This window comes from Nicotiana tabacum, chromosome 6 (assembly GCF_000715075.1).
Source record: "Nicotiana tabacum cultivar K326 chromosome 6, ASM71507v2, whole genome shotgun sequence".
In the NCBI taxonomy this organism is placed as follows: Eukaryota; Viridiplantae; Streptophyta; class Magnoliopsida; order Solanales; family Solanaceae; genus Nicotiana; species Nicotiana tabacum.
Genome location: NC_134085.1, coordinates 13,927,825 through 13,999,913, shown reverse-complemented (window position 1 = coordinate 13,999,913; position 72,089 = coordinate 13,927,825). Strand labels below are relative to the sequence as shown.

Here is a 72,089-nt window from a genome sequence, read left to right as displayed (position 1 = left end):
GATTTCCGTATTTTATCTATACTTTCCGCTATTGGATATTATTAAACCATGTTTATACTATAATTGTGTTAATTAATTGTCTTAAAAGGATGAATTGGGTTGAATGGCTGGCCTTGTCTTCATGAGAAGCGCCATCACGACCAGGTTCGGGAATTGGGTCGTGACAAGTTTATATGTATTTGTGTTTTTATATGCATTTTCAAAGCTACAAGTTAATTATTTTTTAACTAATAATGTAGGTACAATATTGCCTTTGGCATATGCTGTGGTTGATTCAGAAAATGACGCATCGTGGAAGTGGTTTTTGAGCAATTCAAGCAAGCATATGGTGAAAGAACTTCAATGTGTGTTGTTTCAGATAGGAATGAGAGTATCCTGAAGGCAACATCAATTGTCTATCCGGGCGTGCCACACTACTCTTGCATGTGGCATATTTGGACAAATATAAGGGCAAAGTTCAAGAAGGGTCATCTACAATTAAATGAATTGTACTTTGCTACAGCACGATCATATACTCTGGATGAGTTTAATGAAAGGATGTCGAAGATTGAAGAGATAGACCCGCGTGTTAAATCATATCATAGATGGTCAAGAGTACATGCAACGGTGAATAGAACTTGGACTATGACATCAAACATTGCAGAGTCGTTGAATGCTGTAACAAAAGATGCAAGAGAGCTGCCAATATTTGACCTATTAGAGTATATGAGGACACTTCTTGAACGTTGGACGAACGAGAAGTTATTGAAGGCAAAGGGTACTTTCACATTCCTTGGGTCCGAATTCAACAAAGAATTGGAGAACAACAGAATATTATCTAAGAAACTTAATCTGTTTATTTGGTGCAGAAAAATAATATTTTAATATACAATATTTCCATATTGTATATAAATTGTATACAAATTGTAGTTAATTTGTAGATTGTAGATAAATTGTAGATAAGTTGTTCATAAATTGTAAATAATCTATTTTTATGATTGTAAATATTTTTCTTTCTGTTTGTTATATAATTGTAGGTGAGTGCTTTGACAGATCATATCCATATTGTGATAGATTGTGTGAAGCGGTACATTGTGTGTTTTGAAAGCAAGAAATGTAGTTGTGGCCAGTTCCAACTTGATGAACTTCCATGTGTGCATGCTTTGGCAGCTTTAAGGCATAGGAATGAAACTTATGAAAACTATTGCTCTCCGTATTACACAAAGGAGAGTCTGTTGCGTACATATGAAATACCAGTAAATTCCCTTCCTGATGAAAGCAAGTGAAATGTGTCACAACATATATTTGATGAAGTAGTAAATCCACCTACGGGAGAGAAAAGGCAGCCAGGAAGACCTCAAAAGAAAAGATACAAAATATATGATAAACTAAAGTCAAAGAAGTACAAGGTGTTATGTGGCAACTGTGGAGGTGAAGGGCATAACAAAAGATCTTGCAAGAATGCGCCCAAAAAGAAATAAATATCATGTAGTTACAATAGTATTTCAAAATAATTGTTAGTGTGTTCAAGTTAACAGAATTTTGAGTGTAATCGTTTAAGTTATTAAAGATCATAATGTAGTTAATTTCAATTTGTTTCTGTGTTTTTTAACATATTTTTTTGTATTGTGTCAAACATCTACCTCCATTTTTGACATTCTGTTCATAACAGTTAATATTTATTATCTACAATATAACTACAAGTTAAAAAATAATAATTTAACTTGAACTGACAGTTATATACAGAAATTAAATACAACTGGAGGTATTCCCTACAAATTATATACATATTCAACTATAAAATTATATACAATCTCAACATTCAATGTTTCCAGATTGTAGATAATTTGAAGTTTTTTTGTTGATAAATTGTATTCTAATAACATAATAACTACGTTTAAGATAATGAAGAACAAGTGTTGTAAATATTAAACAACTAGATATAAAAACACCAAGTTATTTTCAAGTGAACTATTACACTAGATAGAAATTAACAAAACAAAAGGTCTGCTACAATAAAAACACAAATGAATTGTTCAGAAAGTTGTGTACTATACTTCTCCTACAAACTACCATCAACTAAATTACATATACATGACACTACTTCTTCTTTCTGTGGACTCTTGTTTTCTCATTCAATGCAGGTGCACCCTTCCTCCTTGCTAGTATGCGTGTAACCTCACTTTCACTGATTGACCCATCTTCCTGCTTCTTTGTAGCATAGTCCCATAGGAGCGCTCCATAGCGTCTACGATGTTGGTCAATATCAGAAAGGTCTTCTGCGGGAATTGACAAATCTCCAAGGCTAACATACTCCGCAAAGGCAGCAACAAATACACCACAATCGCTGCAAAACACAATTTTTTTTAAATATTTACCAAATGATTAGAAATAAAAAAAGAATTAAATGCATAGAAAGAGAGAATATATTTTTTACAGTGACCCTTCTTTTTGTTGTGGAATCTCTCCAACGATCCACTGAATGTTAAGAGGGTCGGTAACAGGTTTCTCGATATATGCCTTTGTATTCTTGAAGTTAATGTCTTTACGCTTCCCATAAAAATCAGTGCATGACAAATTCAAAGGGATAATAACAGAGAACTTTTTGACACAGGATTCAACAACTTGATGGTTGCATGAAGAGACCATGGCATAAAGTTGCCTGTCTGCAATGTCGAAAACGACCAACACCCAATGGAATATTTCTACAAAATTGACGGGCATGATGACATAGTCAATTTCATCCCATGAAATATTGGCAAGTAGTCTATACCCCAAAATATATTCTGCAACAACATCTTGGGGTTTAACAGCCGAATACTTCTTTTGTGGAGGTGAATTTATGAACTTTTCATAAATTTGTTATATCCTAGTCTTGAACAAACAATTCATTGTGGTAAACCCGGTCTTGTTATTGGTGCCATACTTGCCTCTTTTCCTCAAGTAATACATTAAAACGTCAATGTGCTGCAACCAAAAATAGTTGGCATATAAACAGCAAGTCAACTTCAAATAATCTACATAAAACTACAATTTACTATAAAACAGAAACAAAAAATCTACAATGATGTCTAAAAACAGCTCTACAATTTAAACTACAAAGTCAACTTCAGATTAACTTCAATTTATCTATAGTTACTGGGCAAACATGTAACACAACATCTACAATCATGTCTACATTATATCTACATTTTATACTACAATTAATCTTGTAATGTTCTACATAAACTACGAAATAACTACAATTACATTACAAACATGAAATACAACAACAAACTATTCTGTCCACAAAATAAATATAGAATTTATACTATAAATAATCTTCAAATATGATACATAATTTGAAACCTAAATACAATTACACTAGATACAAGAAAGACAATATTTACAATCATATCTACAATTTATACTACAAGTCATCTTCATATATTATAAATATTTATAACATAACTACAATTAAACTACAAAACAGAAGACAAAATATCTACAAATCATATCTTGGGAATAGACTCATTGATACTTACCGAGTCATTGAGGACTTGTCCAGGGTGAGCCAGGGAAAAGAACCATTCCTTCTTATCAACTTTTTTCACTCCAAGGTCTAACAAAGGCTTAATTTGGTTATCCTTTGTGGAAAACAGAGTCTTCCTCACGTAACAACAAATAAATGTCAAAAAAAATTGTAGATTGAATTAAATATGTAAAAGATAAATGCTGAAATGCAAGTGTCAAATTATGCATTTATACCTCTTTGAACCTTTGTCGCTACAGTGGTATAACCACTTGTTGAAGTTATCTAAAACCTCCGAATCTACATCTTCACCAATAACAGTAGTAAAAGGGTGCTTGAGGTAGAAAATTTTAGGTCCAACCGAGCTGCTGCCCCCAGAACTGTATAGAGGGATAAATGGTGATCGGGCATGCTTTCCCGGATGCCTTGTTCTCCCCGGATGCATAGGTGTTACATCATCTTGTATGGGCTCGCCAAACTTAACCAACTGGGATAAGTTGTCAGACAACTCAAAATCATCTAGTGTGACCCCCTTCTTCTCAACTCCTGATCCTTCTGAATCACCTAGATCCACATACTGTGCATCTGCACCTTCATTGTCATGTTCCTCAATGACCTCTTCTGTCTGAGCTGCTACTGTCACTCCATGAATTGGGGACTGCGCATTGATATCTTCCATCACTGTAACACAATTCTTATCTTACTTAACATGAATGTTAAAATTTATAAACAACAAGAAAATATCTCTGAATGAAAGTATGATACCTGTTTTGTCTTTATGAGCTGCAACTTGAAAATGTGTATATAAATCACCATGTGCTGGAAGATTTTCTTGACCAACTGCACCTTCAACATGCTCTGTTTTATAATTAAAAATGGTAAATAATACTGGATAATGATGGCTTGAAAGTTGTAGCATATGTGTATCAAAATTGTAGATAATTTGTGGATAAATGTAGATATGTTGTATATACACTGACACAAATTGTAGATACTTTGTAGGTATTTTGTAGATACCTATTTTGCTAGTGCTGACCTGCACTTGTTCCCCAATATTGAACTGAAAATGCTGATTTTTCAAGTCTTTTTGTTGGTCATTGTTTTTTGTTGAACTACCAACAAACTGAATGTTTTATGTTAGTTTGTATATATTTTTTCATATGTCTAAATTGTTTTGCTATAAAAATAAAAGTCAGATCTTACCTTTGCATCATCTTGCACATTTCTACTGTTTATCATTTGCAAAACAATCTGCACAAACTCATTTATAAACCCTCGAAGGCTATCGAGTTCTACAAAGACAGCTTTCCTAAAATCTTCAAGTTTTCCATCAACCTACAAGTTACAATATAGTAAGTTGTTAACTTCATAATATGTCCTAACATACATTCAAAAACATATGCATATATATATCAGAATTTACAAATTTGTAAATATTTTGTAGACAGTTTATGAAATGTAGATATGTTGTAAATATATTGTAGTTTATATGTATTACCTGCTCAATTCCTTTTTCTAATTTTATGATCTTTTTAGCAATGGACTCCTTGTCCTCTTCTCTATCTATTTGTTTGGGTTCCAATGTAGGAGGATCAACATTGAGAACCTCAGATGTTTGTTCACCTTCTTGAACTTTGTACTCAATTTTGTCGGACAAATTCAGTACTGCAATCTCTTCTCCAGATTCACCTATGTTGGTAAACTGAATGAGGAAAAATAAATTAGTTTGATCAAGACAGAAAATGTAGAATAATTGTAGATATTTTGAAGGTAAGTGTATAATCATAAAAAAAAACTCTACCTTTATCCACTCAGGCTTTATCATCTTCTCTTCAAAGGTAGCTAACCAAATCTGCCCTTATTAGCTGACCATCTTAGTATGCGAGGTATTGAGTTAGAACACCTCGTAGCTAGATCAGTGCTGACAATAGAGCAACACTCATAAAGCCATACTTGCAATGCTAGTGAGCATCCCCGTATGAGATAAGAATGTACATACGGATTTAGTCTGTGCCTAACAGATTCCATCATCTGGGTGAAAGATTTAATACCCCATGGATATGACTCATACTGCCCAGATTCTACCAAATAGAACCTAAAGTGATCTACAAAAGAAATATGATCTTTGTCTGAAGGACAAATGAAAAATTCTAAAAGATAAAGGATGCACAACTTTACCGCATCCTCATCGTTTACCGAGGATCCAGTGGTTACTATCTGTTTCAAATAAGACTTCTCCACTTTTAATTTGTTAGGAAAATAACTGCTCATTATTTTGCTAACATAAGTGGGAGTATAACCAAAATCAGTAACCTGGGTAACACATCTTAGACCAGTAATTAATGCAAACTCACTCAATCCAAAATTAATGTTTTACCCTTAATTGTATAGAAAAATATGATGCATTGGATTTGGTCAATTCATACTTCATCAGAAGATGAATGGCTTGGTTTTGCATGCATATGGTGGGAAGGGACAGTAAGTATCCAAAACACGTCTTTTTGAAAAGCTTCAACCCATTTGAGGAAAGAAACTCTTTAATCTGACTAGGAATGCTAAGCACCCCATAATCAATATTATGTGGGGCAAAAAAGTGTCCATTCCGCATAAATAATAAATTATTTCACATTAATAAAATGCATAAAAAGGATACATTCATCTAAATTTTATCTACAACATAACTACAAATGATTACATAAGATCTACAATTTAAAGTATTTTCTACAAAAAGGCAGCAACAAAAGATAACTACAATTCTGCTTCAAATAGTACAAGTTACCTAACAATATAACTACAAAAAAACTACAAAATATCTACAACTATAAAGGCAGAACATCACAACTACAAATAATCTTCAAAATTAAGACAATTACTCTACACTTGTCTAAAACACGTATAACATAGATTTTACCATCATAAACCAAACTAAAAAATTAGAAACGAAACTAATAAATGTTTACCTTCACCAATGATTGGTTGCAAACAATTTTAGGGTGTTTTTTTAATGTTTCTTTATTTTTGGATTTTTTGAACCACGAGACACCTTTCCTTTCTTTCCTGTTCGAAGATTAGGGACCTCTTCTACAAAGTCGTCATCTACCAAAAGCTCTTTTCCTTTTCGTTTGACTTGTTTGCCTGGTGTAGAAGTTTCTCCAGCATCTACATCATGTTTTTGTTTGGTTCTCATCTCAGCTCTGATTTGTCGGGGAGAGGAACTATGAGTAGTCTCTGCAATTGCATGTGGAGATTTGTTTTGCTTTTTGGGTGATTTTGGTGATAAAACACCCAAATCAAATGAGGGTATATCAGCTACTGCTGATTTTTTAGGACTTTGTTTCGAAGCTTTGTTACTTCTTCGTTGATGAACTTCAACTGGAGTAAAATGGGGAACCAATTTTGTTGAAGGGTTTCTTCAATTTTCTGTGAATTTAGAGGGAGAATTTGGTTTCAGAAGATGGAAATGGTAAAAAGAACGTGGGTATGGGTAAAATGTGGGTGGGGTTGAGAGGTTAGGAGAGAGAATCTCATATAAACAAAGAAGAATTTTCAGATTCCTTTAATTAAGGAGTAAAAAACGTACAATTAATTATACCCTTAATTAATTATGGTATAGAATTGGTAATTTGGTATACTAAGTGTAATTAAGTCAAACCTTAAACATTGAGGGTAATAAGGTTTCCTATGTGGCATAGGAATGTAAAAATTCCTTATTTAATTTACTAATATTAATGGCTAAGCACTAAATTCGAACTTGATTGAGTCCATTGTTGTGCTGACCCATGTATTTCATGAATGTAATAATTTTATGAGATATTTTCAGAAACCACTATGTTTTAGTGATTATTAGCTTGTTATAGCTACCATTTACTAAATTACTTCATATAGCTATATTTTCAGTTATTATAGACTGTATTCGATGTACTTTTGCTACTGTATTCATGAATACAGTAGCAACACTCGGAGAAAAAATAGGGGAGTCCAGCTAACCAGAGAATGTAATCGATTGTATTCGCGAGCTATATTCGTGAATACAATAACAAAATTTGCGAAAAAAGGTTTTCAGTTGTTTAAAAACGGTAAGTGAATCAATTAATGCGATAGACTCCTAATATAACTCAACAAACTTAATTATAACACACAAAATTTATATTTCCAATTATAGAAAAGATTCTCAACCGAAAAATACCCCAAAAAATAGAGCAATCTTCAGAGATTCTGTCACGACCCAAACCGATGGGTCGCGACGGGTGCATGAGTCCTACCTGTCAAACACCCCTAAGCATGTGTTTAAGATATGAACTTGTATAACATCTGTTGAACTACGAATATAACATATATGAAGGAAACTTGCCAACAAGGCATATGTTCGTATACATACACAATACAGTGGGCGAGCCGGCAAGGCTGCTATAGAAAACTACATATCCAATAACTGAAAGCCGACAAGGCCACATACAACCCAACTAGATATACTGTCTACAGACCTCTAATGGGAATATAACTGTACAGAGATGGGAATGAGCCACGTCATACCCATATATATATATATATATATATATATATATATATATATATATATATATATATATATATATATACACACACACACACACACCGTACCAAACTCAAAAGCAGCTCCGGATCAAGTGGAGCACGCCAACTCTCACTGATCAGGGATCCTAAGAAGGGGGACCGTCAGCTTCCCTACCTGCACCTGCGGGCATGGAACGCAGGCCCTGTGAAATAGGGCGTCAGTACAAAAAATATACTGAGTATGTAAGGCATGAAAATTAGTACGTAAGAAACATAAATGAAACATGGAATAAGGAAACATATCTTTAAATCTGAATAACTTTATAAAGTCTGAAACGTTAATAATGTCATGCACATGCGTATAAATGTCTTGCCATGCATAGGTAAGGGTGTACATAATATCATCAAGCCACTGAGGGCATCCCATCATATCGTCTCGGCCACTGTGGGCAACATCATCAACATATACCAGCTGATCAGGTGGTGGTGCGTATATAACGCCGTAACCTTTTCCCATATCCCATATACATATATTTACATATATATGCGTATATAACGTTATCTGATCGTGGGTCAATGCACATGTATAAATGAGTGAAATGCATGAAAAATACATAATAATCTCCATATTCCTTCCGGATAAACTTTTTCAACTGTGTATTATTCTGAGACGCATGAACAGAAGATAATAATATTTTTCATGGGGAATCAAGGATATAGACACCCCTACTATTTCTATGAATAGAGTAATTTATGGAAATTGTGCGTTTGCTCATTTTTCAGTATAACTTGGACCATGCCAAAAGAAAGAATAGAGGGCCTTAACATACCTGTTCCTGGAATTATTTGAACGAATCTGCTTCTGCGAAATTTACACCGAATTTCTTTGAAATCTTAGACGAATTTGTTATGTTTCTAAAGTTTTTGAACTAAAGAATGGACTTAACCTAAAACTTGTTCCAACATTTTTAGATTTGAAATCTTAAGAGGAAAATGTTTGTGATTCTTGAAGTTTTGGAAAGAAACTTTTTGAATTTCTTTTGGTTCAAATTGGATATGTGCAGACAACTTAGATTAGTCATCATTCCTTATTTATGCCTAGGTGGCAATAAGTGACTACTTAGTCACTCTTTATCTTGGTGACTTCTTGCCACGTTGCTTGGGAGATAATTGTTATATTTTTATCCGCTTATTAGTTAATCAGGTAAGTCTCGTTACCCGGTAATTAACCAATTACTCGCATAATTTAAAAATTATCACAAATTACTTAAAATTCTATTTATTTTTAAAATACTTTATATATTATACTACCATCGTCATATGATACCTTGCATGGTACTAGTTCATAATTATCGGGTATTATCGCTCGACCCGTATTTTACTCCAAATTAGCCACTTTCAACAAAACTCATTTTCTTTAATATGTGTACCCCATTTATCCTTCATAACACTTATTTATCGCCTGTTATAAATAGTATAAGTACGTTAACGTCAAGATGATCTCATCCCCGAGTCTGCGTCGGTTAACTAAAAACGAAATTTTAACGTACGGAAATCGCGAAATGTAACATCCTTCCCCCTAGAAACATTCGTCCTCGAATGTTCAATTCCCCGTGATCCATATAACTTTGGCAGGGTCGCCTTTGTAATAACACTACTACCAACTCTCCCCGTAGAAACTTAATAACCCAACGCCACACATGACCACAATTATCAATAATGACAATGACCTCACATGACCAACGCCAATAACCAATAAAAGAATTTGTACACATACCTTATGGTTATGATGTCTCAATCGGACCCTTCTTTGGAGGAGAAGATAGGTAGGGATATCTAGACTTTATGTTTTCCTCGGCCTCCTAAGTCATTTCTTCCACATTGTTGTTTATCCAAAGTACTTTCACGGAGGCTACCTCCTTATTCCGTAGCTTGCGGATTTGTCGGTCTAGGATGGCAACCAGAACTTCCTCGTATGATAAGTCTTCTATAATCTATACATCATTCGTGGGCACCACTCGGGTAGGATCGCCAATGCATTTTCGTAACATAGATACGTGAAAAATTGGATGGACAGATTCTAATTCCGAGGGCAATTCTAACTCATAAGCTACTTGGCTCACTCTCCGAATGATCCTATAAGGCCCAGTATACCATGGGCTAAGTTTGTCTTTCTTGCCAAACCTCATCACACCCTTCATAAGTGATACCTTTAAGAATACCTAGTCATCAACCCCAAACTCTAAATCTTGTCGCCGCACGTGAGAATATGACTTCTGACGACTCTGAGCTATCAATAGTTGATCCCGGATAAGATTTACTTTTTCTATGGCTTGCTGAACCAGGTCTGGCCTGTGTAATCCTGATTCTCCAACATCAAACCACCCTATAGGCGACCTACACTTCCGTCCATAAAGAGCTCCGTATGGAGCCATCTGAATACTAGAATGATAACTATTATTATATGCGAACTCAATAAGCGGCAGATGATCATCCCAACTACCTTTGAAGTCTATTACACAAGCTCGTAACATATCCTCCAGTGTTTGAATAGTATGCTCAGCCTGTTCGTCTGTCTGGGGATGAAATGTTGTACTAAGTTACTCGAGTCCCCAATCCTTTTTAGAAGGACCTCCAAAATCTAGCTATAAACTGAGCTCTTCTATCTAAGATAATAGATACAGGGACACCATGCAGTCGTACTATCTCCTTAATATAAAGCCTTGCATAATCCTCTAAGGAATATGTAGTTCTAACGGGTAGAAAATGGGCTAACTTTGTAAGCCTATCAACAATCACCAATATCGAATCGAACTTACATTGGGTACGAGGTAAGCCTACGATGAAATCCACATTGATTACTTCCCATTTCCAAGTCGGAATCTCCATAGCCTACAATAATCCACCGGGTTTTTGATGCTCAATATTAACTTGCTGACAGTTAGGACACTAGGCAACAAGTTCTGCTATATCCTTTTTTATTCTGTCCCACCAGTACACTTCCGTAATATCATGATACATCTTTATTGCTCCTGGATGGATAGAATAATGAGAATATTGAGTTTCTCCCATAACCTGCCGACGTATCCCTACAACATTAGGCACACATAATCGTCATCGATATTTGAGGACCCCATCTTCTGTAATTTCAAACGACATCTTCTCCTTCTGAAGGGGGTATCCCTATAATGAACTAACATATGATCCTCATACTGGCGTTCCTTTACTTCAGTTACTAAAGAGGATGTTGCCATATCCTGAAGATTAATTCCAACGTCACCTGAGTCCACTAACCGAACTCCAAGACTAGCTAGCTGATGAACCTCATGGGTTATCCCCCTCTTTTCTGGCCGTAAATACGATAGGCTACCCATAGATCTACTGCCAAGGACATCGGCTACTACGTTCACCTTTCCCGGATGGTATAAAATGTCGACATCACAGTCTTTAAGTATCTCCATCCATCTCCTTTGACAAAGATTCAATTCCCTTTGCTTGAAGATGTACTGGAGACTCCTATGATCCGTATAGATATCAACATAAATGCCATACAAGTAGTGCCTCCACACCTTTAGTGCATGAATCACCGTAGCTAACTCTAAATTGTGGGTCGGGTAGTTCTCGTGCTTTCTTAACTGTCTAGAAGCATAAGCAACAACCTTACCATGTTGCATCAGCACACAACCCAACCTAACGCCTGAATCGTCACAATAGATAACGTAACCATCGGTCCCTTCTGGAAGCGTTAGAACTGGTGCTGAAGTTAACCTGTCCTTTAATGCCTGGAAACTCCGTTTGCAAGCATCAGTCCATTGAAACTTTGCTCCCTTCTGAGTCAACTTTGTTAAAGGTGCTGAAAGGGAAGAAAATCTTTCCACAAATCTCCTGTAATAACCTGCCAAACCGAGAAAGCTATGGACCTCCGTCGGTGTTGTGGGCCTAGGCCAAGTCTTTACTGCCTCAATCTTTTGTGTATCCACCCGGATGCCTTCACCTGAAATGATATGCCCAAGGAAAGTTACAGAGTTCCGCCAGAATTCAAATTTAGAAAATTTTGCATACAACTTCCCTTATTGTAGAACTCTTAGCACAGTACGCAGATGATCTGCATGCTTATCCTCTGAACGAGAATACACCAATATGTCATCAATAAATACAATTACGAACAGATCTAAGAAAGGCCTGAACACATAGTTCATCAAATCCATGAATACTGCTTGGGCATTGGTCAGACCGAACGACATAACCCGAAACTCAAAGTGCCCATATCTAGTCCTGATGCTGTCTTCGGAATATCTTCATCCTTAACCCTTACCTGATGGTACCTGGACCTTAAGTCTATCTTTGAAAAACACTTGGCACCTTGCAACTGATCGAATAAATCATCATTTCTCCGGAGCGGGTACTTATTCTTGATCGTCACCTTATTTAGTTGCCTATAATCAATATACATTCGTAAGGAAGCATCTTTCTTTCTCACAAACAAAACAGGTGCTCCCTACGGTGACGTACTAGGTTCGATAAAGCCTTTTTCAAGTAAGTCTTTTAATTATTCTTTAAATTCTTTCAGCTCTGCGGGGGTCATTCTATAAGGAGGAATAGATATTGGGTGAATATCTGGTAGTAGGTCAATAGAAAACTCAATTTCTCGTTCTGGCGGGAGACCCGTAAGCTCATCGGGGAACTCATTCACCACAGGGATGGACTGAATGGTTGGTGACTCCACTTCCATATCCTGAACCCGAACTAAGTGATAAATACAACCCTTTCTGATCATCTTCCTTACCTTGAGATAGGAAATGAATCTTCCTCTCGGCGATGCCGTATTAACTTTCCACTCCAAAACAAGCTCCCCTGGAAAATGAAATCGGACTATCTTCGATCTACAATCAACGTTGGCATAACAAGAAGCCAACCAATCCATACCCATTATAACATCAAATTCTACCATATCTAACTCGATTAAGTCTGCTACGGTAGGTTGACCGTGAACTACTATTATACAACCCTTATATACTTGCTTAGCTATCACCGAGTCCCCCAACAGGTGTAGACACATCAAAAGGTTTAACCAATTCAAGTTTTATTTCAAACTTACTAGCAACCAACAGAGTAACGTATGATAAGGTGGAACCTGGGTCAATCAGTGCATATACATCATAGGAGGAGACTGGTAATATACCAGTAACAACATCAGGCAATGACTCTTGGTCCTGTCGTCCCGCAAACGCATGAATGCGATTCTAAGGGTTGCTCAAGCTAGATGCTCCACCTCTGCCTCTACCACGACTCATTGGTGCCTGGGGAACTTGCCTAGGGGGGCATACTGATGATGACGAACCAGCTACAAATCCCGCTGGCTGAGCTATGCTTGTATTACCTCTCACCGGACAATCCCTCATAACGTGGCCCGAATAACCACAAGTATAACAAACACCTAATCCCATACAACATGTCCGGTATGCTGCTTACCATATTGAGTACATCTTGGCAAGGGTGGCCTCATTTGATTTGACTCGCCCCTATACTGAGAACCTGAGGCCCTGAAATTCTAGCTAGACCCTGAATATGTAGAATAATTAAATCTCTTACCGCCAAACTGAGGGGGCACGCTAACCGAGGTATGGGATGGATACATCAAGTACTACTGCCTCTAAGCACCTCAAAACTCACCAGAAGGACCCGAAGACCTCGCTCTCTTATTTTGGGGCCTATCATGCTCACGATCAGCCTTCTGTTTCTGTTTACGCTCCTTTACACCCTGAGCATATGCCTGAATATGAGAAATATCCATGTCTGGCTGAAGTGAGACCGACATACAATCGTTAAGCAAGTAAGGCTCTAATCCCATCACGAACCGGTGAACCCGATCCTCCATCTTAGATATAACAGTGGGAGCGTACCTAGCTAACGAATCAAACTGAAGACTGTACTCCCGAACACTCATGTTACCCTGCCAAAGGGTCCAAAACCTATCAACTCTGGCCCGTCTAAGCTCTGGTGGCAGATAATGACGAAGAAAAGCTTCGGTAAACTCCTACCATACTGCTGGAGGGGCATCCTCACATTTGGACAATTCCCAATACTCATACCAATTAACTGCAACATCTCGGAGCCTATAAGAATCTAGCTCAACTGACTCGGTCGCAGTGGCCTTCATTACCCATAACGTCCTCGACATTCTATCAATAAATACCCAAGGGTCCTCGTTTGGATATGCTCTAGTGAATACCGGAGGGTCTAAATTAATAAAGTCACACCCTCGCCTCACATACCTATTTGCATGACCAATACCTACTTCCTAACGCCGAGGCTGTGCGGCTACTAATCGGGTCAATAACTGAATAGCATCTCTCATCTCCTGACCCGACGCATCCGGTTGAGGTGCTGAATGGATAGGGGTGGGTGTTAGAGCTGGTGCCCCTCAGAGCTCTTCTAGAAAAGGCATGGTATGTGAAGTCTGAGATGGAACCTCATCATGAGACTCTCCCTGAGCCCTGGTAACTCGTGGCGCTCGACTAGTAGTCTCACCAGCCACGGATTTTCCCTTCTGGGTGGTCGTACTCTTTGGAGGCACTGCTGGAAATATGTAACATATCGTTAGGAACATGAATTCTTATATCGCATGATCTAAGATAAAAAAGAGAGGATAACATCCTATATGTCCTGTAGCCTCATATTTATAAGTGTGGTGCATGACATACCCGTAAACAAGACTCTACTAGACACGGTCTGTAGACAACCCTAAAATAGAACTGCTCTAATACCACTTTTGTCACGATCCAAACCGATGGGCCGCGGCGGGTGCCTGAGTCCTACCTGTCAAACACCCCTAAACATGTGTTTAAGATATGAACCTGTATAACATTTGATGAACTGCGAATATAACATATATGAAGGAAACCTGCCAACAAGGCATATGTTCGTATACATACACAATACAGTGGGCGAGCCGACAAGGCTGCTATAGAAAACTACATATCCAATAACTGAAAGCCGACAAGGCCACATACAACCCAACTAGATATACTGTCTACAGACCTCTAATGGGAATATAACTGTACAGAGATGGGAATGAGCCACGTCATACCCATATATATATATATATATATATATATATATATATATATATATATATATATATACATATACATACATACATATCGTACCAAACTCAAAAGCAGCTCCGGATCAAGTGGAGCACTCCAACTCTCGCTGATCAGGGATCCTAAGAAGGGGGACCGTCAGCTTCCCTACCTGCACCTGCGGGCATGGAACGCAGGCCCCGTGAAATAGGGCGTCAGTACAAAAAATGTACTGAGTATGTAAGGCATGAAAATTAGTACGTAAGAGACATAGATGAAACATGGAATAAGACAACATATCTTTAAATTTGAATAACTTTATAAATTCTGAAATGTTAATAATGTCATGCACGTGCGTATAAATGTCTTGCCATGCATAGGTACGAGTGTACATAATATCATCAAGCTACTGAGGCTGGGCAACATCATCAACATATACCAGCTGATCAGGTGGTGGTGTGTATATAACGCCGTAACCTTTTTCCTTATCCCATATACATATATTTACATATATATGCGTATATAACGCCATCTGGTCATGGGTCAATGCACATGTATAAATGAGTGAAATGCATGAAAAATACGTATTAATCTCCATATTCATTCCAAATAAACTTTTTTCAACTATGTATTATTCTGAGACCCATGAACAGAAGATAATAATATTTTTCATGGGGAATTAAGAATATAGACACCACTACTATTTTTATGAATAAAGTAATTTATGGAAACTGTGCGTTTGCTCGTTTATTCAGTATAACTTGGACCATGCCAAAAGAAAGAAGGGAGAGCCTTAACATACCCGTTCCTAGAATTATTTGAACGAATCTACTTCTGCGAAATTTACACCGGATTTCCTTGAAATCTTGGACGAATTTGTTCTGTTTCTGACGTTTTTGAACTAAAGAATGGACTTAAACTAAAACTTGTTCCAGCGTTTTTTGGTTTGAAATCTTAAGAGAAAAATGTTTGTGATTCTTGAATTTTTGGAAAGAAACCTTTTTGAATTCCTTTTGGTTCAAATTGGATATGTGCAAACAACTTAGATTAGTCATCATTCCTTATTTATGCCTAGGTGGCAATAAGTGACTACTTAGTCACTCTTTATCTTGGTGGCTTCTTGCCACATTACTTGGGGGATAATTATTATATTTTATCCGCTTATTAGTTAATCGGATAATGTCCCGTTACTCGGTAATTAACTAATTATCCGTATTATTTAAAAATTATCACAAATTACTTAAAATTCTATTTATTTTTAAAATACTTCATATATACTTTATATATTATACTATCGTGGTCATATGGTACCTTGCATGGTACTAGTTCATAATTATCGGGTATTATCGCTCGACCCATATTTTACTCCAAATTGGCCACTTTCAACGAAACTCATTCTCTTTAATCCGTGTGCCCCTTTATCCTTCATAACACTTATTTATCGCTTGCTATAAATAGCGTAAGTACGTCAACGTCAAGATGATCTCATCCCCGAGTCTACGTCGGTTAACTGAAAAATTTTAACGTACAAAAATCGCGAGATGTAACAGATTCAATCCTATCCTTTTTAGTGGTATCTTTACTAAAATATTTTTTAGTGGTATCTTTACAAATAGATTTGTATATTGCAATTATATAATTACATTGAATATAGTTAAATACATAAAAATATATTGAATACATGAAGTGTAGCAGGTCATCTATAATGCAAAAACATAAGAATACATACTGCAGATACATTTGACTACATATATATATATCTGAATGCATAAATTATATAAATTAAAAAAATATATGAATACATTCATGGAATACAGTGAGATAGTGAATACAATAAAATACATGGAATATAGCGAGATATATTGAAAACAGACAGTGAATACAATGAAATACATGGAATACAACGAGATACATTGAAGTACAACGAAAAAAAGTAACAGACTCTTCAAGTTCCTCAACCCCAAACTCCGTCCCCAATCCACTGATATCTAGGTAGCCGCCGGTAAAATGAAGACAATTGTTGAAGAAGCACCAATTTAAAGGATCAAACGGAAACTAGAGACAGAACCTCTTCAGATTTCACAAGGCAAACATGAACAATCAATGCAAAATCTAAGAAAAATTTAGAATGTGTAACACAAATGTGTGAAAGAAATCGTCGGCCGGAGGAGGGGGTTAGGGGTGACACAACAAAATCAAAGGGAGGAGGTAGCCGAGTGACAACACTTCTTCATCTTGTACATGAGGGGTGAAAGACCTAAAAAGGTAAAAATGGTGCGGGTTGGCTATTTATCAATCATGTAATTGAAAAATAATTAATATTTATAAAATCGTTGTAAATAGTCATCTTTAATGCGAACATAAATTTTTTTAGATAAAAATACCCTTAGTTAAAATAAAAAAAATTCCAGCATAATATACTGGAATTCAAAACTTTTACAAGTGAAACTCCAACATAATATGTTAGTATTAAAATTGGGTGAACTTCCCCCTCAACTTTGAACAATAGTAATTCTCCCTCCTTTATCCTACACAATACCTTTTTCTGCCCTTGCATTTTTAATTTCCGCCTCTATTTAATATTTTTTTTATCATACGATTTTTGTAATGGTTTTAGCTCTAATTTAAATTATGTAATACCTATTATAAATTATAATGTATGTTCATTAAAATTATAAGTAGAATAATCCTTTTATAAATATTATAAATTCACCGTCATCTTTATGAGTTGCTATTTTAATGTAATGCATATTAACTATATATTTAAGTTATCTTTTTTTAATGGCCGAGTCAGAAATCCATATAAGAGGATTGAAAACACCCCCAAAAAAATTTATTTAGGATTTGAAGTTGTGAGCTAAGATAACTTTTGAATCTCTATACCACTTTAATAACATATTCTTATGTCAAAGGGATTCAAAAATTTATATATAACTAAAAAGTTTGTTTTTGTCCTATTTGTGCTGTCTAATTTTCTGGCGAGGGGATTCAATTGAATTCTCTTACCTCCTTTGCCCGTTAACTTTCTCTCTTATTCTCTATTGTTGATATAGATTTTAAGATTTTGATTACCATTAATGAACTAATTTTTAAATTTATATTATAAAATTCATTTATAATAAGGTATAACATAATTTAAATTAAAGATAAAACCATAAAAATCTCATAGAATAAAAAAGTATAATATATAGAGGAGGGAATTAAAAATTCAAGGGCAAAAAACGCATTGTGCAGGATATAGGAGGGTAAAATGACTATTGTTCAAATCACCCTTACCCCTTACTACTCTCAATCCAATCTTAAAATAAATCTCCGTTTTTGCACTTCCACTACACTCTTAGAGGTCGTTTGGTAGAGTGTGTTAGAGAAAATAATGCATGCATTAGCTTTGTGTATTAGTAATGCTTTGTTTGGTGCACTTTTTCAACTTATGTATAATTAATACAAGTATTAGTTATACACTCTATTTGGTATTATCCTATGTATAGCTAATGCATAGAAAACCATGACATTAGCTATACAAAGGCTATTAATGCATGCATTAGCATGGTTAAAGACAAAATTATCCTTAAAGTCCCTTAAGTTAAAGAATATGGAGGGCATTTTTGTAAACAATTAAATTTCTTAAAAATTATGCAATGCATTTTAATTTTTAATACACCACACCAAACAATGCATAAGAAATAATCTTTGTATAACTAATGCTTGCATTACTAACCCATGCATTACTAATGCACCTTATTTAGCATTATTCTTATACGCCCTATCAAACGACCCCTAAAAGTGCAGCATTAAAATTTAGAACTTTACAAGTGAATGTTCCAGTGTATTGTATTGGAGTTGTAAAAAATCTTAAAATGAAATGTAGCCTTTCGTTGATAATAATCCTTAGTTTTATATCTGAAAGCAATTTCAGCATTTTAAAAATGATCGAACGTAAAGGAATTCGAACACATGAATTTTTAACTAGATAAATGTGATATTGTAGGGATTTACACTATTTTGAACTCTAGCTTAAACCATCTGCATTATTGTTTACTTTTAGGCATTCTATTTATAAAAACTTTCATCACATCTAAATATTACTGTCGGATTTTATTATTTCCTTGATTAGCACAACTTTTTTTTTAAAGATATGTAACATGCATAATCCTAGGATTTCAAATTCACGAATTTTCAATTGACAATTCATGTTCCATTGGATTTTAATTACAAAATTAGAATATGTTCTTTTGTATTAGACAAAGGTTTTGATCTATTTTAAGACAAACTTATAGATTCGTGGCTTCTGATCTACCCAAAATATTTTAAAAAATACCGCGATAAACTCACACACCTTCATTAGTCCCTCCTCATTCTTTGTTCCACTATAGGGCATTGTCACAGAGCTTTTAAGTACAGTCAAACCTCTCTATAACAGGCATTTGTTCCAGATATTTTTGATTGTTATAACGAAGTGCTATTACAGAAAACATATATTATAGCATAACATGAAAGTTGGTTCTGAAAAATCTTGACTTTTATATCGAAGTGTTGTTATATAGAGGTTTGATTGTAGTAAATAAAAGTTAAACTCCATGATAATATTTTAGAGTTTTCACTTGTATTTTTTTTTGTCTTTGAGACAGTACCCCGGAGTTTCAACTTGATAATATATGAAGTTCAAAAGAAAAAGATGAAAAAGTGGATTTACGACGCTTGAGGTTATTTTTGTTCAAAGTTTATGTTTGCATTAAGTGGTCGTTTGGACATAAGACTTGTAAAATTTCAAAAAAGATAAATCTTTTTTTTCAAGTGAAAATGATATTTGAAAATTAGAGTTGCGTTTGTATATGAATAAAATTTTGGATCGTTTTTGAAATTTTGTGAGTGATTTGAGTGAAAATTTTAAAAAATAGCTTTTTGGAGTTTTTCAAATTTCCGAAAAATTCCAAAATGCTTCTTCAAGTGAAAACTGAAAATTTTATGAACGATTTCGGAAAAAAAGGGAAAAATTCTTATGTCCAAACGGGCTCGTACTTAAAAATGACTATTTTTTAAATTACATTTTCAACTATGGATCGGAATTTTCTTCCCTAAAAAAGAGAACAAATAAAGAAATAGGTTGTCAGTGGGAAAAAACTTGTGAAAATCTCTCCACCAATAGGAGTGCTAGTGTGCTACTGCAACTGTGGCATAGTACGGCTGCTACTGCTATTATGCCACGGCGCTTTACCATGGAAAAAAACAAATATTTTGGTATTCCTACCCACCCATTTACTTGCATACAGTACTCATCATTATTCCTCTCTTTACATACAGTACTCATCAAAACCACATTGCAGAATCTGCTCTGCTCTCTTTCTCAAAAACCCAATTATGACAAGTTCACAAACGGTAAAGTTTGCTGCATTTCAATTGAAAAAAATGTAAATTTTCGTTCTGGGTTTTGTTTTGTTTAGCTGTTAAGATAAACCTGATTTAGCTAGCCATACTGCATTGTAGTTCTGATGTTCGAATTTTGATCAAAGCCACCACCTTTATCGATTTTCCTTTGATGGGTGCCTAAATAATTTCATATCTGCATTTTTTGTTTATTTTCTGATGATATCTTAGCATAGTTCTTGCCTAATTTATCGGAAACAAACTCTCTGCCCTCCTAAGATAGGGGAACTGGCTTGGTTTTTTGTTGTTGTATAGTTCTTGACTAAATTTCTTCTCTTTTTTCATGACGATGGTGCTCGGACCAGCTTGCGCGCACCTCGACTATTCTACGTAGCTGCTAACTCCCACCAGCGCAAGTACTTGGTAGCATTTTTTCTATATAGAGTAACATTTCATTTACTGCATTGTGATTGTGATTATCCCTGTTAATCATCAGTGTCAAGTTTCTTCTCTTTTTTTTTTTGTTCTGTATATTGTTCTGCATGTAATATTGCTAATTCTCTTGCAATAGAGAAAATAAGATCTCCATATCTGCATTCTGGTTTCTTAATTCTATGAGCTAAAGTAGTTTTTGGAACAGTGATGACGAAGAGGAAGAAAAATAAGAGCTTGAGGAAGGAAGAAATAGCAGAAGACTGGTGTTTTGTTTGCAAAGATGGTGGCCAACTGCTAATTTGTGATTATGGGTAAGTTTTTTCTTCCAACAATCTTGTAATTTATCGTTAGTTATTTAATGTACTGTGAATATAATTGTGTCTCATTATTTAATATTGTTGGTGAATCTTGTACTGACTCTTTTAAAAGGAAGAAGGATTTATACTCTGTTTGTGTTCACTTAACGGAGGTCTGAATTTGAATGGTTTGACCTTAGACCATTAAGTACATTTGTTTTTTCATTTAACCATTTAATGAGTCTAGGCTTTTTAAGCGAAGCAGCTTTTGCTATCTTCTAATTTCTAAATTTTATCACATAAGATGTTACAATAATTTTTCATGTAAAAAATTGTCACAATCTAAGCTATGGACCATAGCAGACACCGAGTGTGCTTGCCCACTTAGTGAACCAATTATTAACAACAATCTCATCATTCATCAACGAAAATAAATACTCAAAGTTGCTTAATCAATATCAAATGATGTATTCATCACAAATAGAGCTTAACAAATTCACAACCTTAACTCCACGTTGTCCATAACCAACCTAAATAGATAACTTTGACAGGAGAGAGTTCATGTAGTGTGTGTAGATTCATAACAAACACGACCTACTAAACAAGTAAAAGAAAGAACAAAGCCAACAAGTTCCCATGGGAAGGCAAGTGGGGCTAAACAAGAATGCTAGCTTGACTGCAATACAAAGGTGCAACCACAAATATGTTTTTTGGATATATATATATATATTGTTAGTTTGGTTGTTAAATAGTTACATGTAAATAACCCTAATCCTATATGTAGTAGGAGTGGAACATGTATTAGAGTTTTTGGCGACAATCATCCCTTAACTATAGCTCAAACCTAAGGTACATCCTTGGGTTATCTCAGTAAACAAAAAACATCCTTATATTATTTAAAATGTGGTAAGAATCATCCTTCTGTTAACTTTTGTAAAAAAAAAAATAACAGCGTCAACAAAAAAACATGTCAAGCACGTGCCTTTCCCCCTAAATTTTCCCATTTTGTCCCTTCCGGATTGTCTTCCACCTTCAGCAGAAGAGCTCTAGTTTTTGGTGAAATTTGTATTCCTATACTGTAATAGTACCTCACCAGGGAAAAAGACTAAAAGTCCATAATGTTATATATAGAATAATATATATATATATGTACTATTTACTAATAAACTACTGAGAAGGGCAGCGACAATGAAGTGCCGAAAGGGACGACTGATGTGGTGGTTATAGACAGTGCTACGGATGAGGAGAACATCGGAGATTTGGTCAGTGAGCCATCTCTTCCGGAAGGCGGTGAATCGTGTGTGGATGTGTTGCAGGGCTCGGAGATTGAAGGCAAAGCCTAAAAGAAAAAGGAATTGAAAGAGAAGGAGGAAGAAGAAGGAAGTGATAATCCGACATCGGAGATTTGGTCGGTGAGCCATCTCTTCCGGAAGGCGGTGAATCGTGTGTGGATGTGTTGCAGGGCTCGGAGATTGAAGGCAAAGCCGGAAAGAAAAAGGAAGTGAAAGAGAAGGAGGAAGAATAAGGAAGTGATAATCCTACTGAATAATTTAGTACAAGTAGCACTAGATATGTAAAAGATTGTGTATGTGAAGCTTAAAATTATTGGATTTTAAATTTAAAAAATGACTGCTATGATTAGAAAGGCTTTTGCACTGATCTTATAAAACCATAGTCTGGTAAAGGCTTTTGCTTTAGAAATAGTTAAAGGAATTGGAAATACAATTTGTTTATTATTTTTAATCATATCAGCCATTTATGAAGAAGCTTTTGAAGCTTGTTTTTCGTGTATGGGTAATGGGTATAGTTATCGGTATGGTTTTTTTTAATTAATTAGGAGATATTTAAAATTGGCCAACAGGACAATAACTACATTAAGTAAATATAAAATAAATAATTGGGTTCACAAAAAAAATATGGATATTGAGTGACTTTTTTAACACATATACAGAGTAGTGCAAAAGCTACTGGGTTCACGGAAACCCACGCGTAATAGGATGGATCCGCCTTGTGTACAAGTCGTATCTTCAATTTTGTCTTAAATTTGTTGTGTGTATTTTACAAGTTCAACAAAACTTTTAGTTTATGAAGCCTTAGTTTGGTGAAGGTGGAAGACATTGGGCGGTAGGGACAAGACAGGGAAAATTTAGGGGGAAAAGCATGTCCTTGACATGTTTTTTGCTAATGCCATTAGTCTTTTTGACAAAAGTTAACGGAAGGATGATTTTTGCTGCCTTTTAGATAATATAGGGATGTTTTTTGTTTACAGAGGTAACTCAAGGATGCACCGTAGGTTTGAGCTTCTTAAGGAATTATTCATCAGATCTCTTGTTCTTATATCCCTTAGCAAAATGGGGGTGCAGAGAGAAAGAATAGACATATCATTGAGACTGCTCGCACACTTCTCATTGAATCTCATGTTCCGTTGCGTTTTTGGGGCGATGCAGTTCTCACAACTTGTTATTTGGTTAATCGGATGCCTTCATCTCCCATCTAGAATCAGATTCCGTATTTAGTATTGTTTCCCCAGTCACCTTTATACTTTCTTCCCCCTCGTATTTTTGTGAGTACTTGTTTCGTTCATAACTTAGCCCCTGGGAAAGATAAGTTAGCTCCTCGTGCTCTCAAGTGTGTCTTCCTTGGTTATTCTCGTATTCATAAGGGATATCGTTGTTACTCACCTGATCTTCGTAGGTACCTTGTGTCAGCTGTCGTCACATTTTTTGAGTCTAAACCTTTCTTTACCTCTTCTGACCACCTTAATATATCTGAGGTCTTACCTATACCGACCTTTGAGGAGTTTACTATAGCTCTTCCTTCACCTTCTGCCACAGAAATCTTACCCATTCCAACAGTTAAGGAGTCTAGTATGGCTCCTCCTAGATCCCCAGACACAGGAACACCACTCTTGACTTATCATCGTTGTTTGCGCCCAGTATCAGGCCTAGCTGATTCACGTCCTGCACCTGACCCTGCTCCTACTACGGACTTGTCTCTTCCTAGTACATTGATTGCACTTCGGAAAGGTATATGGACCACGCTTAATCCTAATCCCCATTATGTCGGTTTAAGTTATCATCGTCTTTCATCACCCCATTATGCTTTTATATCTTCTTTGTCCTCTGTTTCCATCCCAAGTCTACAGGTGAAGCATTGTCTCATCTAGGATGGCGACATGCTATGATTGACGAGATATCTACTTTACATACGAGTAGTACTTGGAAGCTCGTTCCTCTTCCTTCAGGTAAATCTAATGTTGGTTGTCGTTGGGTGTATGCACTCAAGGTTGGTCCGGATGGCAAGGTTGGTCGACTTTAGGCCCGTCTTATTGCCAAAGGATATACTCAGATATTTGGGCTCGATTACAGTATACCTTCTCTCCCGTGGCTAAGATAGCATCAGTCCGCCTTTTTCTATACATGGCTGCTGTTCGCCATTGGCCTCTCTATCAACTGGACATTAAAAATGCTTTTCTATACGGTGACTTTGAGGATGGAATTTATATAGAGCAACCACCTGGGTTTGTTGCTCAATGGTAGTCTCGTGGCCTTGTATGTCGCTTGCGCCGGTCACTTTATGGTCTAAAGCAGTCTGCTCGAGCCTGTTTGGTAAGTTCAGCACAGTTATCCAGGAGTTTGGCATGACTCGTAGTGAAGCTGATCACTCTGTGTTTTATCGGCATTCTGCTTCAAGTCTCTGTATTTATCTGGTGGTCTATGGTGACGATATTGTTATTACTGGCAATGATCGGGATGATATTACTAAATTGAAGCAACATCTCTTTCAACACTTTCAGACTAAGATCTGGGCAGACTAAAGTATTTTCTGGGTACTGAGGTCGCTCAGTCTAGCTCAGGTATTGTGATATCACAGCGGAAGTATGCCTTAGACATTCTTGAGGAGACAGGAACGACAGGTTGTAGACCGATTGACACTCTAATGGATCCGAATTCTAAACTTCTGCCAGGACAGAGGGAGCCGCTTAGCGATCCTGCAAGATATAGGCTGCTGGTAGGTAAATTAAATTATCTCATAGTGACTAGACTTGATATTTCCTTTCCCGTGAGCGTTATAAGTCAGTTTATGGATTCTCCCTGTGATAGTCATTGGGATGAAGTTGTCCACATTTTTCGGTATATAAAATCGACTCCAGACAAAGGGTTATTGTTTGAGGATCGATGCCATGAGTAGATCGTTGGATACTCAGATGCTGATTGGGCAGGATCACCTTCTGATTGCCGTTCTACGTCTGGATATTGTGTTTTAGTAGGAGGCAATTTGGTGTCTTGGAAGAGCAAGAAACAGAATGTAGTTGCTCGGTCTAGTGCAGAAGCAGAATATCGAGCAATGGCTATGGCAACATGTGAGCTAATTTGGATCAAACAATTGCTCAAGGAGTTGAAATTTGGTGAAATCAGCCAGAGAGAACTTGGTATTGCATCAAATCCGGTGTTCCATGAGAGGACTAAACACATTGAAATTGATTGTCACTTCGTCAGAGAGAAGATACTCTCACGAGATATTGCTACAAAATTTGTGAATTCGAATGATCAACTTGCTGATATTTTCACCAAGTCTCTCACTGGTCCTCGTATTAGTTATATATGTAACAAGCTCGGTACATATGATTTATATGCACCGGCTTAAGGGGGAGTGTTAGTTTGGTAGTTAAATAGTTACATGTAAATCACCCTAATCCCATATGTAGTAGGAGTAAAACATGTATTATATATATAAGACTCATTGTACAATGTCAATACGTGTGAATAAGATTTTTCTCCCGTGCATTCTCACATACATGTATAGGAGTTACTGCATCATATTACAACTAGGGACTTTTCTAGTGAAATAGTCCCTTTTAAATCTGAATCAAAATTTTCTATTACTGAATGGGAGGGGTGTCAAAAAAGGGAAAGAAACTTCTTTTCCATTCTGCTTGAACCTTGTTTTAGAAAGGCTATACGCTGCCTGGCTTCCCTCCCTATATATATGCTTGGTTCACCAAGTCTAGTCATGAGGAACCTACAATCAGTTAAGATATGTTAGTATTTAGCAGTCAATCTTAAGCATACTTGCAACCTCTTTTGAATCTAAATTAATCTCCAAAGTAGTGAAGTTGAATTGAAGAGCCATTTTTAGTCCTCATAGTAGAGCCAGGATATCAGCTCCTGTGAGATTTGTTTTCCTTGTTTTCGTAAGGAAGCCTTTCATCCATAATCCTTTATGATTTTGTATAATCCCACCAAGTCCTCCAGTTTCAGCATTAGGTTGCACCGCCCCGTCCGTGTTAAGCATAAAGAATTTTCTTTTGGAGGGTTCCACTTAATATTCATTGAAATGGATAATTTTTAAAGTTGAACACCTTTCTGCAAGGGTATGGAACTCAAAGCTTCGGTAAGAATTTGTTTGAAGTTAATGTTATCCTTATTATTGTCAAATACATTGTTGTTCCATTAAGCCAATTATGCCATAAGCAAAAAGGTGCTAAGGAGTACAATGGAAGGATAGAATTAAACATGTTAGTTTTATTAGTACACATACCTTTGATCCCGCTCATAATTTCAACGTGAGAAATGGGTTTATTAATGGTACTATTGATAAGGCGCTCATCCCAGAATTTAGGAAGCTCGAATTGTTGTTTGCTTTCTCCTGCCTTGGGTTAGGTTGATGAGGTTCTTGTCCGCTTATTTGTTGATATGATCGTGGTTGTTGCCGGCTGGGACCTGCTCGACTGTTTTGAGGAGCTGCGGCATTTGGTTACTGCAAAGATAAATTGACCTGAGTGGTTTGGATTGGCATTGCAAAGTTGTTCATGTTGTTCTGTTGCACGTTGGTTTCCATTTGGTTCTGGAGTGTTGTTTCTGTTCATACAAAAGAATGCCCAGAAGTGAATCCTCTGCTACAGTTTGGGTAGTGGAGCCAGACTCCAGAGGTGGAAGTTGTTCAAGAGCAGAGAGATCTTGGGAAGGTGTTGGTGTTGGGAATGTCATGAAGAGGGGGTTCGACCAAGCAGCTTGGTCCAAGTTGTTCAGGTTCAGGTTGGCTATACCATTCAATAGGCCTTCTGTTAAGATCTCAGGGTACCAGGGGTCTTGGATTTGAATCTGGATTGAGGGATTGCCTCTCACTCCTAGCTCCAACAGGGATTTTTTTATTTGATAACCGTAGTGTCCGAACCAGTTTGCGCGCACCTCGACTAATTCTATGGGATACCTGCCTCCTCCTACCAGCAATAGGTACCAGGTAACTCTATCCACTAAAACTTGGATAGATAGGAAGAAATCACCTAGTATTTTTGTCTCCGCTGGGATTTGAACCTGAGACCTCCATGGTTCTCACCCACTTCATTGACCACTAGGCCATACCCTTGGGTGCTACATATAAACTTAAAATTATTGGGTTGGGGTGGTGTATAGATATTGGGGTTGGAGGCTAGCCCGAGGGAGTTTGTCGAGTTGCTCTTTTGTTTTGGGTTGAGTTGCTCTTATTTTTGGTAGTTGTTTCGATGAAGGTAGTTGTTGCTGGGACTTCTTCCTCTCCATTCCTTTCGTGACTGTTGCCTCAGGTTGTATGGAGTTCTTTTCAGACTCGGTGGGTTTCAAAGTTTCTGTGTTCTTGACTAGTAGGTTTATGGTGTACTGTGTTATTAGTTCCCGTTACTTCATTAGGGTAAAAGTAGTCAGATTTGGATTTATTTTCTTTGCTTTTCGAACTAACGCTAGAGTTACCCTTTGTAGTATGGTTTACTTTATTGTTTTTGCTTAAAGAAGTTGAAGCACAATCTGATTGTGGTTCTTCATTGTTGGACAGTATCAGATTTAGTGCCAAGTTTGGATTAGTGTCTGGATTTGGAGGCATTTTGCTTGTTTCTTGGACATATGGACAATTTAGAGTTCTATGACAGTGACTTAGCCTATTACATTTAAGAAAAATGTTGTTGAAGCCCTTATAAGAGATCTTTTGTTTATGACGGACAATAAAAACTTCAGTTGGTAGAAGATTTTCTAATGGAACCTAGATGCATATTCAAGCATATTTTCCTAGACGTGTAGACTTTATGCAGTAATTGATCCTGAGTAACTATCCAATCATATATCCTATTTTAGAAAGGACTTCTAAGTCATAAAATTCTGTGGGAGGTCCCATCAGTCTTGCCCAGATGGCTATATATGATATAAAGTGTTGATCTGAGGCGACAAATGTTGGTTCCCATTTTTGTACTATCAGGAAACTGTTATCTATGAAGTATGAACCATGGCACATGCAAGGCTTTGGTATAAATTTCAGACTTGCTAAATTTAATCTGATAGAAATCATAATTCCAAGATCGATTAATTTTTTTTTTTGGTTTCCAGATTGAATTAATTTTTTATTTATGGAAAAGGGCCAAAACTGCCCTTAACCTATTCGCTTAGGTTTTAAAATACCCTTCGTCCACCTATTTTGCAAAAATTGCCCATCTGACACATTGATGCCCTTATTTCTGACGGGCCTTTGCTGAACTAAAAAGTATTTTATTATATATGACGTGGCAATGGCTTATTGGTCAAAATTAAAAATTCCACTCTAACCCAGACCTGGTCCGTAAATAACTCACTCACGATCCATCTTAGTCGTTCCAACCCGTTAAACCCTTTTAGCCCTTCAAACACCCGATTCCATACCCGACTCATGATCCAATCATTATTTAGGTTTCATTTGTCAAAATTTTATATTTTTCTTTTTATTAATTTATTATTTGGTACCCTATCCTTTTCCCTATCCATCTTCCCCAACTTAATCACCGCCGACAGTTTCCCAACCAAATCACCGCTGGCGAACTGTGAAGCTAATATGCTCTCATGATTTCAATTAACTCCAAAAAACTACATGGTGGCACAACAAATATAACTTTGGCCGAAAGATAACTTATTAAACCATAAAATCTTAAAATAAACCATTAATTTAATTCCAAAGAATACTAGATTTCACTCAGAAAATTTATATAATAAAAAGATGTTAAATTAAAATTAAATTAAGGCCGAAAAATCTGAGTAAGAGAGGGAGATCCGTGAGTGTTGAAGGGTGAAAATCTGAAAGTTGAAGCCGATGGTGGTCCTCTATCGGCAATGGTGAGTTATTGTACTTTGGCCATGGAGGAGAATGGTCAGAGAAAATATGGAGTGGGAGGGCAGGGACGGAAGAGGAGAAGTAAGGGCATTTTAAAAAGCGGGTCATGGGTCGGGTATGGATATTTTGGGTCATGAAGTGGGTTAATAAGTGGATGTGGGGTGAGGTTTTAATTTAATCCAATAAGAAACTGACACATAATAAGTAATAAAAAATTTTCTTAATCAAAATAGAACTGTTAGTTTTTCAGGGTGTGTGGGCCAGAAAGTTGACGTTAGGGGCAATCTTTAAGGGTATTTTTATACCTCAGCGAATAGGTTAGAGGCAGTTTTGGCCCGTTTTCGTTTTATTTAAGGTAGTTATACCGCAATTATCTTCGCAGGACCCTTACGATTTGAGCATTTTTCGGGTTTCTGTATAATCTAATTTTATCTTCAGAAGTTAAAGGAGTAAAATTGGTCAGACAATTTTTGTTTGTCATTTCATCTTCTAGGCTTATAGAGTTGAAATCTTTTCCTAGTATTTAAGTTGTCTTGAATGGTGGTATTTGTTTTAAGGAGTGACCTGATAGAACAACCTTTATAGTTGTATTTTCAACTTGCTTAGGATTATCAAAGGCTTGGTTTCATTGCAGTAGGTTGAGGGTTTACGGGGTTTATAGAGTTAGTAATAAGAAGAGTTTCCAAGTTTCTTGGAGGAAGGGGCTTATTTATTTCTCTGGGGTTTAACCTTGATGGTTTGAAAAGGGGGTTATTTATTAGGAGAGGAAATTTATCACGACTCAAGCCTATGGCACGTATGATCCGCTTTGGCCCTAGGCCTGCACGGATTTGTCCCTTGGGCTATACCATCATCGAGCCTTCACTTTTCTCTCCCATTTCGATGTGAGATTCGCCTAATGTGATATGTACACCCCTTCTTTAGAAGCTTGCCAACCTAGAAGCCTGCCAGTCCTGCTTGACCCACCCTCATCAGACCCCCCTCCATCATGGGAATCACATTCACCTCCTTTTGGGACTTAGCGTCCTCGCTGAGGTTTGTCCCACCATCGTACTGAGGGAGATTCGGCTCTGATGCCGTATTTGTCAAGGGTTGAAAAGGGGGTTATTTATTAGGAGAGGAAAGTGTATGTCTAGATTCATCAGTGATTTGTGTTCCATCTGGCGGTTTCGCTAATCAATTGTAGTTAAGGTTTGAGTTATTTGTTATGCTTTGTGCTTAATACTTACAATTCCATACTGAGAAGGTCCAAACTTTTGGAGAGATTTAATGTGGGAATCTATTGTAGTAGACAATAGGGAGCACTATCTAAAATATAAGAGTAGTGGGGAATGGTAGAAGTAGAAGATATATGTTCCTCTTCTTACCTCTGCTGAAGTTTCTCTAACAGAGGAAAGTGTTTGGAACAAATTACTATAATTCGTCCCCGCCTACGGATTAGTCGACATTTTTCACAAATTTTACGAACGGAAGCTCTTATTTTCATATTTCTCATTCCTTACCTTAATTCTGAATCTATTTCTTGGAAGAAATAAGTTTGTTGAAATTTTTCATCTCAAATTGTATTCCCACGAAAGGAATGGTGAGATTTTCCTAGGAAAATCTCTAGGGATGAAAGTAGAGAAAAATTGGACCTTCTCTCTCTAACCCACTGTAAAGTCCCTGAAAGTTTCATAAGGTTTTAAGACTTTAAAGTGCGGCGATGATGATTAGAAGTAATGTATTACATGGTAAAAGAGCCTATAGACTAGCACTATATCACATGTACATGGCAATAAGTGTAGAAGGTGTATCGGAAGTGATTTAGGGACTAAGGAGAGTCCTAGAACCAAGCCAAGTTGGAAACTACGCAACATACTAAAATTTCAAATGAGTTTGCTCAATGTTGGGTGGAGTCGTCTTGAACTCCTAAGGTGCTGTTTGCACAAGGCTCTTTTTTGTTACTCCTTTTTTTTTTTCCATCTTTTCTTGAGCCGAGGGTCTATTGAAAACAAACTCTCTACCTTCTCAGGTAGGGGTAAGGCTGCGTATACACTACCTTCCCCAGACCCCACTTGTGGGATTACACTGTGTTTGTTGTTGTTGATGTTTTTTTTTTAAATTTAAAAAAAGCTAATTTATATTTTAACAGATGTTAGACCATTTGATACGACTTTTTAGCGGGATCGTCATGTTCAGGTTCTTAGAAATAATTTGGATTTTATTTGGTTTTACCAATCAAAATTTTTTGGAATTTCTTTGGTTCAAGAATGACCCTACGGAAAAATTGGGGGAGGAACTCCACCCTCCCTGTCTTGTTGATCAATGAAAGCATCAATTCTCGAGGAATCAAAAGAGGATCTTGATCTGATTGGTCATATAGATTGTCTACACAAGCAATCCATTCATCTTTTCAGTCAGTACCCCTTTACAGTCTCCTATTTGACGTTTAAACAAAGAAATTGTAGAAGCAATGGATTAGCCTAAAATTTGATAGTTAATTTACAGCGCCAATAATAAGCGATGTTGTTCGTGTTCTTCTTGCTACTCAAATAAATACCAAATTTAAAATGTTAAACAAGTTGAACGTATTCTAGGTTCCTTTGTATGTGATCTTTTTTTTCAACTCATTTTTTCCATGTCTAATTGACATGTATGAATCCAAACACTCCATACACCTCTCTCTTTCTGTCTGTCTCTCCCTCCCCCAAAGAACAACTGTAACCATGTTGAGGATTGTGAACCACAAAGCAGAGACAAAATAACTTGTATGCATTAAAGATTATGACACCTTTTTTACTTCGAAAGTATTGATAGAGTTTAATTGGTAATAACTAAGCTCGTAATCTAACTTGATAAATGTGTAAAAAGGTTTTCTACCAACAGTCCATATGAAAAGCGGCATTCAGCTAATTTAATCGTTCTCACTCTTTCCGTTAGGGACTATATTTCCCTTTTAAAGAAGTTTGCATGCATTTTAATTAATTTACCTTTTTGCCCCTGCAGTTTACTACACAACTTGGTTCATGACCAATTTTCTCTCTTTAGTGTTTAATAAACATATTGATGGTTTTGCAGGCGATGCCTGAAAGCTTATCACCCTCGATGTGTGGGGAAAGATGACTCATTTTTGACAAGTGATGGACGCTGGACATGCAGTAAGCTCTTGTTCTATTTTCTTCAAGCAAATCTGATACTGCAATATTCTCTTTTTGTTATGTGTCTGGAGATTCTTCTTTTGCTAAGTTATTCGTTTCAAATAGTAAAGTGAAAAATGAAAAAGAATAGTACTTTTTAGGCAATGAGCTATTCATTTTCTAGCCATTAACCATGTATTCATTAAAATAAAGAGCAATATGGACTGATCTCCTACTCCAATGACTTGGCCCGCATTATAGTAGGTATTGCTTACTTTATTGTATATGCTTGGATGAAGTCGCTGAGACGAATGAACATCTCAAGAGAGAACAAGAAGCTATGAGTAAACAAAGTTCATGTATTCTTTAGCATTATAACTTCTCGGTATATGGGTAGATACATTGAATTATGTTTTGATTACAACATAAAAGGCACAAAGTGGAAAAACATTTTAGAGTGATTCTTCATAAAATAATCCAAGTTTTGAGAAATATAGACCTATGAGTTTATACTGGGTTTGTTGTTGTTGTTGTGAGACATATAGAACATGAGAGAGAAAAATATATGGGAATGCGTGGTATTTACACCTTACCCTTCTATCTATTTATACATATGTTTTGAGAGTTAGTAATTTACACTTGTCCAATGTGGGCCCACTAACCCTATGTACATACTAAATACTCTCCTTTAAGTTGGTGCATACATGTCATATATGCCGAGCTTCTTACGTGTATAACTAACTCGAGAACCTAGGAGAGATTGATAAATAAGTTAGCAAGCTAATCATTGGATTTCATAAATCTTGTGACAAAAGTATCGTCTCTCGCAAATTGAACCAATCTCTATGTGCTTGATCCTCTCATGGAATATTGGGTTTGAAAAATGTGGAGTGCAACTTGCTTGTCATTAATAAGTTCTACCTGAGTGGTCTCTCTAAACTTCAATTCTTTCAGTAATCGATTAATCCCTATTAATTCACAACTCGTAACAACCATGGCTTGATATTCCGCTTCAACACGGATCTTGCAACCACAAGGTGCTTTTTGCTCTTCTAAGATACTAAATTTGCTCCAACTAGAACACAATATCCAAAGTTAGAGCGTCTATCAGAGGGAGACTCGGCAACAATCAACATTTGTATGCTCAAGAATCTTCTTGTGTCCTTAATCCTCATAAAGTAGCACTTTTCCTAGAGCAGACTTAATATACCAAAGAATACAGGCTACTTTATTCCAATGAGCTTCACATGGAGAATCTGGAAATTGACTAATCATACTCACTGAAATGGAGATATCACATCGTCTTATATTGAGAGAATTCGATTTCCCAAATGATCTCCCGTATCTCCTAGGTTCATTGAGAGGCTCCGCTGACATGGAAGAAACTTGTCATTTGGGTCCATAGGTGTATTGATAGGTCTACAGTTTATCATCCTTGTCTCAAGTATATTGAGAGCATACTTTCAGATGAAAATGCCTGATCTGGATGGAGCTACTTCAATACCTAAGATGTATCATAACTTACATAGCTTCTTGGTATGGAAATGTTGAAAGAGATGTTCCTTCAAGCTGTCAATACCTTCTTGAGCCAGTGAAAACTATATCATCAACATACACTACCAAGTAGATACGCAAATTAGAGGTATCAGGTATACAATACAGAATGATTAGTTTAACTTCGAATCATGCCAAGCTCCTTATATTTGTGCTAAACTTAACTAAACCATGCTCGAGGGGGTTGATTTAAACCATATAAAGATCGGCTCAATCGGCATACAAGTCCACTATATTCCCTTAAAAAGCTCGATGTTTGCTCCATAATCCATATACGCTTCATCATCGAGATCAACATGAATGAAAAGCATTTTGATGTCTAACTGATGAAGGGGCCAATGACGAACAGCTGTCGTGGATAAGAAAAGCCTAACTAATGTAATTTTTGTAACAAGAGAAAAATATTCAAAATAGTTAAAGCTAAATATCTGGGTATACCCTATTGCCACCAAACGAGCCCCAAACGATCAATCTAACCATTTGGATAGACTTCCACTATATACACCCACCTATAACTGACGGTAGATTTACTTGGGGGCAAAGAAATAAGTTTCCAGGTACCACTGGGTGTAAATTAGATATCCCCTAAATCATAGTCTGCTTCAAAATTGGATGATAGAGAGCTTTTTTTTCTTTGACAAGGTAAATAATTTTATTAATGTTAGAAAAATCCCTGTATACAAGAAGTATACCAGAAACTAGAGAAACCTACACTAAAATATGGTTCTCTATAAAAGTCATCCACTCATCCATACAAACAAGGACTTCATGATTGCAACAAAAAGAAACTAGAGGCAAGAGACTACTCCTCACATGTACAAAATAACTCTTGACCCTTTCAAACACTCTCATGTTCCTCTCCCTCCACACAACCACATAAGAGCTAGTGGGGCTACATCCCATGCCTTACGACTTCTCTTTCTCCTTTTGAAATTCTAGCAATGATATGCCTCCTTTACTGAACTCGGCATAACCCAATGTATATCAAACCAACTCAGAACCTATTGTTCTGAGTTGAACAATGTAATAAGAGATGGTCAACATTTTCTCCCGAGCACCTACTCATATAGCACCAGCTGAGATGCATGATCCTATTGTTCCTTAGATTCTTGGCTATCAGTATTGCTCCCCTAGCTGCCAACTACACAAAGAAGCACACTTTTCTAGGAACCCTAGGTATCCAAATCAAAAGATGCGGAAAATCCGCTTCATCTCTCACCAAAAGCTTACAGTAATATGATTTGATTGAGAATTGTCCATCTCTCCCTATGTCCCATCTCCACCTATCTTGCATGCCATGTGATATATTCTGTTTGTAAAGGAATTCTACAAGGCTTAGGAACTCGCCCATCTCCTAATCCTGTAGATTCCTTCTGAATCTAAGATCCCAAATCATTTCCCCCTTATGTATCCTCTGAATTTGTTGCACTGTCAAGTATTTCTGGTTCGAAATTCTGTATAAGTTGGGGAAGGCAATGCTCTACACATTCTCTCCACACCACTTGTATCCCCAAAAGCTAATTCTGCTTCGATCAGAGAGCTTTGCATGCAGATTAAGATATAGAAACACTAGACATGGATGAAATAATGACATGGTATACTGGTGACTATCAATTGTAACTCAAACATGTGTTTAGGACCTGAATTACGAGTAGAGCGTATACCTTTTAACAATAGGAGGGTTAGCAGGAGGAGATGGATCCACGGCTGGAGAAGAATTCAGTACAGGCCGTGAATCATGTTCACTCGGTGGAGGATGTTGGCGATGGAGATAATATGTCAGTAGTGGCGTGTTGTAGAAGGAGAGGAAGCTAGTAGATATACCTGATTCTTAGAAGAAAAAAGAGTTGATTAAGGCTGAATCTCAAAGAATGTAACATCTGTTGACATCAGGTGCCAATTAAGTTGGTATCTTCAGGAGAATAGCAATGATAATGCTTTTGAATCCTAGAAAAGCCAAGACACATTTGTTGGCTCGAGAACTAGCTTATCACGTCTAGGAATTTGGTTATGAACAAAACAAGTATATCAAAGACACAAGGAGGAAGAGAAAAATGAGGAGATTGTGAACAAGACATAGTGTGGAACACGATCCTGGGTGGCAGAGGAAGCATAGGATTAATCAACTAATAGCCAGTGAGAACTGCATGGAAATTGGTGCATTTCTATTTTTCACCTTTAGCAACACCGTTACATGCTAATCTTTTCTAAGTTTTTTCTGCAAATTGTCTGAACATAGGAGGATTGTAATATTTTTGCTGGGAAGCTTCCCAAAGCTTGTATTTCTTCACCAATGTGCACAGGCATAGTGAAATCATCTATTTTTTTAAATTTATTTTCTGATCTTAACCTACTTTTTATTTATCATCAGGCTAAGTAATTTACTAATTTTATTCGTTTTGATGGTCTTGCCATATCTGTATAAACAGATAGAAAACAGTTACCCGCAGGTACACTGAGAGAGAGGGAGGGAGGGTTATTACTAGTTTTTGCTGCAGTGAAGATAATCAGAGTGTAATTCAACTTTTTGGCCCGAGGGCCAAGATCTGTCTTCTATTTATCCATACAACTAAGATTGGCTGAAACTCAAAAGTACATAAGAGTATCATGTCTATCTGAAACACATCAGATTACATTGGAATTTGTTGGGTTTGAGTTCTTATTTACTCTTCCGTTATTTATCTTATTCCTTAGTGTCAATGTTGTTTTATGTTGATAATAGCTGGCTCAAAGTAATGACGTTCTTACTATATTCCAGGATGGCACAGTTGCTTATTTTGCCACAGAAGTTCAAGTTATCATTGTTATTGCTGTGTAAATGCTGTATGCAATCGCTGCATCCTTTATACAGAATTTGCCCGTATTAAAGGGAAGTATGGATTCTGCAATGACTGTTTAAAGCTTGCTTTACTTGTGGAAGAAAACATGGATGTTGATTCTGAAGGGGTATGGATGACAATTATGCCTTTATTTCTCAAACTACATGTGTCGCTACTTATTAATTGCTGACTATTGTTTTGGAATGTTATCTGTGCAACTCATGGGAAAATTGACAAAATTCGATAAGTCAATGTCTAGAGCTCTAAAGCTTCACAGTATGACATTTTAGAAAAGCAAATACGTTTGTCTTTTATTCATAAGAGAAGGAAATAAAAGCAAAATATTGAAGTTGAAAGTTTCCAGCGTTAACAAGAGAAGAAGGATGTATGCATGGGACTATCATTAGCTAAATTTGAGGGGTGTTGGGTTGAATAGTCATGTAGTTGGTTCCTAAAATTTTCTCATGTTAGGCTTCCTGTCACTTGAGCAAGTGTAGTCTATCGAGCAGCATGTGAGGTGATACTTGTAGTAATTGATGACTTGTGTTACACCGTCTATTTAACAGCTAAATTAAGCTTGGTAATGGTATTGCTCTAGAAAGAGCTAACAAAAGGAGTATGGCTATAGTGATTAGCTAGTTTTGCACCTACTAGATGGAGCAAATTTTTCAGTTAAATTATTAGGTAGAGCAATTATTAGTTGGTAGCAGAACTCTTCCATTGTTCCCAGGTTGCCTTTGGAGGCTACTGAAGGAAGCTACCAAAGTAGAAGCGAGGTGACTATAGTTATAACTAACTATTGTGATTCGCCCTGTATTTAACAACTCCGCGATGTATGCTTAAATATGATATCCTTCAAAGGAAAGTTTACACACTATGGAGATAAGCTAAGAAAGTGTTATTTACGATAATGCCCATTTTCTGTTGACATGTTAATCAGTTATCCTGAATTTTACCAGAAGAATGAACTTATTGTTTCTAAATAGGCACCTAGGTGCTGGTGGGAGGTGGATAGAGTTACCTGGTACCTGTTGCTGGTGGGAGGTGGCAGGTATCCCGTGGAATTAGTCGAGGTGCGCGCAAGCTGGCCCGGACACCATGGTTATCAAAAATAAAAATAAAAATAGGCACCTGGGTGCATATGCAGAATTACACAGATTACTGTCTCTATCAAGAAAACAAGTTGACAAGTAGATTTTGCATGGATTTTACTTCTCTCTACTCATTGCAATCATCTAAATGGTAACATGCATTTACAGGAGTCTTGTTTTATTATTGCTATTATCTTGTTTCTCTCTTTTGCTCATTTTTTTTAACCTTCTTCTTGGTAAGTATTTGATTGTCATTCCTGTGTGAATGGTTATTACATTCCAGGAAAGTGTCAACCTTAGAGACCGGGAGACATATGAAGGCCTGTTTAGAGAGTATTATGAAACAGTCAAGGAAAAAGAAAGATTTGACAAAAGCAGTCTTTTTGCTGCTAAAGATCGAGTGAACAGGGACAATGAGTACCAACCAACCTCTAATTTAGATGAAGGTAGTGAAGAAGAGGATGAGCAGCTGGTTTCTGACTATGAAGGTTCGAATGATGGGAAACCTCACAAGCGAGGATGTAAAAAGAAGAGATATAAGCTTCAGCAACAAAAATTGCAACGAAAAGTTAAATCGAAGAAAAAGGAATTTATTGGATGGGGGTCAAAAGCTCTAGTTGACTTTCTTCAGTTTATTGGTCAAGATACTAGTGAAACATTATCCCAACATGATGTGTCCTTACTAATAAATAACTATGTAAAAAAAAATGATCTTTGTGATCCAGTAAAAAAGAGGAGGATAATTTGTGATGCTAGATTACAAACAGTCTTAGGTAAGAAAAAGGTTAACATAGGCAGAATATATAAACTCCTTGAAGCACACTTTGCCGAAAATGAGCAGAATTCGGAAGAAGAGGAGCTTGATGATGATCTTGAAGAAAATGACAGGGAAATATTCGTGGCTTCCGAAATTGGCAAAAAGTCAGATCCAAACAAGAAACTGACAAAGAAGTATCTTACTCCAGCTCCGAGTCAATTTGCAGCCTTGGTCCCTGAAAATATTAAACTTGTCTATTTGAAGAAGAGCCTAGTGCTGGAGATGATCAAGCTGCTGCAATCAAATGAAAACAAGATTATAGGAAGTTTTGTTCGGGTGAAGTCAGATCCATGCGATTACAGTCAGAGAAACTCTCATCAGCTTGTGCAAATCACAGGTTATTTTAACAAACGACTTCATAGTTTGGTTAGTTTTAATTAGTTGCTGACACCCCTTTGGTAGAATGCTATGCAGAAGTCTGAAAAATGCATGATGAGGATACTTTCTTTCCCAATTTTTTGCTAATATGATATCAATTTTTGACTAGGTTGTTCCCATATTTCCTTAAGATTGTTTGCTTAGTATAATTTGTGTTTTCTTGACATGGATAACTTGTTCAAGCATCTTAACTCTTTATGACTGCACTGCTAACTTTGAAGCTTAATGGCCTCAAGGTTGAGCCCAATCCACTAGTGATATTGTCCGTTTTGGGCTTTGGCTCGCACAGCTTTAAAACGTGTCATTAGGTTCTAAGGCTTGCTTCCTTATATACCCAACATTTCTCACGTGTTTTGTCAATGTGGGATTTGCCTAGAATGTCACATACGCCCCCTTAGGACTCAGTGCCTCACTCCTCACTTACATTTGCCCCACCATCATCTCAAAGATGTGGGATTCGCCTAAACTCACTTGAATGGAGATTGGCCTCACCATCACCCAAGGTTGCAACAGCCAACCCCTAGTGATAGATATTATTTACTTTGGGCCTTAGCCAGGGAATCATCTTGTGTATAAATACGATTCTTAATTGAATTGTAGATCTGAATAAAGAATTTGCAGGTTCCCTCTCTATATTTCTCTCTGTTTACACTGTCCTTGCAAAATCTGTTCAAGAACTTTTGTTCTTCTTTTCTTTAGCATCTCTGTTTGTTCTGGAAGTGCTGAGAAGCCATTGCACAATACAGCTACGGTTAAATCCGCCCCCAAGATTTAGATAGAGGGTAATTTCTCTCTCTATTTGAAATTAGATCTGGATCCTGGTCTACCATGGCCCACTCCAGCTTATTGGCCACTAGACCTAACCCTTGTGAAAAGTAGTTGTCTTTGAGAAGGTAAAGCTTGAAACTAAACTGACACAAACCAAAGATTGAAGCAACTTAAATAATTTGGGGAAAGCGTTGATAAGAAAAAAATAATAGAGATGTTATTCTGGTCCGACTTATACTTAGACCATTATCTTTTGTTAAGAATTAGAATATTATTAATATTACAAGATCCTATTCCTTGTATATATAGCAAAGGTTTAGAATCCATATATGTAAATAGGAATAGGAATTACTAGACTCTTAAAAAAAAAAAAGGAATAGGAATTACTTTTCATTTCTTTTTAGGATTACTTGCATACTTTTGTTTCCTTTTAGGATTACTTGTAAACACTATATAAACCTCAACATGCTTGCGGGAATAATCACACAGTTCATTCTCAAATCTCTTCTTTCTTTACATCTTTCTTAAGACCTGAAGTTTTCCATACCAATATTGCTTTGCATTATCAGGCATCAAGCAAGGCTCAATTGGTAAGGGAAAAAATGAGACTGTTCTTCAAGTTTCAAATACGTTCAGAGATATTTGCTTGAGCATGCTTTCAGATGATGATTTTACATCGGTATCCTCCTTGATCTCAAGTTCTATCGCTTTAATTGCCTTCTAGAACTTTTACAGGATTCTGCAGCTACTAGTATATCCAATGGTTCTGAATATTCTCCATTGCCTGCTTAGAAGCCTCACTGCATTCCGCTGTTACTTTAACGAGCAAAATGTACACGACACTTGCACAATCATTCCCATCAACGAAAAATATTATTGAAGTGTGTGACCATTCTAAAAGCTTAAGCTGTTAAAGAGAGTACACTTTTATTTGCTTATTATGTCTTCAACACGCCACATCATGTGCGAGCTTGATTCTTTTTGACCGGTGAGACTCGAACCCAGAGCCTCTACCTGCTCTGATACCATGTTGAAGTGTGTAACCATCTCATCTAAAAAATTATGATAAATGGACCTTGGTCCTAACTCAACCCCAAAAGCTAACTCATGAGGTGAGGATTGCCCAAGACCACATAAGGAAACCAAGAAACACAAATCCCATATGTGGGACTCAACACCCCCCACGCCTGGGCCTACAAACTGGAGCGTGGACAACATAAATGGGGGCTCAACATCTAACAATAAATTGGGATAAGTTTGGCTCTGATACCACGATAAATGGACCTTGGGCCTATCAACCCCAAAAGCTAGTTTGTGAGGTGAGGATTGCCGAAGACATATAAGGAGACCAAGAAACCCAAATCCTATAGATGTGGGACTCAACAGATATTAAATGTTGTCCATCAATCTTGGATAAACTCTTGTCAATCTTCTAAAATTTTCAAATTGTGAACGGCAAAACTGATTGGATTTCCAGTACTTCAAATTTTGGTGGCAGCCGGAGTACTATAATTATGGAGAACAGTAATGTAGTTGTGAAGAATTGTAGTTGCACTACTACTAATGAATACCTATCCCTATTGTCCATAAACCTCTTTTAACATAGAACAGAGCATCTACTCTTTGTAAAATTTTAAGATGTTACGTGTGTTCCTGTGTGCTTAAGGAGCCTTCTTGGCTGTCCCTTAAATGTATTTTTACTTTTGGCATTTCCTTGGCAGGAAGAATGTGAAGATTTAAGAGAGAGGGTGAAAGCTGGCGTACTTAAAAAGCTTACTGTGGTAGGTGCTTTATTGCCTTTTATTTGATATATCTATTACTAATAATCTTAATCCAGAAACCTTTTAATGTATGAATGTCTTATTTAGAAATTTTCACCCAAAAGAAAGTTGAATCATCTAAAAAAAGAAGTGCTCTTTCCAGTCACACCTTAGAGAAAGTGCGGTTCCCAGCCTCATCTCTATTGCTCTTAGCGCTATAAATTGGTATCTCAAATCACAATGGAGAATCCAGGAATAGCTAAGTGATTTACAATCTTCATTCGATTCTAAATCCTTGTCGTATTATGAATGCTGTAAAATGAATATCTACTTGCGGAGAGGGTTGAGGTAGTTTTCAGTCGTGGTCTCCAAAGTCACAGCAAATATTAAATCTACTTGCTATTGTCTCCATTTTTGGTTCGATAGCCCATACTGCCTAGCAAGCTGTCCGCTTCATTTTTGGCTTCCTTTTCAAAGAAAAACATGTCTGACTGTAAAATAACAAGGTAATGGAGGAATTTGTGTCAAGAATTTTGTTCATACTAGTTAGAATCGAGTGAAAATTTTAGATTCTAAATCCTTGTCGTATTATGAATGATGTAAAATGAATCTCTCCTTGTGGGGAGGGTGGTGACTGTAAAATAACAAGGTAATGGAGGAATTTGTGTCAAGAATTTTGTTCATACTAGTTAGAATCGAGTGAAAATTTTAGATTCTAAATCCTTGTCGTATTATGAATGATGTAAAATGAATCTCTCCTTGTGGGGAGGGTGGTGACTGTAAAATAACAAGGTAATGGAGGAATTTGTGTCAAGAATTTTGTTCATACTAGTTAGAATCGAGTGAAAATTTTAGATTCTAAATCCTTGTCGTATTATGAATGATGTAAAATGAATCTCTCCTTGTGGGGAGGGCGGTGAGGTATTTTTCAGTCGTGGTTTCCAGAGTCATAGCAAATATTAAATCTACTTGCTATTGTCTTCATTTTTGGTTCTCTGCCCCATACTGCCTAGCAAGCTGTCCACTTCATTTTTGGCTTCCTTTTTCTTACATAGTTAGTAGTTGTGTAAATAAATAGAGTCGCACATGGAATATGATTATAATATGTATTGCGTATTGTAGATTTTTGAGAAGAAGAAAAGACTTCTTGCATTTTCGTGTGTTTCTTACGTCCCTAACCAAAGGTGTTTATACACTAGGTCCTATGACTATTTTAGGAAGGAAACTAAATTACTGTCAATTTATAATCAATCAGAATAAAATCAAATCTCAATCAGAATCAAATCTTTCCTAATAATTAAGCAATCAACACTCCCCCCTCAAGTTGGTGGAAAAATGTTGCACATGTCCAACTTGCAAACAATGTATGAAAAATCCATTTGTTGAGACCCTTGGTAAACACATCAACTAACTGTTTTTCCGATGGCACATGAAACAAACTCAAAACACCTGTTGTAATTTTTTCCTTGATGAAGTGTCGATCATTTTCCACATGCTTTGTTCGGTCATGCTGGGCTGGATTATGAGCTACACTGATGGCAACCTTATTGTCACAGTACAAGGAAAATTTTCCTTTTTCACACAGTCTCAATTCCTCTAGTAGCTTTTGTAGCCAAAAGCAGTTCGCAAACACCCTGGGTCATAACTCTATATTCTGCCTCCGCACTTGATCTAGCAACTACACTTTGCTTCTTGCTTCTCCAAGTAACCAAGTTTCCTTCTACGAGCGTACAATAACCAGATGTAGATCTTCTGTCATCCAGAGATCCAGCTCAATCCGCGTCTGTAAAAGCTTCTATTTGGAGGTGATCATGTTTGGAGAAAAGTAGACCTTTCCCTGGAGCAGACTTCATATACCGCAAAATGTGAAAGACAACTTGCATATGAAAATCTCGGGATCATGCATGAACTGATTCACCAGGCTAACTGAATATGCTATATCTTGTCTAGTGTGGGAGAGATGAATGAGTCTTCCAACCAACCTCTGATATCTTTCCTTATCGACCGACTCTTCAACTCCGCTTTATAACCTGTGATTGCTTTCAATGGGTGATTCTGCGGGTCTGCAACCTGTCATACCAGTTTCTTTCAAGAGATCCAGAATATACATCCTCTAAGAAATAAATATTCCTCTTTTTGATCTAGCAACCTCAATTCCCAAGAAGTACTGCAATTTTCTTAGATCCTTGATCTCAAATTCATGTGCCAACAACTTATTCAATCGGGCCATCTCCTCTTTGTCATCTCTTATCATTACTATGTCATCAACATAAACTATGAGAAGAGTGAGTTTACCTGTATAATGTCTTATGAAGAGGGTGTGATCAACATTGCTTTGTTGGTAACCAAAGGAGATCATTGCATTGCAGAATAAGTCAAACCAAGCTCTAGGAGATTGCTTCAGTCCGTACAAGGCTTTCTTCAATCTGCATACCTTTCCTTGACTTTGTGCAGTATCAAATTCAGGAGGAATCTTCATATACACTTCTTATTCTAATTCTCCATGAAGAAATGCATTCTTCACATCAAACTGTTGCAAGTCCCAATCAAGATTAACTGCACAAGACAAGAATTCTAATAGTGTTCATCTTAACAACAAGGGCAAATGTCTCTTGATAATTCGCTCCACAAGTCTGAATGAATCCCTTAGCCACCAATCTTGCTTTGAATCTTTCAATCGAGCCATCGGCTGTGTGTTTCACAGTGAAGACCCATTTGCAGCTAACCAACTTCTTGTCTGATGGTGAAGTGACAAGTTCTCAAGTTTCATTTTTTGACAAGGCCTTCATTTCTTCAATCATATCTTGCTTCCATTTAGGATCTGCAAAAGCTTCCCTCCAATTCTAGGGAATAGACACAGAAAATAGACAAGGCAAAGGCTCTATAGGAAGGAGACAAAGAATTATAGGAGACAAAATAAAATAAAGTGTGTTTGATGTTGCAAGATCTGACTCCTTTTCTGTGAGCGATAGGTTCATCTAACTCATTAAGAAATATAGATAACTCAGAAGTAGAAGAAAGTTAAGCTTCGGTAGATTGCATGATAGCTTTTTCTGCTCTATTTCTCCTTGAGTAAGTTTTCAAATCAGGCCTATCCAAACGCCCAATAGTCTCCCCCTGAATTCTTTCTCCAATTTCACTTTCCCCTGTGACAATGTTATCAAGAGTTCCAATAATAAAACTAGGTAGAATCACTTCTTCCTCCTTACTGCTCTCCCCCTGAAGAGGTGATGAGGTAATACTGAAATAGGGCTCAGATTTTCGAAAAGTAACATCCATGCTAACAAAAGATCTCCTAGAGGGAGAATGATAACATTTGTAACCTTTCTGTGTCGGAGAATTCCCAAAGAAAACACATTTTATAGATCTAGGATCAAGTTTCCCAAAATTTCTAGTGTGGACAAAACAAACACACCCAAACACCTTTGGAGGAATAATATATTCATTCTTACCCTTTGAAGCTTCTAGAGGACTTTGAAAATTGAGGGTTTTAAGTGGCATTCTATTGATAAGATAAGCAACCACTAGAATAGTATCCCTCAATAAGGTTTTGGTAGATGTATGGTGAACATAAGAGATCTTGCTACTTCTAGCAAATGTCTATTTTTACTTTCAGCGACCCTATTTTGTGCACTAGTGTAAGAACAACTATTCTGATGGACTATCCTATTGGACTCTCAATAAGCACAAAATCTTTTATTCATGTATTCACTGCTAATTGTCAGTTCTTAAGATTTTTATTTTGCAATCAAACTGAGTATAAATCATCTTATAAAATGACTGAAAACAAGAGAAAACTTCACTTTTGGCTTTTAACAGATATACCCAAGTCATCTTAGTGCAACAATCAATGAAAGTAACAAACCATCGACTACTAGACAAATAAACAGTTTGGGTAGGACCCCATACATTAAAATGAATAGTCATAAACGGAGTTGTGCTTCTATTATCACTCACAGGATAAGAGTTTCTAGTATGTTTGGCATATTCACACGCATCACAGAACAAAGATTCAAATGGAGTCCTTGAAAACAAATCGGAATATAACTTCTTCAAAACAAAGAATGATGGGTGTCCTAACTGTCTATACCGTTGTATTATTTCTTGGTTGACATCCTTACTTTCCCCAAAAAAGTCTTAACCCTAGTTTTGAATTCCATCTAATATATACAAGTTATCATGCAATATGCCACTGCCAATCTTTTTCTTGTGTTTGAAGATCCTGAAAAATACAATGATTAAGAAAGAACTCGATTTTACAGTTTATAGCTTTGGTGATGGCACTAACAAAATAAAGATTGACAGGGAACTCAAGGACATGGAGCACAAGATGATAGTTTAATATTAGGAGTACAAACGACAGAACCTTTTCCAGATATAGGTGTTAAAGAACCATTGGCTATTTTAACATTATCTCCTTTGAGACACGGAGAATAATTTTGAATGCCTTTAGAAGAGCCTGTCATGTATCTATTTGCACTAGAATCAACAATCCAAGAATTAAGGTGAGCAACAAAGGCAATACCTAATTGCACATAATTGGATGTGGTAACATTAGCGGAGTCAAGTTTGGCTAGGAGGCGATGGAGAAGCTGAATTTCATCCTAAGACAAGATTTCTCTAGAAACCGTCTCCTTGAATGTCTCCATATTTTCTGCCCAATCTGATGGAAATCTGAAGAAAATTGCTCAAAAATAATCTGCCTCGCCGGAAAGCAAATTTGTCTTCACGGAACCGGAAGGAGTTTGTATTGCGTATAGCCACCAAGAGAGAGAAAACTCGACCTCTTTAATAAAAACAGAATCCTAGTGCTGTGAAGGAGATAACTCACCTAAAAAAGGCAGCAATGACTCTGATACCATGTAGATTTTTGAAAAGAAGAAAATGCTTCTTGTATTTCTGTGTATTTCTTACATCCCTAAGCAAATGTATTTATACACTAAGTCCTATAACTATTTTAGGAAGGAAAATAAATTAAAGTCAATTTACCGGCTGTTTCAATCAGAATAAAATCAAATCTTTCCTAATAATTAAGCCAATCAACACGTATTGTTATAAATAGGGGTCTTTGTATCTATATCTATATTATTTTAAAAACGTGAAGTCCCCTAGAGAAATGTCGTTCGCCTTTTTTACCCTTAAAATATAAATTTTACATTGGATAGAATCGTAATTAAATTATTTTTGAGGTTTGTAGATTCTGTAACAATCCCCCTCAAGCTGGAGCATAACTGCTAATCATGTCCAGCTTGTTACAATAATATTCTATCCAAGTTCCATTTAGACCGTTCGTGAATATATCACCCAATTCCTCTCTCTTAAATCTTCTCACAGATAACGTGATAATCGTCCTCGATCTTTCATCTTCTCATGGTAACTTGATTTGAAGTAATGTGTAGAGCAGCCTAATTATCACACTGTTGACAAAGGTTTTAAACCAACTTTATCTAAAGGTTTCTGTATCCAAAGCATTTCACATCTGGACTGAGCCATAGCCCTGTACATTGGTTCTACACTAGATCGAGATACAACACTTTGGTTCTTGCTCGTCCATGATATCAGATTTTGACCAACAAAGAAGCAGTAGCCCTACCCTGATGTTCTATCAGTTCTGGATCCAGCTCAATCAACATCCACTGAGTATGCATGTGATCGCTTTACTACTTGCCAAGGCCAAGAGCTCCTTTCAAGTAACACAGGATCTGTCCTAATGCTGCCCAATGTTTGACTGTAAGTGCGGACATAAATTGACTGTGATAATACTAACTGCATAGGCGACATCTAGACGGGTCATTGTGAGGTAGTTCAATTTCCCAACTAACCTTCTCATCCTTCCGTATCATTAAAAGGATCACCATCATTTTACATTAGGAACCATCGGTGTGCTATATGGTTTGGCTCCCGTCTTTTCAGCTTCTGCAAGCAGATCAAATACATACTAATCAAGTACATACTATCTGTTGAGACAAGATCCCTTTCTTGCTTATTGTTACTTCTACTCCTAAAAAGTATTTCAGCTGGCCCAAATCTTTTGTGTGAAACTTGGCATATAAGAACAACTTGGGAGAAGAAATTCCTGTAAAACCATCTTCTTTGTTGACAATATTGTCAACATAAACAACCAGAAGGATAGTACCAACCGTTACTGTACTGACTGAGACTTAGGCAGAAAGCTTGATTATTCCTTCAAAGCTTGATTGGGAATATATAGCTATTACAAAGTGTACATATTTGGTAAGTGTATAATTACAGATAAAATCCTAATCAAATCCGTAAGATCCCTAATCATTCATGATTCTATGCCAATCACATAACATCTCCTAATCAAATTATCATGATTTATGCTAATCACGTAATATCGCAACAACCAACTGTTAACCATCTATTGAAGACTGAGTTGTCGCATTTGCTCATCTTCCATCCAAATTCTTGTACTACGTCGCTAAACTTGCCAAACCGGGACTCTGCTTCAAACCATACAAAGATTCTTTCAAATGGAAAACTTTCTCGTACTCCCCTTGAGCAACAGACCAGGTGGTTGCTCCATATACATTTCCTCTAGGAGATCACCATGGCAGAGTGCATCTTTTATGTCCAACTGGTTTAATGGCCAGTTATGGGAAGCAGCTAGGGAAATAAACAAGGGAATATAATTAGTTGTCATCTTCATATGTTATATGGATAAGTTTTTGTAAATGAACATGACAAGACTTGGTTCAGAAGTGCATTAATTGAAAGTATTAAAGATAGAGTAGAACTGAAGGTGGAACATATTATTCACAACTGTTTAAAGTCAGCTGAACGATGGGATTGATTAGTGGGTAGATAGGATGGTAACTCTAGCCCATGTGAAAGTGAGGCAAATCTCCTCCTTTACCAGTGTATGAACCTTTCTTTGTTGTTATATTTTCAATATGTGGGGAATCCTTCTATATTTATCTCATTACAAAGAAATGATAGGTGTTTAGAAGATAGGAGGAGTTCTTTAGAGAAAATTAAGCTTAACTGTATTTTGTCCTCTCATTTTTGGTGTAAAAATTTGTGTAGATGAAACTTAGACTTCATTACAGTTTTTAGAGTCCTTTTAAGAAGAATCTTGGACAGATATAACTAGGTCTCCTTTTTTTTTTTTTGTTTTTTTTTTGTTTTGTAATTATGGTTTCCAGCACAAGCCTTTTTTTTAGTGCTATTTGTACATCATGCCCCTTTACAATTTTGAATTTAAGAAAATGACCTTTTTAGATCTCTTTTGTGTAAAAGACATATCTCTTACGTGTAAAAACAAATCTCCCATGTGTAAAAAAAGAGGTAGGGTTATAATACTAAAACAAGTTTGTAAAGAGCCAAAAAACCAACTGACTCCAACTCCAAGCTTTATGCTGATGAATATACTGCTACCTTTATCAACAAAAAAACAAAGCATAAATCACTTAGTTTGGCACAACATCCATATTCATGTATGTTCCAGATTTTAAAATTACCATAACCCTAGATACTGCTTTGCAGGTGGAGCTCGAACAAAGGGCTAGAGTTCTCCATGAGGATATCACAAAGCATGTACAGTTACAATCTTAGTAAAATATTCTTAAAAATCATGGTAGTTTATTTTGCCCCTGCTTGAATACGGCAGGTTCTAGGCTTCTAGCTGTATGTACTTTTTACCTCTACTGCTGTGAGATTACAGGATATGATCATGCAAAACAGATTACAATATCTTAAGCTCTTGCTCTTTTAATTTGCAAGCTCACACTGACGCTATGTAACTTCTACTTTAGACTGGTTCACAATCTGCTTTGTAAGAGTTAACATTCCCCTCAATTTTTTAAATTTTTAAGACTCTGGGTTTCGTTTTCAGTAAATTCCGTCCTAATAACTTGTATGAATATGCTTTTATATATCTATCCATGCATAAATGAATATCTTAGCGGGGAAAGGGAGATGGTGAGAGAGTGACTTTCTACGTGTCTACGTTTTTTGATGTTTTCATGTTACTGTTTTCTATAGCTTGCATATTCCTGTACGGGCCTGATGCTCTACATCCAACCTTCAAGCATGCCTTGTATGGGTAAAATATCATTGTAAAGCCCCAGATAGGAAAGGCTTTATTATCTCCACAAGTATCAAGCACCTTTTGAATTCTACCAGCTTATATTTTGCATGTTTCCACTTTCCTTGACTTTGTTACTTAAGAGCTCATAGCACTGTTATATTTGTCCAAAGTAACATGAAAATGCCAATGCCAACTGTTTATTGCTATATTTTCATCAATGTGTTTTGCAATAGTTATCTGATCCCACCTTTGTTCTTATTGGTTTTTTACCTCTCCCCTTTAATGTCAGTGGATTGCTCGAAAGCTATCTTTGTTGGAGAAACTCATTGATCAAGCAAATGAGAAAGGATGGAGATACCAATATCCTTTTCTGCCCTGTCCAAACTACAAATTAAAGGGATAACAGCTGTATGTTTTCTGTAATAGAGTAATTTAAAAAAAAATAAGGTCGGAAGATTGTCTTGGAGTTGGAACCAAAGCTTTTTGTGATCACTTGCCGGTACAACTTTATGTGGATCATTGTTTCTATTCATTGTCTCTCGTCATTCTTTCCCTCCTTAGAGCTTGAGATGTGGCCCAAATCGTCTAAACAAGGAAACTGTTGCCTTAACCCCTTTTGTCTTTACATTTTGTGAGTATATGGAACAAAAAAAGCATCTACAGAATCCATCAGAACAGTCGCTATTGCTACATAATTTTCCCAGAGTAACTCCTGATGTAGCAGAGCATGAACCTTTGGCTGAGCACAAGATCCATGACGAGCAGGAGCATCAATGCTTACATGAGACAACGCCTTCCAAGGTTGTCAATGGTAAACAGGAAGACAGAGAAACCTACTCAGGTATGGTTATATTCTAGAGGTTAAGAACTTGATGAATATCTTTTTCTTTAATGAAATTTTTCTGTAGCCTTATAAGAAAATTTGTGAGCTCTTATCTAACCTTTACTAGCTCTCATCTCAGCAGCACCAAAGAAGACAAAATGTCCATCGATTTTGAAATTCTTACCTTGATATTTTTTTTTTGAATTGGTAACTATTGTATATATTATAAAAATCAGTACATAGGTTGCCCTGAAAACCAAATTTACATAGAGAGAATTTGAAGATATTCTAATTTAAAACCTAGCAGGATCCTAGTATGTCTATGATTGTCAATGTATCTTCTGTGTACATCTGATTGCACCAAAAACAAAATAGAAGAATACAATTGAGTTTGATCTTCTGCAGTGGATTGCTTCTGTCTTCAAAACATCTAGTGTTCCTTTCCCTCCAGACTGTCCACCAGATACATGCCGGAACAGTCCTCCATCTATCTCTGCTAGTTGCTTCAGCTCCAGCTTCTTCCCAGCTATAAATGACATCTTTAATCCTGTATGGCATTGACCATGAAATACCTCTAAGACTAATAAAGATTTTCCATAGTTGGTCTGTAATCTTGCAATGTAGAAACAAATGGTTGACAGTTTCTGCATTTTCCCCACACAGAAAACATCTTGAACACAGAGATATTCCCCTTTTTATGAGATTATCCTGGGTTAAAACCGCCTCCTTTGCTAGTAGCCAAGTGAAGCAAGCTACCTTGTATGGAATCTTTGTTTTCCATATATGTTTCCAAGGCCATGTGTCTACCTGTTGATTGTCATGATTCAAAATCTTATATGCATCCTTCACTCGGTAAACCCCTCTGTTGTGCCTCTTCCACCATATTGAATCCAACCCTTCCTATAATCCTGTAAATGCTTCCAGCTCTTTGCAGAGGTCAGTTAATCTTGTTATCTCCCAGTCATTCAGCTGTCTTCTTAGAGCTATTTCCCATCCTTGACAACTCCTCATTTCAGCTACTGTCTTATGCTGGTTTTGTGCTAAACCGAACATATCTGGGTATCTTTCCTTTAAGCTTCCAATTCCTAACCAGTTATCATTCCAGAAAGATGTGTTCCTTCCGTTGTTCACTCTTATGGAGGAGTGATTCTTCATTATTGGCCAAAGTTCTCTGATGGATTTCCACACACTTACTCCATGTGATGTTCTGACTTTTTTTGACACCCAATTGTTTTCTTCACCATACTTTGCTTTGATCACTTTGGACCATAAAGATTGGGGTTCTTTACAGTACTTCCATAACCATTTAATTCTTAGAGCCTTGCTTTGGTTCTTCAAATTCCTTATCCCCATTCCACCTTGTTTTTTATCCATTGTTAGCGTCTTCCAATTGACTAAATAGAAGACCTTTTTCTCCTTATTGCCTTGCCAAAGGAATGTTCTTCGGAGTTTGTCCAATCTCTGTAAGATGCCTGCTGGAATTGGAAACAAAGACATCATGTAAGTAGGTAGAGAGTCTAATACTGAGTTGATTAGAACTAGCCTACCCCCAATGATAGGTACTGCGATTTCCATCTTGACAACTTCTTCTCACACTTTTCTATGACTGAATTCCAGATTTCTTTTGATTTGGATCTTGCACCAAGAGGCATCCCAAGGTAAACAGTTGGTAGGGACCCAACTTCTCCACCCAATATCTGAGTCAGTTGCCCCATGTTGTTAACTTCATTAATGGGAAAAATATTGCTCTTTCTCCAGTTAATGTGTAATCCTGATACTCCCTCAAATAAAACCAAAATGATCCTTAAGAATCTAAGTTGGTCTTTTTTAGCATCACAGAAGACTAGAGTATCATCAGCATATTGGAGATGTGTGATCTCTAGATTGTTAGCCCCACTCCTGTTTACCTCAAAGCCTTTAACCCATCCACTGACTTTAGCTGTTTTGATCATGTTGTTCAATCCTTCCATGGCTATGATGAATAGAAAGGGAGATAAAGGATCACCTTGTCTGAGACCTCTGTGTGAATGAAAATAACCTTTAGGACATCCATTTATAAGAATGGAGAATTTCACAGTAGATATGCAAAATTTCATCCATCTAATCCATTTTTGCCCAAAACCCATTTGTTCTAACATTCTTAGTAGGAAGCTCCAATTCACATGATCATAGGCCTTCTCGATATCCAATTTGCATAAGATTCCAGGTTCTTTCTTTTTTATTCTTGAGTCCACAGCTTCATTAGCAATCATCACTGCATCAATTATTTGTCTTCCTTTGATGAACGCCATTTGTTGAGCATCAACAATTTTCCCAACCACCCTCTTAAGTCTTTCAGTTAAGACTTTTGAGAGCAGTTTGTAAAAGCTCCCTATCAGACTGATCGGTCTGAAATCTCTCAATTCTTTCGCACATGTCTTCTTTGGAATCAAAGCTATATATGTTGCATTGAAGCTTTTCTCAAACATCTCCTGTGAATGGAAGTTGTTAAAAGCCGCCATGATATCTTCCTTCAAAATGTCCCAACACTTTCTGAAAAAACCCATAGTGTATCCATCTGGACCTGGAGCCTTGTCACTTGCACACATCTTCAAACTGCTCAACACTTCTTGTTCCTCAAAGTTACTCTGTAAAGACTCCCTTTCCGATTCAGAAATGCTTGAACTATTTTCGAAATTGACTGTTGGTCTCCACTGTTCAGGTTCTGTGTATAGCTCCTTGTAGAATTCAATGATCTCGTTCTCTATTCTTTCTGGATCCTCGATTACTTCATGTCGAATCGTTATTTGGTCAATGTTGTTGTTTCTCTTGCGTGCATTTGCAGTCCGATGAAAAAATTTTGTATTCCTATCCCCTTTTTTGAGCCACAAAGCTCTTGATTTTTGTCTCCATGCAAATTCTTCATTCTTGAGATGCACCTCAATCTCCATTAGAGTGGCTGCTTTCCTGACTGATTCCTCCTCCGTCAACGCTCTTAGTTGTTGCGTTGTCTCAAAATCTGCTAGTTGACTTAGCAATTTTGATTTCTGCAGTCCCAAATTGCCTTCGCAACTTCTGCTCCATCCTTTTAGCTTGCCCTTGAGAGCTTTTAACTTGCAAGCTAAAATGTAATCAGGTCTTCCTGAGAATTCAAAGGATCCCCACCACTCTCTAATTCTGTCCTCAAAACCTTCCACATTCAGCCACCAATTTTCAAACTTAAAGTATGATTTAGCTTGTTCCCACGCACCACAGTCTAGAGCCACAGGTGAATGGTCCGAAATCAGCCTTTGTTGGATAGTTTGCTTGATGTTTCTGAACCTTACATCCCATTCTTCTGAAATGAGAAATCTATCAATTCTTGAAGCCGCTGTATGATTGTCCCCTTTGAACCAAGTATAGTTTCCTCCTTCAAGTCGAAGATCTATCAACTCCATATCTTCTATAAAATCCGAAAACTCCACCATCGCTCTGGACCTCCTTGAACATTCCCGTTTTTCAGAAGGATACCTTGTAACGTTAAAATCGCCACAAACCGCCCAAGGACCTTCCATCAATCCCCTCACTGCACCAATTTCACTCCATACTTTTTTCCTTTCTATTCTACAATTTGGAGCATACACTCCTGTTATGTGACATTGAAAATTCTGTAGAAGAGCGTCAAACTTGCACGTCAAAGTGTATGCACCAGTCTGTAACACCTCCCCTTTCCATACTCTGCAATCCCATAACAACAAAATCCCCCCTCTCGTGCCGCTAGCTTCTAAACTTGCATACCTAACCCATCTACCACCCCATATTTGCCTGACTATTTCCTCGATATCACCCTCGTCTTTTGTTTCTTGCATGCAAATAATGTTTGCCCTCCAATTCTGCACTTGACTTTTTATTATCTTCCTTTTCTTCTTATCGTTTAAACCCCTTACATTCCAGGAAATTACTTTGATCATCATATAGAAATGATTGATAAGTCTCTTCCCCTACTCCTTTTCCCATCACTCTTGAATTTAACATCGAAAGAAGTTAAACCTTTTAATTCCAGTGATCCTTTGAATCTTTGTTTCTTCACCTCCAGCTCTGTCTCCACCCTTCTTACCTGTCTGCAGCTGTCAATTTGCATTAACAATTCCAGTGCTTCTTCTTCATGTCCTTGGAAATCCACTCCAAACATTTTCCCCAATTTGATCATATTTTGGTGGACCCATATTGTTTCATCCATGTCTTTATCCAATAATGGATTGTGTTGCTGAACTGCTAAAGGATTCACCTCCTCGATTTCCCACTCTTGAATAGAGCTAAATCGCTTTAGATGTTCCAGAGTACTTCCCACGTGATCATTCCCCATTTTTGAGTTTATGCTTTGCTCCCCTTCCTTCTGTTCCAATCTTGCTGAATTTGCTCCACCTTCTGGCTGACTGCAACTGGTAATTGTTTCCTTTTGCATACTTTCAAGATTCACATTAAGGTTTTGATCCCCTTGAGATGACTCTTTTGCCCCCGAGTGAGAAGGTCCTCCCATTTCCTCGATATAAGGCTTCAGCCCAGTATCATCAGAGATCTTACACGAGAGGTCATTAAAAATGACTTGTGCAGCCATATCGGGGTCATAGGATTTCAGCTTGACTTTTGACACTTTACTGCTTTGATTCATCGAAGTTGAACCTTGTGTAAATTGTCCACTTGCCTTTCCTTTACCAGTGTTTAGCTCATACCGTGTCTTTCTTTCAGCCCAGATTTGGATGAAAAATTTGGTACCGTCTCTTTCAATCCCCACCTCATTGGGAGTCTTTCTGTCATCACCAGCAATTTTGATTCTCGCCCACTTAAGATGGTTTTTGAGATCAGTTTCTTCTTCTGTAGCTAACCAACCCCCACAGAGATCTCCTATTTCTTTGAAGATCTTTTGTGACCATAGATGTAAAGGAATCCCCATGGCTCTAATCCAGCATGTTTCCTCAATTTGTGAGTTTGGAATGCAACCGGCAGTATGATTCCACCAATCCAGATGAAACTTGAATTTTTTCCATCTCCATTCTCCTTGCACAATCTGCTCTGCCATGAATCTGTTTGGAAATTCAAAAAGAAACATGTTTCCTGTCATTTCATATATGTTTACTCCGTATGCTTTGTTCCATGAAGCACTAGTCCATCGCCTTATATCTGCTAAAGTGGGTCTCTCATTGATTTCTTCCCCTAAAGACCCGATAATGCATCTTTTTAGTAGGCCTGTGTCCTCTCCTCCATTAGGTTCCAAAACAGAGATATCGCCATTGTTCGTGCTGACCCTTGCCTCTCGAAGAGTATTGGATTGCCATTTACTCTCCTTAACTGCTTGGGCATAAGGGAAATTGTCCACAGTGTTTCTGGGTGGTACTATGGGATTCAACTTGGTGGTCTGATATATGAATCTCTCTATCTTAGCTGCTATGTCTTTCCAGCCAGAATTCAAAGTTAACTCTGGGATTATAATCACTGACCTCCCTTCTCTCTTCAGTAACAGAATACTCATATATCTTCCATGGGCGTTAAATTTCCTAGTACAGAAATGTTCTGTCAATTGCTCCTTGTACTTCCATCTCTTCACTAGATTGTTTTGATCTGTCGACGCTTCTTTAAGTGCAAAGCATATCCATTCCATTGCCTTTCTACCCATGGATGATCTTCTCATCATGTTGCGGCTTCTCTCCACCCATTCAAACCAAGTGTCTTTGTTGGAGTTCCATCTGGTGATGTCAAAAGATTTGAATCCTGCGTTGAAGTATATCCTGTTGTCTCCCATATTGTACAAGTCAGCTGCTCAGGTTCTGGAATTTTAGGGGTTGTTTGGAAGTTATCACAGTGAGCTAGAGAGCTTGAAAAAAAGAACAGAAACCAGAATTCTGGACAGAGAAAGATTCCCCGCCACCGGAAAAAATAAAAGTAGTCGGAATTCAGAAATAATTGTATGGATGTGCTCGGAATTTCCCAGCGAGCGTGCTGTCCAAAACGAAAATTTTGAAAAGTGGCCGGGATTGAGCTCACCCGCCGGCGCGTGGTGTTTGGCTCGCCGGAAAGTGCCGCGCGTGAGAGGTTGTTTGTCGGAGCTGTTTTCAGAGGGGTGGTCGGAATTGAATAACCATGCTAATGGTGTTTATGGATTCTCAAGATTCCTTGTTCTCAGGCTCCTCGGGGAGTGTGCCTGAGAGCTCAAGAAAGTAGAGAGAGAAATAGTCTACTGGTGAATAATCTCAATTTTTTCTTACCTTGATATTTGAGTTCCATATTTTCTTTGTAATATTAAAACCAATTACAATATATTGTTTTAGGTAGCTCAGATTAGCCAATTGAATTGATTTAGAGTTGTATTTGCTCATATGTGTATAGTTTGTGTTTTACAATTTGAAGAAGCTTCTATCCCCCTGACAATCTTTTTGCCGAACATTTGGTTATTTGCATAGAACTAGACAAGTAGAACTCCAAGTTTAGCAATCTTTAAAGCTATTTTTCCTGTTGTGTACAAAATGATGCGTGCAGTGGGTAACACTGAAGCATTTTCAAACTAAAATTACAGAACCAATTTGGAAAATATTCTATATCTTTTTGTAAATAAAAATCGTTTTTGTAACATAGTGCTTTTCTAACTTTTCAGAAAAGAACACACAGCAGTATGCATACTCTCCAGAAGAAAAGGCTGAAATTAATGTTTTAGAAGAGCCTCATCAGTTCACAGCAACTGATCCAAACAGATCAAAAACATCCTTACTGCGAGAAATCTCAGAGATTAAAGCAGCTTCTCAAAGTGAAGTAGATGCTTCTCTTATTAGCAATAATGATCTAAAGGTGAATCAGCAACTGTATGCTAATATGGGACCAAAAAAAGTAGAAAGTCAGGAGCTGGAAAGGATTGAAGTTGTTGATTTGAGTAGTGATGATGAGGCCAAATTGGGTGTTGTAGCTGATGATCCAGACATGCGTGTATGGCATATTTCTGGCCAAAATGAAAAGTATTCACTGTCATTGCTTAAACGTTGGGTCGAGAAGACTCCTTCTGCCTGTAAGTTCAAAGTCTGGAAAGAAGGTCAAAGTGAAGAAAAGGCTATCTTGTTGAGCAAAGCTATAAACCTGGTTTTACCACAGAAGTAGGGGTCAAGATGCCAGTAAAAGTATAGAATCATATGAGAGGTATTTTGTACGTAAAGACTCTGATCAAGCTTGGCATTTTCATGTCCATTGTGTAGATAATTATGGTAAGTCAGCAATCTTTCTGCATGAACAGTAAGATGTATCTGTAGGGAAATTGTTGCAAGTGTCTATAGTGAGTGCACACGTGAGGCCAAGTATATACTAGATGCAAATATATCACAATATATACAGTTTGTGTCACCTAGCACCGATAGAGGAAACTTTATTCTTCTTTTCTATTTTCCTTTAGTACATTACATGGTCTAATCTTCTCTTATTTAGATACCAAATGCTGCAGTCTGCATCTAACAGTGTGATGGATCATAGTTTATTCAACAATGCCTTGCGAAAACTCGGGCAGATTTTGCCTTTTGTACAAAATGTACAAAATGAATATTGTTCATGTAATTATCAGTTGATCCTGACATACCCTCCAGGTTATGAAACAGCTTTATTTTTAATTTTGATATCAATGAAGAGAAGTACTAGTTTTCTATTGTGGAAACAAACTCCTGGGTAAGGCTGCGTACGATAGACCCCTGTAGTCCAGCCCTTCCTTGGACCCCGCGCATAGCGGGAACTTAGTGTACCAGGGTACCCTTTTTTATATCAATGAAGAGAAGTACTAGTTCTCTTGATTAAAAGTTGTTGCGTTTGTTTGAAGTTTTCCCAATGGTGAGTTTGTAAACTCATTTTAGATGTTTATTGAGTAAGTTGTTGTTTGGGCTCTATTGCAACAAGAAAGAAAAGGTAGCTAAACCTTTCTTAAGCTTCAAAACTCGTTTTTCCCACCTTTTTCTGTGGATTAAGTGCTTACACTGAGCATGGACTGGTAACATGGGGCATTTGCATCTATACCCACTTTTTGGGTCACGTTTTAACTTGTGCCCGCTTTGCCAAAAAAATTGCAAGCGTACCCACTTTTTCACGTAACTTCAGCATACGGGGCTGAAGTATCAAAGGTAATCACGCAAAACTTTAGCATTCTAGTAGACAGGACTGAAGTAGCAAGTGTGCTGAAGTTTTTGTTTGTAATTGCTGAACTTAAACATAGTAGCTGAAGTTTTGTTCTCTATTTGTTGAAGTTTTTGTTTGTAATTGCTGAAGTTTTTTGTTTTTGTAACTGGCGAAGTTTTTGTTTTGTAACTGGCGAGAGTTGAAGTTTTTTGTTTTTGTAACTGGCGAACTTCAGCTCTAGAGCTGAAATTTTTGTTTTGTAACTGGCGAACTTCAGCTCTAAAGTTGAAGTTTTTGTTTGTAACTGACGAACTTCAGCTCTAGAGCTCTAGGGGCATGTTGTACCCACACGAAGTAACTTAAAGCAACATTAACATGAACCAAGAAACATCAACACATTACCAATCCAATCGACAACTGAAATCTCCAATTTCCGCCGGACCCAATTCACCAAATAACAATATAAAATTAATAATTAATTTCTCTTGTCCCATTTTCACATCAAAATTGTGCATAAGATTCAAGTTGCAAAACCAAGATAGAACCTTTACAACTTAGAGTGTCGGTGAAAAGGAAAAAGTGATTGAAAGGAGAAATAAGAAGAAGCAGATAGGGATGAACCTTACTTCTGGAAAAAGAAAAGATAAAACTTTGAGGAGGAGAAGGAGGAGGAGAAAAGGGGCTGAAGTTGTTTAAAAAGTGGGTACAAGTTAAAACGTTTTAAAAAAATGGGCATAGGTTAAATGAGGGCGACCAAATAGGGCGCCCGTGCAATTTTTACCATGAATTTGAGCCTTTAAGAAACGTAAAAATAGCACGGGCTAGCCAATTTTCAGACTGGTAATTGAAAAATAGCCAACGTTTGCAAAGTTATTGAAAAATAGCCACTATTTTGCCGCAACACGAAAAGTTCCAACATAATATACTGGAGATTGGACCACCTGTGTATAAACTTCCAGCATATTATGCTGGACCAGTATATTATACTCGAACTCCATGCTGGAATATTTTCCGGATCTTGAACAGTGTTTCCGTTCAGATTTATTTTTACATGAAAAATGGCTAAATTTTGATTACTTTGAAATTGTAGCTATTTTTCAACGACCACTTGTAAATCTGGCTATTTTTGAATTTCACCCCTGAAACTTGGGAGAAATTCAAAAATAACCAGATTTACAACTGGTTGTTCAAAAATAGCCTAGTTTCAAAAGTAATTGAAATTTAGCCACTTTTCATGTAAAGATAAATCTGAGCGAAAACACTGTTCAAAACCCGAAAAATACGCTAGTATATTATATTGGAGTTCCAGCATAAGTATGCTCGAACTCCAGCATATTATACTGGAGTTCCAGCATAAGTACACTAGAACTCCAACATAATAAACTGGAGTTCCAACAAGTATAATTGTCCAGTATAATATACTGGAGTTTGGAGCACCGATGCTCCAGTCTCTAGTATATTATACTGGAGTCAGCAAAGTATACCGGTCCAGCATAATATGTTGGAGTTCATACACAGGTGCACCGAACTCCAATATATTATGCTGGACCGGTCTCTGTTGCAGCAAAATAATGGCTATTTTTCATTAACTTCGTAAACGCTGGCTATTTTTGAATGACTAGTCCGAAAACTGGCTATACCGTGCTATTTTTACCTGAAACTTAGATAATTCAAGAACTTCATGCTCTAAATTCTTGTCAAGATCCTGTTGAGAAAAAAACGTCTATTAAAGTGTTAACCTTCAACAAAGAAATTAGAACAAGAATAGATAAATAAGGACGTGACCTCTAAAAGAGTAACTAAAGACAACGTATAAAAGAGTAAGTTTATAATCATCTTCTTTTAAAACCAAAGATATCAAGAACGAGAAATGTTTTACCCCCTAAGTATGAAACGTGCAAGATTGAAAGATAAATCCCAAGAAGACAACACTCAAAAGTGCAAAGAACAACTTTTAAGGTTTGTTTGGTGGATGTATTAGGGAAAATAATAAATGTACTAGCTTTGATATTATTAATCCCTTATTTGGTGGTGTTATTCAACCTATATATAACTAATACTTGTATTAGCTATACACTCTGATACATAGCAAACTATGTCATTAGTCATACCATGACTTTTAATATATGAATAAGCATGAGGATAAACTCTATCCTATGAAGTTTGTATCCAGAAACCAAAAGGAAAAGAAGCAAAAAATAATAGAAACTACACATTAAAAATGTTCTTTTTTGTCCTAACCATGAAATGGGTAAAAATCATAAATAGTCATATTTACAACTGATAATTGAAAAATAGCCACAATTTCAAAAATAATCAAAATTTCGCCATAAAGAAAAATCTAAACAAAAACATTGTTCAAAATCCGAAAAATATTCCAGCATAATATGTTGGAGTTCGAATTTTTTACATGTGAACTTCCGGTATAAGATGGTAGAATTTCATAATGTGCTGGAGTTCCAACATAATATGTAGGAAGTTCATACACAGGTGCTCCAATCTCCAGTATATTATGCTGGAACTTTCCGTGTTGCAGCAGAATAGTGACTACTTTCAATGACTTTGCAAACGCTAACTATTTTTCAATTACTAGTTCGAAAACTGGCTAGCCCGTGTTATTTTAACTCCTGAAATTGATTGTTTGGTCTCTTTCAATCTTCAAGGTAGCTCTCACTTTCCTCGGCAAAGAATTAGTTTCCATGAAGAAGGTAGAAGATTTCATGTGAAAGCTCAAGTTAGCCAAGAGGTGAGCTATGCAGTTGGCTTCCCTATAACAGCGTGAGAAAGCATAGTTGCTAATTTGTTTTAGGTTTGTGATCTTCTCCAGTATGCTAGTAAGTTGCCATGGTCCATCTGCTCGCTTGTTGATAGCATTGATGAGCCCTAGAGCTATCAAAGATTCAATTTGTACTTGCTTATAGTCATTTTCCAAACACCAATTCAAGCCAATAAACATTGCCTTTGCCTCAGCTATGTTGTTGGTGCATATGTCAAAGTACGAGTAAAAGGCCATAATCAAATCCCCGTTATGATTTCTCAAACATCCTCCTCCTTCTGCTAGGCCAGGAATAACTTTGTTGCACCCATCCGTATTAAGTTTAAGCATGCCATCAAGGGGTTTAATCCATTTGATACACGTACACACATCCGCCGCCTAGTTTTAGTTTAATAGATTAGGTGAGCGATTATTTGGGTTAATTCTTCTTTTTTTCTTCTTTAATTTAAAAAAATATTCCATTAAGATAGAAATTATAAAAAAGGACTCATATTAATATTTGGCTTTAGGCCACAAAATATATAGAGCCATCCCTGCATACTAGTGAAGTGGAAAAAGAAGAACAAATGGAAGGTCATCTTCAGCGTCCAGGCCACTGAAACTCGGTGCCTGGACAGAAATTGAAGCAGTTCCACTGCCCAGGCAGGAGATCCGCAGGTGAAGGCAGATACTGGGAAAAAAAGGCGCAGGGGCCACCGATCCGTGATGACCAGCGCGTCCAAGTCCGGAAAAGTTTTGCGGCACAAAAAGAAAATGGTTTCTTTTCAACACATTTCTAACCGGTATAAAAGGGATCCTATACATAATTTGGATGGGATGAAGACATATTGGAGGTAACGCGGACCGTGTGGAGCAACTTTTAATCAAAGATCATCGAGTTCTTCATTCTTTCATCTCTTTCTAGTAACTTTCTTATGAAAAATACTTGTGTAATCTTATTGTAACTATGTGTGTCTAAGTTTTATATTTTTGGGTTGTGAATAACCATGAATATTGACATTTGACTATTATTTTCTCCTTTAATACGAATTTTTATGTTATTGTAGGGAAATTGTTGCAAGTGTCTATAGTGAGTGCACACGTGAGGGCAAGTACATACTAGATGCAAAGATATCACCATATATACAGTTTGTGTCACCTAGCACCGATAGAGGAAACTTTATTCTTCTTTTCTATTTTCCTTTAGTACATTACATGGTCTAATCTTCTCTTATTTAGATACCAAATGCTGCAGTCTGCATGTCTGGCATCTAACAATGTGATGGATCATAGTTTATGCAACAATGCCTTGTGAAAAGTCGGGCAGATTTTGCCATTTGTGTAAGTGGGAGTGTACAAAATGAAGATTGTTCATGTAATTATATCAGTTGATCCTGACATGCCCTCCGGGTTATGAAACAGCTTTATTTTTAATTTTGATATCAATGAAGAGAAGTACTAGTTCTCTTGATTATGAAAAAGTTGTTGGCTTTTGTTTGAAGTTTTCCCTAAGCTGAGTTTGTAAAATCAGTTTAGACGTTTATTGAGTAAGTTGTTGTTTGGGCTCTATTGCAACAAGAGAGAAAAGGTAGCTAAACCTTTCTTAAGCTCCAAAACTCGTTTTCCACACCTTTTTCTGTGGATTAACTGCTTACACTGAGCATGGACTGGTAACATGAATTTGAGGCTCTAAGAAACTCTGAAACTTAAATGATTCAAGAACTTCATGCTCTAAATTCTTGTCAAGATCCTGTTGAGAAAAAAAACGTCTACTAGGTGTTAACCTTCAAGAAAGAAATTAGAACAAGAATAGATAAATAAGGACGTGACCTCTATACGAGTAACTAAAGACAACATATAAAAGAGTAGGTTTATAATCATCTTCTTTTAAAACCAAAGATATCAAGAACAAGAAATGTTTTACCCCCTAAGTATGAAACGTGAAAGATTGAAAGATAAACCCCAAGAAGACAACACTCAAAATGCAAAGAACAACTTGTAAGGGTTGTTTGGTAGAATGTATTAGGGAAATAATAAATGTACTAGCTTTGATATTATTAATCCTTTGTTTGGTAGTGTTTTTTTAACCTATATATAACTAATACTTCTATTAGCTATATACTCTTATACGTAGCAAACTATGTCGTTAGCAATACCATGACTTTTAATATATGGATAAGCACGAGGATAAACTCTATCCTATAAAGTTTGTATCCATAAACCAAAAGGAAAATGATGGTTTTTCAATGTCTTTGTCTTATGCTTCTTATATTTTGATGATCTAACAAAATTTATTGTCAAGAACCAGATAGAGAACCTGACCCACCTGGTATAAATTTCAAATGAACAATGTCCAGTCTGATCTCCAGCAAATGAGTGAACAACCACAAGGAAGAAAACAACAGAGACCTGGTTCCTTAGGGTTCTTCGACAGAAGTACAAGTCAACTGTACAGCTGGAACGTAACAGTAAAAAGTGATTGTCCGCAACTGTTACAAAGAGGAACACAACAGGGACCTGGTCCCTTAGGGTTCTCTGACAGAAGTACAAGTCAACTATACAGCTGGAATGCAATTGCAGAAAGTGACTATCCGCAACTTTACACGCGACAGTGCAGTAGACAGTGCAGCAGTCACTTCTCATTGGGAAGAAGCGTGTACCAAGAATTGACATCACCATTGTGATGTCTTTTGTAGTATAACAACCTGGTGCAAGGCACAAGATATTCACTTGTACATTCAGTGATATTCTCTCAAGCATTAATGTGTTCATCCGGCATTGAAGTCACTGGTGTGTCAAGAATAAAAAGACAACTCCACTAAAGGATCAGTTTCACAATGAGTCTATGTGTATCCATAGTTGAGTTGTAATCTTGTTATTTGTTCTTCATTGTAACTCCTATCTTGCTTTCTTAGAAGCTATGTCTTAGGAAACCCAAAATCCATAAATTTTCTGAGTTTATGTTGTGACTAGATTTAGTCATAACTTTAAAGTCTTTGTAGCTAGAGAGTCACAAAGTGGTTTGTGGTAAGAGTATCACAAGTTAGTTAAGTTGAAGTCTTTGTAATAAAGTTATTACAAAGTGGCTTGTAATAGTGAGATTACAAGTTAGTGAAGTTGAAAGCCTACAAGTGTAGGTCGTGGTTTTTGTCCCCTTGTGTGGAGTTTTTCCACGTAAAAATTCCTTGTCTCTTTTACTTACTGCTTCATAAGTATTCTCAATAGAAACTCATAAAAGATCAGGTGCTCTATAGTTTGGTGGACTCATATAAGCTATCAATTGGTATCAGAGCGAGTTCTTTCTAAAATGTTAACACCTAGAAATGATCTCAATGGCTGCTCCACCCAACTTTGAGGAAGGACAATCAACCTACAGACCTCCTAGATTCAATGGTCAGTACCACGGCTAGTGGAAGACTCACATGCATGATTTTATAATGGCCGAAGATTCAGAACTGTGGGACATCATTTGTGATGGTCCACATGTTCCTATGAAGAAGCTTGAAGAAACTGGACCAATGGTACCGAAAGACAGAAAGGAGTACAGTGATATTGACAGAAAAGCCGTATAAAAGAACTATCGTGCCAAGAAAATCTTGGTATGTGGTATAAGACCGGATGAGTACAACAGAGTCCCAGCTTGTGATACTGCCAAAGAAATATGGGAAGCGTTGTAAACCGCACACGAAGGAACTACTCAGGTTAAACAGTCCAAGATTGACATGCTCACAATAGAGTATGAGCTCTTCAGGATGAAGGATGATGAGTCTATACAGGATATGCACACTAGATTCACATCCATCATAAATGAGCTTCATTCACTTGGAGAAGTTATTCCCAAAAACAAGCTTGTAAGGAAAATCCTCAGTGTTCTACCTGGTTCTTGGGAAAGTAAGGTAAGTGCCATCACTGAAGCTAAAGATCTACAAACTCTAACCATGGATGAGCTGATTGGTAATCTGAAGACATACGAGATGAAAAGAAAGAAAAACAGTGAAAGGAGAGAGCCAAAGAAGGAAAAAAACCTGGTACTCAAGGCTGAAAGCAATGACTCAAGTGAAGAAGATAATGATATGACCTATCTTACTAAAAGATTTCAAAGATAGTTCGAAGGAATGGTGGTCTACCAAAAAGGAGTAGTTCAAGTATGGCAAGGAACAATGATCTCTGTCATAGGTGCGGAAAGCCAGGGCATTTCATCAAAGACTGTCCACTTGTGAAACAAGAGCAATACAAAAAAAACCCTAACAAAGTAGCAAAAAGGTACCTGGTTCCAGACAAATGGTTCAGTCGAAAAAGTGCAACTGACAATATTGTAAAACAGGCTCTTGCTGCTTGGGGAGACTCCTCTAGTGAATTAGAAAAGGAACCAAATGCAGAAAATAACTCCATGATGGCAGTAGAAACTGAAGCAACAAAGTATGACTCACTGTTTGCGCTGATGGCTCAGTCTGATGATGATGAAGAAGATGAAGATGATGAGGTAAATTTCAGGGATGTTCAAAGAAATCTGAAATCCTACTCTTCTAAGAAGTTAAGGTCATTAGCAAATGTTCTAATTAATGCTTATTATAGCCTTGATAATGATAAGGAGATCCTGACTATAGAACTATGAGAAGATGAACAATCTAGAGATGATTTGGTGGTATGTGTAGTGGACCTAAATGAGACCATAACTAATCTTGAAAAAGAAAAGGAAGTTCTGAATAAAAAAATAACTAGCATAGAAAATGAGAGAGATGACCTGATGGTAGTGGTTGTTGAATTGAAGGAAACAATAGAAGGTCTTAGCAATGAGAAACACACTCTAGAAGAAAAAATTGCAGCTACTGAGCAAGAGAGGGATGATTTTTTAGTGATAATCACTGACCTAGAGGAAACCATTGAGGGACTTAATAGAGAACATATGACTGTGAGTCTTGGGAAAGGGAAGGAAGTCGCTAGTGAGACACACATCAAGCTTAAAAAGGAATTAACTGATGTGAAAACTAGTTTATGTGGTGAACTTGAGAAAAATCGGCAACTTCAAGCTGAATTAGAAAAAGTAAAAATTGATCTTGAGAAATCTCTGAAGTAGACCTGGTCCTCAGTTGCTGTCACTGCCATGTATTTCAACAATAGTGGAAACAGGCAGGGAATCGGGTTCCAAAGGGAGAAAACTCCTTACAACCCTCACAACAAGTACGTCACTGTTCCTGATAACTGGCTGTGTACCCACTGTGGGAACAATGGGCACTTTAAAGAAAATTGCCCGTCCAGGATTCAATCTGTTCAGAAAACCAAAGTGTTTACTAACAAAGTGACTACTAACAAGGGACCAGGTACCGCTCGCAAGAAACGAATGCTGCCTGCATGGACTAGAAAAGCCCTTATCCATCTCTTTTATCATAACAAGGGATCCAAACTAGTTTGGGTTCCTAAATCTAACCCATAATTTGCATGTGCAGGGAACAGTGAGAGGAAGCAGACTGCAATGGACCATGGACAGTGGATGCTCAAAGCCCGTGACTTGAAGCACCATGGATTTCTTCTCACTGAAAGCCCTGCAAGAAGGGAATGTATCCTTTGAAAAAAGGTGGTGGTGGTGGGGGGGGGGGGTACATTCTAAGTGTTGGAAAAGTTGGAAAGTTTCTTTGACACTCAATTGAGAACGTGTATTATGTGGATGGCCTGAAGTACAGTCTCCTAAGTGTTTCTCAAATCTGTAATAAATGAACAAAGTAGAATTCTTCTCAAAAGTGTGCATAATTACCAATCTAGTAACTGTCAAAGTGGTCTTAGGGGCCATAAGAAACAAGAACATCTACGTTGCTGACTTTGAATCTCTACAAGCTGGTGATATGAGATGTTTGAAGTCAGTTGATGATGATGCAGAACTTCGACATGGAAGATTGGGGATGCAAACTTCTCACTTCTGAATAAATTAATTCAGAAGGACCTTATTCGTGGTCTGCCAAATTCAAGATTCACCTGGACACTGGTTCTTAGAACAAAGGATGAGACTTTCGAGGTATTTATGGCCTTTGTCAAGAAGATCCAAGTGAAGATAAAATTGAAGATAGTATGCATCAGATTTGACCATGGGACATAATTTGACAACGCTAAATTTGATGAGCTTGTAACAAAAATGGAATCATACACAACTTCTCAGCACCAACGACTCCATAGAAAAATGGTGTTGCTGAAAGAAAGAATAGAACTCTGGAAGACATGGCATGGACAATGCTCATCGACAGTGGAGTCACCAAATTTTTTTTGGGCAAAAGCAATAAACACTGCTTGCTACTTGGTGAACATGTGTATGATCAGGTTCCTTCTGAACAAAACCCACTATGAGCTGCCAAATGGAAGAAAACTAGAGACAACTCATCTGAGAACCTTTTGAATGAAAATGCTATGTTCTCAATAACGGGAAAGACCGACTTAGGAAGTTTAATGCAAAAGGCGATGAATGAATCCTTCTGGGATACTCCTCACAAAGCAAAGGCCACAAAGTCTACAACAAAAGGGTACACTGTGTGAAAGGAAGTGTTCATGTGCTATTCAACGAGACACCTTCCTCTAACAAAGGAGGAAACAATGATGATCAATATAACGAACCATCTCTGGTCCCTGGGAAAGGTTTCAAATGGGAAGGCTAATATGATGAGTAAGATGAAGGAGACAGGTGAAAGACAATGCAACATCCTCTTCCACTTCTCACAAGGAACCTGGTACTTCAATTACTACCACCGAAGCTGAAGAAAGAGTGGAGATGCAGTGCAAGGCAATCCACAAGTAACAGAACAAGGAGTGCAGGGAAATCCAATTAACCTACCAAGTTCCTCTGCCAATCAAACCTCAGTCCCAAACTGGAAACACAAAAGCTCCCATATACCTGATAACATAATCACTCCCCTTCATTCTGGATTTAGACAAGAATAAAAAATTCAAAAAAATTCCCTAGTCCCTTCTATATTTCCACTCCAGAATAGAATCCAAAATCAAGTCCCAAGGAATCCTACTTGAAGGCTGCCAAAAGAAGTTTGAAATACCTTAAGGGAACACAGGACCTAGTCCCGTATTACCCCTTAAGTGACAGTTTTAACCTTATTGGGTATGCTGATGTTAACTATGCAGGTATCTTGTGGACTGGAAAAGCACTTCTGGAATGGTTCACTTGCCATGATCATGTCTCATCTTTTGGGGCACAAGGAAGCAAAACGCAATGGCCTCGTCAACAACTGAAGCAAAATATGTAGTGGCAACATCCTGCTGTGCTCAAACCCTATGAATTAAGCAGCAACTGGAAGATTTTGGGGTATTTTCTGATGGTATACCTTCTCTATCCAGTTCAAAACAAGAGGACCAAGCACATTGAGGTGTAGCATTATATTCTAAGGGTCAATGTGGAGAAAGGATTGATCTGCGGAAAGTCCTGCAGCATAGAAGACCAAATTCTAGATATTTTCACCAAAGCCTTGAGTATGGAACATTTTGGAAGAAACAAGGTGAAACTGGGGTTATTAAAATCTAATGGAGAACCTGATTCTCCATCAGTTGGCTATGTAAAACACCTTAAGGTAAAATTAGCTAAAGTGTTTTCTGGCCAAGCCTAACTCACATCGATACCGTTGCAGGTAAACACGCATGACGATCATAAAAGCTAAAGGTACAGTTAGGAACTACGAAAGAAGAGCTGCAAAAATCTTTTTCAATTTTTTTTGGGCATCAGATTCCTATACCACAGGTTATTAGTAATGTGCTTGTTCTGCGTGTCTTCTCAAAAAGTTAAAAAAATTAACTCAATTGCTATATCATCTGACTTTTCAAAGTCTGCATGTCATGTCTTGTCTTTCAAATACCTTCATCCCCTCTGCACGATAACGGTTTCCCCAAACCTACCGCCATTTTCAAAACTATTCAGAACCCATTTCTCTCTCTTCTCATCATTAGCCCTTCTTCCAATAAAACTCTCTTTCTCTCTTATAATAAGTCATGAACCTTCATCTCTTCTGTATATTCGTGATCCTCTCTTCATCTCTTTATCTCACTCTACTTACCTACCAAATACTCCTATAATGGTAATCGAACGATCACTTCCTTCTCCCACCAATAACACCATTCCCACTTCCCTATCATCCTTAAAATCATCCCCAGAAATTCACTATTCCCCTCCTTCCAATACTACTATATCCACACCTGGTTCCTCCTCTTTTCCTATAGTTTTTACTTTTCTGACAAACCCTATTTCCCTTCCATGTATTAAAAACCCTATGTCTCGTCATTCCTCTGATCTCATCAAAGAATACTCAGGAGGTTTTACCTCTCAAGTGTCAGAAGTCTCTAAGGATGATCCTGATCAGTATTTGAACTCCTCCATTCTGGACTTAGTAACTCTCACAGAGTCACCAGAAAAAGAAGCATCGCATAACACCATGGCTATCGCTGTTGAGAGTCTGATGAATGAAGGAGCATATCTCTTGTCTGAGTATCAGGGGGAAGAAACTCAATTCCTAGGCGATGTAAGAACCATAGTACTCCTCGAGTCTTTGGCTCATGAGATGTTCTCAAAAAAACCTGCTGAAGAACCTAATTCTCTTGCAGGCAAACCCACTCTTGCACCTCCTGATCATCCTAAGATCTTAGAATCCTCCTCCAAGTCACCCACTATCATGTCACAGCAGAAAGAGGGCTTTGAGTCTACATTGCAGAAAAGTAGGAGTGTCAAGACAAGGAAAAAGAGGTTGATGAATCAAGGGGAATTTTTACTGACAAGAGCATTCCAGTAGGTGGGGTTGACAAAAATGCTCTAAAGGAACCCAGGTCCTTAGTGAAACAATCTATAAAAGCTCAAAAGTATGTGGATAAAGCTTCCAATGAAGCTATTGAGAAACAAAATGGTGCATCCGTGAAGGGCAGCAACAAGTCTAAGAAGAGTCCAGTTGAGCAAGCCATGTCTGAAGATGATACTGTGGGGCTAGTAAGGTGGAAAGGAAGGTCTGTTGAAGGATCTAGAAAATGAACACGGGAAATTGTAAGGGAACCTGGTTCTCTGAGGACCATGCCCAGTGATAGTGGTCTTTGGCAGGAGAGATTAAGAACTCAGAAAGTCTTGTGGGGTTGTACGTTTGACCCAACAATTTCAGAGATGGTCGGTATGAGACAAATTCTAGAGATAGTGGAATTTCAGTAATGGGAGCACTTGTTTCAAGGGAGCATGCCTCTGGTGTACGAAGATGCGGTACAAAATTTCTACGCATCTCTCTTCACTGTTGAGGGGGATCACATTTGTGCGCTAGTAAATGGAGTAGACATTGTACTCGACGATTCAACATTGGGAAAGATTCTCAAAATTCCATGTGAAGGAATGTCCTCAGCCAAAGGTGTATGTGGTGTCAACTTTAGGAGAGCTATCATGAAAGAGCAAGCTATTCAGCAGGGGGAACATGTGCATAAAAAGGTATTACTTCCTGAGTATCAGCTTCTTTTTGATCTGGTCAATAAGGTGCTCTTACCTCGTTCTAAGAGGCGGTCTATTGCTACAAAATCGGATATGGTCTTAATGGAGGTGCTTGATGAGTTTGTCCCAATCAATCTGCTAGCAATCATGATAGATCATATGCAAAAGGTGGCAAACTTTAAAGGTGGGAATCATGGGCTACCATATAGCTTTCTCCTCACTCAAGTGTTCATATTTTACAAGGTCCCATTGGGTAATCCCAGAGTGGGCACACACAAGCAAAACTTCTCTAAAACCACTCTGGAAAAATGTGATTGCGTAGAAAGAGTTGGTGGAAGCATCTCGACCATTTCTCAGCTGATCAATGCTCAAAATGCAGCTTCTAAAGAGATCAGAAGGTTGAGGGCTCAAAATTCCATACTAGAAACTCAGTTCAGTCAAGCGGTTATAAAACTTGATTCCATTAATGCAGAAGTTGCCCGTCTGACAAAGGAAAATGATAAGCTTCATGCAAAACTGCTTGAAGAACAACTGTCTGCAAATGCCCGACTGGACCTGGTTCTCAAAACCATTGCTGTCTCCTCTTCCAAGCCCTCCTCTCCTAGTGCCCCCTAGGATTCTCTCAGTGGCCAACTATCTTTTGCTCTAATATTTTGTGGCTGTTGTTTTCTTTTTATTTGTCTTTTTGTGATGGCATGCTGGATTTCACCATTACTGCTCCTGTTTTGTTCAGTCCATTGTTAATATAAATGAAATTCTTCTTTGTGCCTGTACAATGCTGTTTTCCTCTGCCTTCTCTTTTTATCATGTTGTGTGCACATATGTAGCATGAGTTGGCTGTGTTAGACTTCTTTATACTGATTGCCTGCTTGTGTATCTTTTTAACGACGCCAAAAGGGGGAAAAGGTCAGGGGGTCACGGGGAACTTGTGTAGAAACTTGATGCAAATATATGTGATCTGATTAAAGGGGAATCAAAATCAAAAGGTTAGGGGAACTTGTGTAGTTACTGGTACCTTATCTGGTTATTTTTGCTCTAAGCAAATACTATCAATGCCTAAGTTTGTCATTATCAAAAAGGGGGAAATTGATGGGTTTTCAATGTCTTTGCCTTATACTTCTTATGTTTTGATGATGTAACAAACTTATTGTCAAGAACTAGATAGAGAACCTGACCCACCTGGTATACATTTCAAATGAACAATGTCCAGTCTGATCTCCAGAAAATGAGTGAACAACCACAAGGAAGAACACAACAGGGACCCGGTCCCATAGGGTTCTCCGACAGAAGTACAAGTCAACTATACA

General features: G+C 37.2%; 1 protein-coding gene across 6 annotated transcripts; it reads left to right on the top strand.

The window, feature by feature from the left end:
• The first annotated feature begins 20,309 nt into the window (after positions 1-20,309).
• Positions 20,310-57,895, top strand: LOC107798425 (uncharacterized protein At5g08430). 6 transcript variants are annotated; one of them, XM_075254560.1, is made up of 12 exons: positions 20,348-20,484; positions 20,838-20,895; positions 21,113-21,218; positions 32,370-32,449; positions 36,741-36,928; positions 38,176-39,046; positions 40,425-40,534; positions 41,577-41,636; positions 49,122-49,172; positions 49,955-50,027; positions 50,294-50,506; positions 57,096-57,895. In XM_075254560.1, the coding sequence occupies exons 3-12, from the start codon at positions 21,115-21,117 to the stop codon at positions 57,587-57,589; spliced, it is 2,244 nt and encodes a 747-aa protein (XP_075110661.1). In that variant the 5' UTR covers positions 20,348-20,484; positions 20,838-20,895; positions 21,113-21,114; the 3' UTR covers positions 57,590-57,895. The 6 variants fall into 6 exon arrangements, with proteins under 6 accessions (XP_075110659.1, XP_075110660.1, XP_075110661.1 ...); XM_075254561.1 differs by having other exon boundaries at positions 21,101-21,218; XM_075254562.1 differs by having other exon boundaries at positions 20,404-20,516.
• The last annotated feature ends 14,194 nt before the right edge of the window (positions 57,896-72,089 follow it).

Bases quoted from the DNA above. Each gene is read 5' to 3' on its own strand.
- LOC107798425 (XM_075254558.1), top strand. From the start codon at position 20,325: ATGGAAAAAAACAAATATTTTGGTATTCCTACCCACCCATTTACTTGC. The intron at 20,485-21,112 runs GTAAAGTTTGCT...TTTTTGGAACAG, and splicing joins TTATGACAAGTTCACAAACG to TGATGACGAAGAGGAAGAAA. The intron at 41,637-49,121 runs GTAGGTGCTTTA...ACTGCTTTGCAG, and splicing joins TACTTAAAAAGCTTACTGTG to GTGGAGCTCGAACAAAGGGC.